We start from the raw sequence: 72,089 nt of genomic DNA, 5'->3' as shown, positions 1-72,089 counted from the left end.
CAAGATTTACAACATCTGTTCTTATGTACTTTTGTGTATGGGCTGCATTCAATCCATGATAGGAGACCTTTGTGGCTTGGTTTGCAGTCTCTTGGGACTTCCCATATCCCTTGGATTTGTATGGGGGACTTTAATTCTGTTCTCTGTTCTGAAGATAGATACAATGACAATCCTGTTACCGATGCTGAAGTAAAAAACTTTAAGGATTGTATGGAATTAATAGATTTTTTTAATTTTGTCTAATAAGGGTGAAGGTGTTAGTAGAACTTCTACTAGAACTGATAGGGGAATTGTTAATGAAGCTTGGATCAATGAATATGGTCAAACTGAAATAATTTATCTCCCTCCTTCCCTCTCTGATCATAGTCCTCTCTTGTTTGATATTATTAATTTTGGTCTAGGAAAGGGCATGCCCTTCAGATTTCTTAATTGCCTTGCTGAGCATAAAGATTTTCAGCAGACTGTCAGGGATTCCTAGAAGTCTTGTGGCCAGCAGGATCCCCCAATGATGTTTGTTTCGAATAAGCGAAAGGCGGTTAAATTAGGTTTAAAGCTTTGAATGTCAGACATTTTGCTAATGTCACTGAAAATTTGGAGCAAGCTCATACAGATCTTAGTGATATTCAAAGGAAATTTGCTGATGATTGGACTAATATTCAGTTTCAGACTCTTAAAAATATTGCTATTGACAAAGTGAAGCACTAGATGCATATTCAGAGCAGTATCTACATGAAAAAATCTAGAATTGACTTGATTAAACTTGGAGATGCTAACTTTAATTTCTTCTTCTCTATGCTGAAGCAGAGGCAAAACAAGAATAGAATTGATTCTATCTATAATAGTTATGGGGTTTTGCTTAGGGATCCTGATCTTATAATTGATGAAATCTTTGACATTACAAGAATATTTTGGGTTCTATTACCTCTTCTATCCCTGGGTTTGACTTAGCTGTTATGAGAAATGGCCCACAACTTGATCTGGATGCTAAGGATCTTCTCCTGGCTGATATTACTCTCAGTGAGGTTGATCTTGCTCCCAAGGATATTTATAATGATAAAGCTCCTGGAATTGATGGCTTCAATGTTGTCTTCTTCCAGCAGTCTTGGGATATTGTTAAATCTGATGTTTATGCTGCTGTTTTGGATTTCTTTTCTCATGGTTAGATGGCTAGACAGTGGAATTGCACTACCATTACTCTTGTTCCTAAAGTTTCCAATCCCTCTTATGCAAAGGAGTATAGGCCTATTGCTTGTTGTACCTTGGTCTATAAGCTTATCTCTAAAAACATTACAGTATGGATTTCAAAGGTTATTGGTGGTGTTATTAATGATGCTCAGGCTGGTTTCATTCCTGGCAAACATATTGGTGGTCATATTCTTCTTGCTACTGAGCTTATCAAAGGTTATTCTCATAAGTCCATCACTCCTAGATGTTTACTTAAGATTGATCTTAGGAAAGCTTATGATTCTGTTGAATGGAGTTTTTTGAGAACTATTCTTGCGGAGTTAGGTTTTCTTAATTGGTTTATTTCTTGGGTCATGGGGTGTGTTACAACTGTTTCTTATTCTTCCCTGATCAATGGGTATCCTTCTCTTCCTTTTTCTGCTAAAAAAGGTTTGAGGCAAGGTGACCCTATGTCCCTATTTCTCTTTGCTGTTTGTATGGAATATCTTTCCAGCTGCCTAAAAGTGATGACTTTGAACCCTGACTTCAATTTTCATCCAAGATGTGCAAAGTTAGGGATTACTCACATGATGTTTGCTGATGATCTGCTTCTTTTCTCTAGGGCTGACCTTGTCTCCATTTAGTAGGTTTTCCAAGCTTTTCAGAAGTTTTCTAGTGCTTTTTGTTTGGCTTTCAATCTGGATAAGAGTGATGTTTATTTTGGAGGGATAAGTGAGCAGGATGAAATTAAGCTTCAGCCTGTTTTGGGGGTTGCTAAAGGTTCTTTGGCTTTTAGATACCTGGGTGTGCCTCTTTCCTCTAAAAAGCTTACTATTGCTCAGTGTAAGCCTTTAGTTGAGAGAGTGACTGCTACAATTGATGGGTGGGCAGCTAGGCACCTTTCTTACGCAGGCAGGCTTCAGTTGATAAAGAGTATGCTTATTGGTATTCAAGCTTATTGGTCTCAGATTTTTATTTTACCCAAAAACATTTTGAGAGAAATGGAGTCAAGATTTAGATGTTTTCTTTGGATTGGGAAGTCTAATCCTAGTAAGAAAGCTCTGGTTTCTTGGAAATTTTTATGTCTTCCTAAGACTTATGGGGGTTGGAACCTTACCTCTCTTGAAGATTGGAATAAAGCTACAATCACCAAAGTTCTTTGGGACATTGCTCATAAGTTAGATAATTTATGGGTAAAATGGATTCACACTTATTATTTCAACAATAGAGATTTTTGGTCTTCTCCTATTCCTAAGAAATGTTCTTGGGTTCTGAAGTAGATTATGAGCTGCAGGGATTTAGTTGATAACATTGGGGGATGGTCTAGCATTACAAATAAGGGTAAGATGAACATCAAATTGCTTTATTTTCATATCAGACCCCATGCTGAGAAGGTGATATGGAAGAGAGTAATCTGTAACAACAAAGCTTCTCCTAAAAGTCTCTTTATCACTTAGTTGGCTTTATGGAACAGATTGCTTACTAAAGAAAGGTTGATTACTTGGAACATTCTTTATGATCCTGGGTGTTTCCGTTGTTCTAATTCTGCAGAAAGTGTATCCCATTTGTTCTTTGATTGTGATTATTATGCTAGCATTTGGAACAGGATTTTGCAACTTCTTGGATATTGTAGAGCTGGTCAGACTTTCAGTTCTGAAACTCAGTGGGTGTTACAGCATAGTAAACAAGCTAATGCTATAGGAAGGCTGCTGTTAATGTGCTTTGCTAAGACTATTCATTATATCTGGTGTCAGAGAAATGCCATGATGTTCACAGGTGATTGCAAACCTGCTGATATTGCTTTTAGAGACATTATTTTTGCAGTTACTTGTAGATGCCTTGATGCTGATAGGAATTTTCTCTACTTGTAGGCTTTTCTAGTTTATATTGATGTTGTTTTAACCTTGCTATCTAGTCCTCTGCAGTTTTGCAGTTGAGTCTAGGGGAGCTCTGGTTTTCTTTGCTTCCTGCCCTGTCTACTGGCACCCTTCCAGGAAGGTGGTTAGGTTTTGGGGTAGGTCAGTTCTTGTTTCTCTGGTGAACACTTCCTAGAAGGTGGCATCATTGAACTAAGAAATTTAGTTGTGTTGGGTGCCTGTTTTACAGGCTTTGTGTAGTTTAGGTCGTGCAGCTTAGCTTTTGTAAGTTGTACTTTCTCTCTTTTTTGGTAATATATAATCATTACTTGCAAAAAAAAAAAGTAAAACACATTAAAATGAAGCTTTTAGAATCGAACGATTTTAAAACACATTCAAACAAATCTTTTTGAATCCAATGAAAGTCAAATGCATTCAACGAAGCTAATTGATCGAATAAAAGTTACACACATTCAAACAAAGGTTTTAGAATCAAATGAAAGTAAAACACATTAAAACAAAGCTTTTTGAATCGAATCAAAATCAAATGCATTCAACGAAGCTCATTGAATCAAATGAAAGTAAAACACATTTAAACAAAGTTTTATGAATCGAACTAAAGTCAAACACATTAAAACAAAGTTTTTAAATTGAATGAAAGGCAAACACATTAAAACAAAGAATTTTGAATCAAATGAATGTCAAACACATTCAAACAAAGCTTCTTGAATAAAATGAAAGTAAAACACATTCAAACAAAACTTTTTTAAATCAAATCTAACTCTATCAGATGAAAACAAATATTTTTGTATTGAATGAAATTATAACACATTCAAAAAAACTTGTTTAACCGAATGAAAGTCAAACACATTCAAACAAAGATTTTTGAATCAAATAAAAGTCTTAACATATTCAAATGAAGCTTTTTAATCAAATGAAAGTCAAATACATTTAGACAAAGCTTTTTAAAGTGAATGAAACTCAAACACATTAAAACAAAGGTTTTGGAATCAAATGAAAGTGAAACACATTCAAAAAAAAGCTTTTTGAATCAATGAAAGTCAAACACATTAAAACTAAGCTTTTTGAATCAAATGAAAGTCAAACACATTCATACAAAGCGTTTTGAATCGAATGAAAGTCAAATGCATTCAACAAAGCTAATTGAATAAGATGAAAGTCAAACACATTCAATCAAAGCTTTTTAAATCAAATGAAAGATAAACACATTGTAACAATTCTTTTTGAAACAAATAAAAGTCAAACACATTCAATCAAAGCTTTTTGAATCAAATGAAAGACAAACACATTCTAACAAAGCTTTTTGAATCAAATGAAAGTAATACATATTAAAACAAAGCTTTTTGAATCGAATGAAAGTCAAACATATTCAAACAAAGGTTTTTGAATCAAATGAATGTCAAACACATTAAAATAAAGCTTTTTGAATCGAATAAAAATCAAATGCATTCAACGAAGGTAATAGAATAAGATGAAAGTCAAACACATTCAAAAAAATTTTTTTGAATCAAATCAAAGTCAAGCACATTAAAACAATAGTTTTTAAATTCAATGAAAGTCTAACACTTTAAAACAAAGATCTTTGAATCAAATGGAAGTCAAACACATTCATACAAAGCTATATGTTTCAAATGAAAGTCGAACACATTAAAATAAAGATTTTTTAATCAAATGAATGTCAAACACATTCAAACAAAGCTTTTTGAATAAAATGAAAGTCAAACACATTAATACAAAGGTTTTTTAATTGAATGAAAGTCAAATGCATTCAACGAAGCTAATTGAATCAAATGAAAGTTAGACACATTAAAACAAAGATTTTGGAATCAAATGAATGTTAAACACATTTAAACAAAGATTTTCGAATCAAATGAAAGTCAAATGTATTTAACGAAGCTAATTGAATCAAATAAAAGTCAACACATTTAATTTTTTTTTTTTTTGGTTGAATCAATATAACTCAAATAGTTTAGAATAATTGTTTTTATATTAAATGAAAGAAAAACACGATAAAACAAAGGTTTTGGAATCAAATAAAACTAAAAAACGTTCAGCCAAAGTTTTTTGAATCAAATGAAAGTCAAACACATTTAAACAAAGCTTTTTAAATCAAATGAAAGTCAAACATATTCTATCAAAACTTTTTGAATAAAATGAAAAGTGAAGCACATTAAAATATAGCTTTTGAATGGAATGAAACTCAAATGCATCCAACGAAGCTATTTGAATCAAATGAAATTCAAACAACATCCGTTAAAGCTTTTTAAGTGAAATGAAAGTCAAACACATTATACTGAAGCTTTTTTAATCGAATGAAAGTAAAACAAATTCAAACAATGCTTTTTGAATCAAATGAAAGTCAAATACATTCAAACAAAGCTTTTTGAATCGAATAAAAGACAAATACATTTAACGAAGCTAATTGAATCGAATAAAAGTCAAACACATTCAAACAAAGGTTAAAACAAAGCTTTTGAATGGAATGAAAGTCAAATGTATTCAACGAAGCTAATTGAATCAAATGAAATTCAAACACATTCAAACAAAGCTTTTCAAGTGAAATGAAAGTCAAACACATTAAAATGATGCTTTTTGAATCAAATGAAAGTAAAACAAATTCAAACAATGCTTTTTGAATCAAATGAAGGTCAAATATATTCAAATAAAGCTTTTTGAATCAAATTTAAAGATAAATGCATTCAACGAAGATAATTGAGTCAAATAAAAGTCTAACACATTAAACAAAGGTTTTTAAATCAAATGAAAGTCAAATGCATTCAACGAAGCTCATTCAATTACATGAAAGTCAAACACATATAAACAAAGCTTTTTGAATCGAACCCCAAAGTAAAAAACATTAAAAAAAGATTTTTAAATTGAATGAAGGTCAAACACATTAGAACAATGAATTTTAAATCAAATGAATGTCAAACACATTCAAAGAAATCTTCTTAAATTAAATGAAAGTAAAACACACTCAAACAAAACTTTTTAAATCTAATCTAAGTCAATCACATTAAAACAAATCTTTTTCAATCGAATGAAATAAAAACTATTCAAACAAACTTTTTTAATCGAATGAAAGTCAAACACATTCAAACAAAGCTTTTTGAATCAAATGAAAGTCTAACACATTCAAACGAAGCTTTTTAATCAAATGAAAGTTAAACACATTCAGACAAAGCATTTAAATGCGAATAAAAGTCAAATGCATTCAATTAAGCTAATTAAATCAAATGTATGTTAAACATATTAAACAAAGCACTTTAAATCAAATGATGGTCAAACGCATAAAAACAAAGCCTTTTGAATCGAATGAAATTTAAACACGTTCAAACAAAGCTTTATAATTGAATGAAAGTCAAACACATTCAAACAAAGCTTTTTGAATTGAATGAAAGTCAAATGCATTTAACGTAGCTAATTTAATCGAATGAAAGTCAAACACATTCAAACAAAGCTTTTTATATCAAATGAAAGTCAAATACATTTAAACAAAGCTATTTAACTCAAATATAAATTAATTGCATTCAAACAAAGTTGATTGAATCAAATGAAAGTTAAACACATTTAAACAAACCTTTTTGAATCAAACCATAGTCAAACACATAAAAACAAAGGTTTTTAAATTGAATGAAGGTCAAACACATTAAAATAAAGATATTGGAATTAAAAGAAAGTGAAACACGTTTAAATAAAGCTTTTTGAATCAATGAAAGTCAAACACATTGAAAAATCTTTTTGAATCAAATGAAAGTCAAACACATTGGTACAAAGCGTTTTAAATTGATTAAAAGTCAAATGCATTCAAAAAAGCTAATTGAATCTGATGAAAGTCAAACACATTCAATCAAAGCTTTTTGAATCAAATAAAAGACAAACATATTGTAACAAAGCTTTTTGAATCAAATAAAAGTAAAACACATTCAATCAAAGCTTTTTGAATCAAATGAAAGACAAACACATTCTAACAAAGCTTTTTGAATCAAATAAAAGTCAAACACATTCTCAAACCCTCGTTTTTTTTGGGTTTGTGTTCTTTGGCTGGTGTCGGTTGGTCTAGTTCGCTGGTGTTGATTAAGTTCCGGCGGCTATTTTGGTTGAGGCTACTGGGTGGTGTTTCCTGCCTATTCTTTTTCCTAGCAGCTGGTTTATTCAACGGTTGTTGTGGTTTTGCTTGCTCTAGTTTGCTAGTTTTGCTTGCTCTAGTTTGCTCTAGCAGCGGTTGTTCAGCTGGTTGGTCGGTGTTGCTCTATATTTGGGGGTTGAAAGTGGCAGCTCCCCTGAACTATAGATTTGTAGATGTTAAATATTCCCTGTTCCTCTTCATTTATTAAAGGAAGGTTGAATCTCTTGTTTGCCTCCCTTTTATTATCATGTTAAAATGGGAATTGTTTTCTTTGGTTGTAACTACTGTCTAGATGTATTGTGTTATTTTGTCAGCTTAGGCTTCCTAGTGATTAGTGTTGCTGGATGATGGTTATGGTAGCGATCCTTTTTCCTGGTTTGTATTGTATGCTTGTCGTGTTGTCGTCCTAGCAAGCTGATTTCTGGGTTGTTAGTTAGCTGTGATATTATGATTATGTCTATTGATGGTGGTTTGGAGGTTGGTTGTCATTGTTAAGTCTGGGTTTTGCTAGCTTGCTTGGTGTGTAGTGGGTTGAGGCCCGTTTTTTTTTAGTACTGTCTACTAGCATGAGGTGCTAGTTGATGGCCTGGGTTGTATGGTGGGTGTGTCTCCTATTGCTACCTTGTTTCTTGCTTCTGTCTGGACTTCTTTTTATGCCTCTTCTTTTGTGGTAGTTTTTGACCTATCTTTTCCTCGGCATCTTATGATTTTCTGTTTTGCTTGGGGCCTTGTGCTTGTGATGCTGGCTGATGGATCATGGCTACGATCCTTTGTCCTGGTTTGTTTTGGATGTATGCTTTTGTTCTATCTTGGCATGCTGGTTACAGGGTTATTACCAAGCTAATTTTATGGTGATGCTGGTGGAAGGTGTTCTTGGTTTTATTTGGTTGAGGTTGGCTGTCATGGTTGAGTCTTGGCCTTTTTAGGTTGCCTGGTATGTAGTGGGATGAAGCCCGTTTTTAGTGTTGTCTTCTAAGGTGATAGTTGATGGCTTGTATTGTATGGTGGGTAGTATCCCTCTTTCTACCTTGGTTCTAGCTTTTGTCCAGGCTCCTTCTTTTACCTCTTTTGTTGTAGTGGTTGTCGATCTACCTTTGTCCGGGCATCTTATGCTATTATGTTTTACTTGAGCCTCCTTGTTTTTGTGCCGCTGGTTGATGGTTCATGGCTACGATCCTTTGTTCTTGTTTGTACTGCATGTATGTTATTGTTCTGTCCTGGCAGGCTGACTATGGGGTGTTATCAAGCTATTTTATGGCGATGCTGGTGGTGGTGTTTTCTCTGTCGTTTTGGCGTGGAGGAAGTGGGTTGTTATGGGTGAGTCTTGGTTATTCTAGCTTACTTGGTATGTAGTAGGTTGAGGCCCTATTTTTAGTGTTGTCTCCTAGTATGAGGTGCTAGTTGATGACCTGGATTGTATGGTGGGTGATATTCCTATTGCTTCCTTGTTTGCTGTTTCTTCCAGGACTCCTTCTTTTGCCTCTTCTGTTGTGGTGGTTGGTGATCTGTCTTTACTCAGGCATCTTATGCTATTATATGATCTTAAGCTCCCCTGTGTTTGTGCTGCTGGCTGATGGCTCATGGCTACGATCTTTTGTTCTGGTTTGTACTGCATGCATGCTATTGTTCTGTCCTGGCAGGCTGACTATGGGGTTGTTATCAAGCTGTTTTTTATGGTGATTCAAATGGTGGTGTATTATCTGTTGTTGTCTTGGCATGGTGGAATTTTGTTGTTATGGGTGAGTCTTGGATATTTAGCTTGCTTGGTGGGCAGTAGGTTGATGCCTTATTTTTAGTGCTGACTTCTAGCATGAGGTGCTAGTTGATGGCCCGGATTGTATGGTGGGTGGTATTCCTATTGCTACTTTGTTTGCTGTTTCTCCAAGGCCCCTTTCTCTTCCCTCTTCCATTGTGATAGTTGTTGATCTACCTTTGTCGTGGCATCTTATTCTTTGTCTTGCTTGAGCCTCTTTATATGTTTGTGCTGCTGGATGATGGTTCATGGCTGCGATCTTTTGTCCTGGTTTGTACTGCATGCATGCTGTTGTTCTGTCCTGGCAGGCTGACTGTGGTGTTGTTATCAAGATGTTTTTATGATGATGCTGGCGGATGGTGTATGCTTTCAAGTTAAGCTGATGCTTTATTATACTCACCTTATTTGATATCTTCGGATGTATTGGTTTTTACCCACTTTTGGATGTAGCTATGGTATCCTCTCCCTTTAGGAGTTAGAGATTCCGTAGTACTTTTCTTTGTTTTGCCTTCGGGCTTTGGTTTTGTTGCTTCTTTGGCCCAGAGGGCTTGTACTGCACTTTCATTTCTTGTAGTTGCTACTTTTATGGGTAGTAACTCTTTACTTTTGGTAATAAAATTCTTTACTTACCAAAACAGTCAAACACATTCAAACAAAGCTTCTTAAATCAAATGAAAGTAAAACACATTCAAACAAAACTTTTTTAATCAAATCTAAGTCAATCACACTAAAACAAATCTTTTTTAATCGAATGAAATAAAAACACATTTAAACAACTTTTTTAATCGAATGAAAGTCAAACACATTCAAACAAAGCTTTGTGAATCAAATGAAAGTCTAACACATTCAAACGAAGCTTTTTGAATCGAATGAAAGTCAAACACATTCAAACAAACTTTTTTAGTCGAATGAAAGTCAAACACATTCAAACAAACTTTTTTAATCGAATGAAAGTCAAACACATTCAAACAAAGCTTTTTGAATCAAATGAAAGTCTAACACATTCAAACGTAGCTTTTTAATCAAATGAAAGTTAAACACATTCAGACAAAGCTTTTTAATGTGAATGAAATTCAAATGCATTCAATGAAGCTAATTAAATCAAATGTATGTTAAACATATAAAACAAACCACTTTAAATCAAATGATGGCCAAACGCATAAAAACAAATCTTTTTGAATCAAATGAAAGTCAAACACGTTCAAACAAAGCTTTAGAATTGAATGAAAGTCAAACACATTCAAACAAAGCTTTTTGAATTGAATGAAAGTCAAATGCATTTAACGCAGCTAATTTAATCGAATGAAATTCAAACAAATTCAAACAAAGCTTTCTGTATCAAATGAAAGTCAAATACATTCAAACAAAGCTATTTGAATCAAATATAAATTAATTGCATTCAAACAAAGTTAATTGAATAAAATAAAAGTCAAACACATTTAAACAAAGCTTTTTGAATCAAACCATAGTCAAACACATTAAAACAAAGGTTTTTGAATTGAATTAAAGTCAAACACATTAAAACAAAGGTTTTGGAATCAAATGAAAGTGAAACACGTTCAAACAAAGCTTTTTGAATCAATGAAAGTCAAACACATTAAAACTAAGCTTTTTAAATCAAATGAAAGTCAAACACATTGATACAAAGCGTTTTGAATCGATTGAAAGTCAAATGCATTCAACAAAGCTAATTGAATCAGATGAAAGTCAAACACTTTCAATCAAGGCTTTTTGACTCAAATGAAAGACAAGCACATTGTAACAAAGCATTTTGATTTAAATAAAAGTCAAACACATTCAATCAAAGCTTTTTGAATCAAATGAAAGACAAACACATTCTAACAAATCTTTTTGAATCGAATAAAAGTTAAACACATTCAAACAAAGATTTTGAATCAAATGAAAGTCAAACACATTAAAACAAAGCTTTTTGAATTGAATGAAAATCAAATGCATTCAACGAAGCTAATTAAACCATATGAAAGTCAAACACATTAAAAAAAAAAACTTTTTGAATATAATCAAAGTCAAACACATTAAAATAAAGGTTTTTTAAATTCAATGAAAGTCAAACACTTTTAAACAAAGGTTTTAGAATCAAATGGAATTCTAACAAATTCAAACAACGCTATATGATTCAAATGAAAGTCAAACAAATTCAAACAAAGATTTTTGAATCGAATAAAAGTCAAATGCATTCAATGAAGCTAATTGAATCAAATGAAAGTTAAACACAATTAAACAATGCTTTTTGAATCAAATCAAAGTTAATCACATTAAAACAAAGCTTTTTAAATCAAATAATGAAAGTCAAACACATTTAAACCAAGTATTTTGAATCGAATGAAAATCAAATGCATTCAACAATCTAATTAAATTAAATGAAAGTCAAACACATTTAAACACATTCGTACAAAGCTTTTTGAATCAAATTAAAGTTAAACACATTCAAACTAAGCTTTTAGAATTAAATGAAAGTCAAACACATTCAAACAAATCTCTTTGAATCAAATGAAAGGTTAAACACATTCAAATAAAGCTTTCTTTAATCAAATAAAAGTCAAACACATTCAAACAAAGCTTTTTGAATCATATGAAGTCAAATACATTAAATAAAATTCAAATGCATTTAACGCAGTTAATTGAAGCAAATGAAGTAAACTCATTCAAACAAAGCTTTTTTAAATCGAATGAAAGCCAAACAAGTTAAAACAAAGCCTTTTGAATCGAATTTAAATCAAATACATTAAACGAAGCTTATTGAATTAAATGACAGTCCAACACATACAAACAATGCTTTTTCAATCAAATTAATGTCAAAAAAAAAAACAAAGCTTTTTTAATCAAACAAAAGTCAAACACATATAAACAAAGCTTTATAAATTGAATGAAAGTAAAATTCAATCAACGAAGTTAATTAAATTAAATGAAAGTTAAACACATTAAACAAAGCTTTTCAAATCCAATGAAAAAAAACACCTTCAAACAAGGTTTTTGAATCATCTGAAAGTCTGACACATTCAAACAAAGCTTTTTGAATAAAATAAAATTTTAATGCGTTCAAAGAACTAATTGAATTAAATGACAATTAAACACATATAAATAATGCTTTTAAAATCAAATTCAAGCCATATTCATAAAAACAAAGATTTTTAAATCAAATGAAAGTTAAATACATTAAAATGAAGTTTTTTAATCAAATGAAAGTAAAATAAATTCAAACAAAGCTTTTTAAATCAAATGAAAGTCAAATACATTCAAACAAAGCTTTGGAATCGAATAAAAGACAATTGCATTTAACAAAGATAATTGAATCGAATAAAAGTCAAACACATTCAAACAAAGGTTTTAAAACAAATGAAAGTCAAACACATTAAAACAAAGCTTTTTGAATAGAATGAAAGTCAAATGCATTCAACGAAGCTAATTGAATCAAATGAAATTCAAACACATTCAAACAAAGCTATTTAAGTGAATTGAAAGTCAAACACATTAAAATGATGTTTTTTGAATCAAATGAAAGTAAAACAAATTCAAACAAAGCTTTTTGAATCAAATGAAGGTCAAATACATTCAAACAAAGCTTTTTGAATCGAATAAAAGACAAATGCATTCAACGAAACTAATTAAATCGAATAAAAGTCAAACAAATTCAACAAAGGTTTTTAAATCAAACGAAAGTCAAATGCATTCAACGAAGCTCATTGAATCAAATGAAAGTCAAACACATATAAACAAAGCATTTTCAATCAAACTAAAGTCAAAAACATTAAAAAAAGTTTCTAAACTGAATGAAAGTAAAATACATTAAAACAAAGAATTTTAAATCAAATGAATGTCAAACACATTCAAACGAAGCTTCTTAAATCAAATAAAAGTAAAACACATTCAAACAAAACTTTTTAAATCAAATCTAAGTCAATCAGATTCAGACAAATATTTTTGAATCGAATGAAATAAAAACACATTCAAACAAACTTTTTTAATCGAATGAAAGCCAATCACATTCAAACAAAGCTTTTTTAAACAAATAAAAGTCTAACACATTCAAACGAAGCTTTTTAATCAAATGAAAGTTAAACATATTAAGACAAAGCTTTTTATTGCGAATAAAAGTCAAATGCATTCAATGAAGCTAATTAAATCAAATGTATGTTAAACATATTAAACAAAGCAATTTCAATCAAATGATGGTCAAACACATTAAAACAATTTGAATCGAATAAAGTCAAACACGTTCAAACAAAGCTTTAGAATTGAATGAATGTCAAACACATTCAAACAAAGCTTTTTGAATTGAATGAAGGTCAAATACATTTAACGTAGCTAATTTAATCGAATGAAAGTCAAACACATTCAAACAAAGCTTTTTGTATCAAATGAAAGTCAAATACAATCAAACAAAGCTATTTGAATCTAATATAAATCAATTGCTTTCAAACAAAGTTAATTGAATCAAATGAAAGTCAAACACATTTAAACAAAGCTTTTTGAATCAAACCATAGTCAAACACATTAAAACAAAGGTTTTTAAATTTAATGAAGGTCAAACACAATAAAACAAGGATTTTGGAATTAAATGAAAGTGAAACACGTTCAAACAAAGCTTTTTAAATCAATGAAAGTCAAACACATTAAAATAAAGATTTTTTAATCAAATTAATGTCAAACACATTCAAACAAAGCTTTTTGAATCAAATGAAAGTCAAACACATTATTACAAAGGTTTTTTAATTGAATGAAAGTCAAATGCATTCAACGAAGCTAATTGAATCAAATGAAAGTTAGACACATTTAAACAAAGCTTTTGGAATCAAATGAATGTTAAACACATTTAAACAAAGATTTTCGAATCAAATGAAAGTTAAATGTATTTAACGAAGCTAATTAAATCAAATAAAAGTCAACACATTTAATTTTTTTTTTTTTGTTGAATCAATATAACTCAAATAGTTTAGAATAATTGTTTTTATATTAAATGAAAGAAACACACGATAAAACAAAGGTTTTGGAATCAAATGAACGTAAAAAACGTTCAGCCAAAGTTTTTTGAATCAAATGAAAGTCAAACACATTTAAACAAAGCTTTTTAAATCAAATGAAAGTCAAACATATTCAATCAAAACTTTTTGAATAAACTGAAAAGTGAAGCACATTAAAATATAGCTTTTGAATGGAATGAAACTCAAATGCATCCAACGAAGCTAATTGAATCAAATGAAATTCAAACAACTTCAGTTAAAGCTTTTTAAGTGAAATGAAAGTCAAACACATTATAATGAAGCTTTTTTAATCGAATGAAAGTAAAACAAATTCAAACAATGCTTTTTGAATCAAATGAAAGTCAAATACATTCAAACAAAGCTTTTTGAATCGAATAAAAGACAAATACATTTAACGAAGCTAATTGAATCGAATAAAAGTCAAACACATTCAAACAAAGGTTAAAACAAAGCTTTTGAATGGAATGAAAGTCAAATGTATTCAACGAAGCTAATTGAATCAAATGAAATTCAAACACATTCAAACGAAGCTTTTCAAGTAAAATGAAAGTCAAACACATTAAAATGATGCTTTTTGAATCAAATGAAAGTAAAACAAATTCAAACAATGCTTTTTGAATCAAATGAAGGTCAAATACATTCAAATAAAGCTTTTTGAATCGAATAAAAGATAAATGCATTCAACGAAGATAATTGAATCGAATAAAAGTCTAACACATTAAACAAAGGTTTTTAACTCAAATGAAAGTCAAATGCATTCAACGAAGCTCATTCAATTAAATGAAAGTCAAACACATATAAACAAAGCTTTTTGAATCGAACCCCAAAGTAAAAAACATTAAAAAAAGGTTTTTAAATTGAATGAAGGTTAAACACATTAGAACAAAGAATTTTAAATCAAATGAATGTCAAACACATTCAAAGAAATCTTCTTGAATTAAATGAAAGTAAAACACACTCAAACAAAACTTTTTAAATCTAATCTAAGTCAATCACATTAAAACAAATCTTTTTGAATTGAATGAAATAAAAACTATTCAAACAAATTTTTTTAATCGAATGAAAGTCAAACACATTCAAACAAAGCTTTTTGAATCAAATGAAAGTCTAACACATTCAAACGAAGCTTTTTAATCAAATGAAAGTTAAACATATTCAGACAAAGCTTTTTATTGCGAATAAAAGTCAAATGCATTCAATGAAGCTAATTAAATCAAATGTATGTTAAACATATTAAACAAAGCAATTTCAATCAAATGATGGTCAAACACATTAAAACAAAGCCTTTTGAATCGAATAAAGTCAAACACGTTCAAACAAAGCTTTAGAATTGAATGAATGTCAAACACATTCAAACAAAGCTTTTTGAATTGAATGAAAGTCAAATGCATTTAACGTAGCTAATTTAATCGAATGAAAGTCAAACACATTCAAACAAAGCTTTTTATATCAAATGAAAGTCAAATACATTTAAACAAAGCTATTTTAATCAAATATAAATTAATTGCATTCAAACAAAGTTAATTGAATCAAATGAAAGTTAAACACATTTAAACAAAGCTTTTTGAATCAAACCATAGCCAAACACATAAAAACAAAGGTTTTTAAATTGAATGAAGGTCAAACACATTAAAATAAAGATTTTGGAATTAAAAGAAAGTGAAACACGTTTAAATAAAGCTTTTTGAATCAATGAAAGTCAAACACGTTGAAACAAATCTTTTTGAATCATATGAAAGTCAAACACATTGATACAAAGCGTTTTAAATTGATTAAAAGTCAAATGCATTCAACAAAGCTAATTGAATATGATGAAAGTCAAACACATTCAATCAAAGCTTTTTGAATCAAATAAAAGACAAGCACATTGTAACAAAGATTTTGGAATCAATTAAAAGTAAAACACATTCAATCAAAGCTTTTTGAATCAAATGAAAGACAAACACATTCTAACAAAGCTTTTTGAATCAAATAAAAGTAAAACACATTCTCAAACCCTCGTTTTTCTGGGTTTGTGTTCTTTGGCTGGTGTCGGTTGGTCTAGTTCGCTGGTGTTTATTAAGTTCCGGCGGCTATTTTGGTTGAGGCTACTGGGTGGTGTTTCCTGCCTATTCTTTTTCCTAGCAGCTGGTTTGTTCAACGGTTGTTGTGGTTTTGCTTGCTCTAGTTTGCTGGTTTTGCTTGCTCTAGTTTGCTCTAGCAGCGGTTGTTCAGCTGGTTGGTCGGTGTTGCTCTATATTTGGGGGTTGAAAGTGGCAGCTCCCCTGAACTATAGATTTGTAGATGTTAAATATTCCCTGTTGCTCTTCATTTATTAAAGGAAGGTTGAATCTCTTGTTTGCCTCCCTTTTATTATCATGTTAAAATGGGAATTGTTTTCTTTGGTTGTAACTACTGTCTAGATGTATTGTGTTATTTTGTCAGCTTAGGCTTCCTAGTGATTAGTGTTGCTGGATGATGGTTATGGTAGCGATCCTTTTTCCTGGTTTGTATTGTATGCTTGCCGTGTTGTCGTCCTAGCAAGCTGATTTCTGGGTTGTTAGTTAGCTGTGATATTATGATTATGTCTATTGATGGTGGTTTGGAGGTTGGTTGTCATTGTTAAGTCTGGGTTTTGTTAGCTTGCTTGGTGTGTAGTGGGTTGAGGCCCGTTTTTTTTAGTACTGTCTACTAGCATGAGGTGCTAGTTGATGGCCTGGGTTGTATGGTGGGTGTGTCTCCTATTGCTACCTTGTTTCTTGCTTCTGTCTGGACTTCTTTTTATGCCTCTTCTTTTGTGGTAGTTTTTGACCTATCTTTTCCTCGGCATCTTATGATTTTCTGTTTTGCTTGGGGCCCAGTGCTTGTGATGCTGGCTGATGGATCATGGCTACGATCCTTTGTCCTGGTTTGTTTTGCATGTATGCTTTTGTTCTATCTTGGCATGCTGGTTACAGGGTTATTACCAAGCTAATTTTATGGTGATGCTGGTGGAAGGTGTTCTTGGTTTTATTTGGTTGAGGTTGGCTGTCATGGTTGAGTCTTGGCCTTTTTAGGTTGCCTGGTATGTAGTGGGATGAAGCCCGTTTTTAGTGTTGTCTTCTAAGGTGATAGTTGATGGCTTGTATTGTATGGTGGGTAGTATCCCTCTTTCTACCTTGGTTCTAGCTTTTGTCCAGGCTCCTTCTTTTACCTCTTTTGTTGTAGTGGTTTTCGATCTACCTTTGTCCGGGCATCTTATGCTATTATGTTTTACTTGAGCCTCCTTGTGTTTGTGCTGCTGGTTGATGGTTCATGGCTACGATCCTTTGTTCTGGTTTGTACTGCATGTATGCTATTGTTCTGTCCTGGCAGGCTGACTATGGGGTGTTATCAAGCTATTTTATGGCGATGCTGGTGGTGGTGTTTTCTCTGTCGTTTTGGCGTGGAGGAAGTGGGTTGTTATGGGTGAGTCTTGGTTATTCTAGCTTACTTGGTATGTAGTAGGTTGAGGCCCTATTTTTAGTGTTGTCTCCTAGTATGAGGTGCTAGTTGATGACCTGGATTGTATGGTGGGTGATATTCCTATTGCTTCCTTGTTTACTGTTTCTTCCAGGACTCCTTCTTTTGCCTCTTCTGTTGTGGTGGTTGGTGATCTGTCTTTACTCAGGCATCTTACGCTATTATATGATCTTGAGCTCCCCTGTGTTTGTGCTGCTGGTTGATGGCTCATGGCTACGATCTTTTGTTCTGGTTTGTACTGCATGTATGCTATTGTTCTGTCCTGGCAGGCTGACTATGGGGTTGTTATCGAGCTGTTTTTTATAGTGATTCTAGTGGTGGTGTATTATCTGTTGTTGTCTTGGCATGGTGGAAGTTTGTTGTTTTGGGTGAGTCTTGGATATTTAGCTTGCTTGGTGGGCAGTAGGTTGATGCCTTATTTTTAGTGCTGACTTCTAGCATGAGGTGCTAGTTGATGGCCCGGATTGTATGGTGGGTGGTATTCCTATTGCTACTTTGTTTGCTGTTTCTCCCAGGCCCCTTTCTCTTCCCTCTTCCATTGTGATAGTTGTTGATCTACCATTGTCGTGGCATCTTATTCTTTGTCTTGCTTGAGCCTCCTTATATGTTTGTGCTGCTGGATGATGGTTCATGGCTGCGATCTTTTGTCCTGGTTTGTACTGCATGCATGCTGTTGTTCTGTCCTGGCAGGCTGACTGTGGTGTTGTTATCAAGCTGTTTTTATGATGATGCTGGCGGATGGTGTATGCTTTCAAGTTAAGCTGATGCTTTATTATACTCACCTTATTTGATATCTTCGGATGTATTGGTTTTTACCCACTTTTGGATGTAGCTATGGTATCCTTTCCCTTTAGGAGTTAGAGATTCTGTAGTACTTTTCTTTGTTTTGCCTTCGGGCTTTGGTTTTGTTGCTTCTTTGACCCAGAGGGCTTGTACTGCACTTTCATTTGTTGTAGTTGCTACTTTTATGGGTAGTAACTCTTTACTTTTGGTAATAAAATTCTTTACTTACCAAAACAGTCAAACACATTCAAACAAAGCTTCTTAAATCAAATGAAAGTAAAACACATTCAAACAAAACTTTTTTAATCAAATCTAAGTCAATCACACTAAAACAAATCTTTTTTAATCAAATGAAATAAAAACACATTTAAACAACTTTTTTAATCGAATGAAAGTCAAACACATTCAAACAAAGCTTTGTGAATCAAATGAAAGTCTAACACATTCAAACGAAGCTTTTTGAATCGAATGAAAGTCAAACACATTCAAACAAACTTTTTTAATCGAATGAAAGTCAAACACATTCAAATAAACTTTTTTAATCGAATGAAAGTCAAACACATTCAAACAAAGCTTTTTGAATCAAATGAAAGTCTAACACATTCAAACGAAGCTTTTTAATCAAATGAAAGTTAAACACATTCAGACAAAGCTTTTTAATGCGAATGAAATTCAAATGCATTCAATGAAGCTAATTAAATCAAATGTATGTTAAACATATAAAACAAACCACTTTAAATCAAATGATGGCCAAACGCATAAAAACAAAGCTTTTTAAATCAAATGAAAGTCCAACACGTTCAAACAAAGCTTTAGAATTGAACGAAAGTCAAACACATTCAAACAAAGCTTTTTGAATTGAATGAAAGTCAAATGCATTTAACACAGCTAATTTAATCGAATGAAACTCAAACACATTCAAACAAAGCTTTTTGTATCAAATGAAAGTCAAATACAATCAAACAAAGCTATTTGAATCAAATATAAATCAATTGCATTTAAACAAAGTTAATTGAATAAAATAAAAGTCAAACACATTTAAACAAAGCTTTTTGAATCAAACCATAGTCAAACACATTAAAACAAAGGTTTTTGAATTGAATTAAAGTCAAACACATTAAAACAAAGGTTTTGGAATCAAATGAAAGTGAAACACGTTCAAACAAAGCTTTTTGAATCAATGAAAGTCAAACACATTAAAACTAAGCTTTTTGAATCAAATGAAAGTCAAACACATTGATACAAAGCGTTTTGAATCGATCGAAAGTCAAATACATTCAACAAAGCTAATTGAATCAGATGAAAGTCAAACACATTCAATCAAGGCTTTTTGACTCAAATGAAAGACAAGCACATTGTAACAAAGCATTTTGATTTAAATAAAAGTCAAACACATTCAATCAATGCTTTTTGAATCAAATGAAAGACAAACACATTCTAACATAGCTTTTTGAATCGAATGAAAGTTAAACATATTCAAACAAAGATTTTGAATCAAATGAAAGCCAAACACATTAAAACAAAGCTTTTTGAATTGAATGAAAATCAAATGCATTCAACGAAGCTAATTAAACCATATGAAAGTCAAACACATTAAAAAAAAACTTTTTGAATATAATCAAAGTCAAACACATTAAAATAAAGGTTTTTAAATTCAATGAAAGTTAAACACTTTTAAACAAAGGTTTTAGAATCAAATGGAATTCTAACAAATTCAAACAACGGTATATGATTCAAATGAAAGTCAAACAAATTCAAACAAAGATTTTTGAATCGAATAAAAGTCAAATGCATTCAATGAAGCTAATTGAATCAAATGAAAGTTAAACACAATTAAACAATGCTTTTTGAATCAAATCAAAGTTAATCACATTAAAACAAAGCTTTTTAAATCAAATAATGAAAGTCAAACACATTTAAACCAAGTATTTTGAATTTAATGATAATCAAATGCATTCAACGAATCTAATTAAATTAAATGAAAGTCAAACACATTTAAACACATTCGTACAAAGCTTTTTGAATCAAATTAAAGTTAAACACATTCAAACTAAGCTTTTAGAATCAAATGAAAGTCAAACACATTCAAACAAATCTCTTTGAATCAAATGATAGGTTAAACACATTCAAACAAAGCTTTCTTTAATCAAATAAAAGTCAAACACATTCAAACAAAGCTTTTTGAATCATATGAAGTCAAATACATAAAATAAAATTCAAATGCATTTTAACGCAGTTAATTGAAACAAATGAAGTAAACTCATTCAAACAAAGCTTTTTTAAATCGAATGAAAGCCAAACAAGTTAAAACAAAGCCTTTTGAATCGAATTTAAATCAAATACATTAAACGAAGCTTATTGAATTAAATGACAGTCCAACACATACAAACAAAGTTTTTTCAATCAAATTAAAGTAAAAAAAAACAAAGCTTTTTTAATCAAACAAAAGTCAAACACATATAAACAAAGCTTTATAAATTGAATGAAAGTAAAATTCAATCAACGAAGTTAATTAAATCAAATGAAAGTTAAACACATTCAAAAAAAGCTTTTCAAATCCAATGAAAAAAAACACCTTCAAACAAGGTTTTTGAATCATCTGAAAGTCTGACACATTCAAACAAAGCTTTTTGAATAAAATAAAATTCAAATGCATTCAACGAAGCTCATTCAATTAAATGAAAGTCAAACACATATAAACAAAGCTTTTTGAATCGAACCCCAAAGTAAAAAACATTAAAAAAAGGTTTTTAAATTGAATGAAGGTCAAACACATTAGAACAATGAATTTTAAATCAAATGAATGTCAAACACATTCAAAGAAATCTTCTTGAATTAAACGATAGTAAAACACACTCAAACAAAACTTTTTAAATCTAATCTAAGTCAATCACATTAAAACAAATCTTTTTGAATCGAATGAAATAAAAACTATTCAAACAAACCTTTTTAATCGAATGAAAGTCAAACACCTTCAAACAAAGCTTTTTGAATCAAATGAAAGTCTAACACATTCAAACGAAGCTTTTTAATCAAATAAAAGTTAAACACATTCAAACAAAGCATTTAAATGCGAATAAAAGTCAAATGCATTCAATGAAGCTAATTAAATCAAATGTATGTTAAACATATTAAACAAAGCAATTTAAATCAAATGATGGTCAAACACATTAAAACAAAGCCTTTTGAATCGAATAAAAGTCAAACACGTTCAAACAAAGCTTTAGAATTGAATGAATGTCAAACACATTCAAACAAAGCTTTTTGAATTGAATGAAGGTCAAATACATTTAACGTAGCTAATTTAATCGAATGAAAGTCAAACACATTCAAACAAAGCTTTTTGTATCAAATGAAAGTCAAATACAATCAAACAAAGCTATTTGACTCAAATATAAATCAATTGCTTTCAAACAAAGTTAATTGAATCAAATGAAAGTCAAACACATTTAAACAAAGCTTTTTGAATCAAACCATAGTCAAACACATTAAAACAAAGGTTTTTAAATTGAATGAAGGTATAACACATCAAAACAAGGATTTTGGAATTAAATGAAAGTGAAACACGTTCAAACACAGCTTTTTAAATCAATGAAAGTCAAACACATTAAAAAAAAGATTTTTTAATCAAATGAATGTCAAACACATTCAAACAAAGCTTTTTGAATCAAATGAAAGTCAAACACATTAATACAAAGGTTTTTTAATTGAATGAAAGTCAAGTGCATTCAACGAAGCTAATTGAATCAAATGAAAGTTAGATACATTTAAACAAAGCTTTTGGAATAAAATGAATGTTAAACACATTTAAACAAAGATTTTCGAATCAAATGAAAGTCAAATGTATTTAACGAAGCTAATTGAATCAAATAAAAGTCAACACATTTAATTTTTTTTTTTTTGTTGAATCAATATAACTCAAATAGTTTAGAATAATTGTTTTTATATTAAATGAAAGAAACACACGATAAAACAAAGGTTTTGGAATCAAATAAAACTAAAAAACGTTCAGCCAAAGTTTTTTGAATCAAATGAAAGTCAAACACATTTAAACAAAGCTTTTTAAATCAAATGAAAGTCAAACATATTCAATCAAAACTTTTTGAATAAAATGAAAAGTGAAGCACATTAAAATATAGCTTTTGAATGGAATGAAACTAAAATGCATCCAACGAAGCTATTTGAATCAAATGAGATTCAAACAACTTCCGTTAAAGCTTTTTAAGTGAAATGAAAGTCAAACACATTATAATGAAGCTTTTTAATCGAATGAAAGTAAAACAAATTCAAACAATGCTTTTTGAATCAAATGAAAGTAAAATACATTCAAACAAAGCTTTTTGAATCGAATAAAAGACAAATACATTTAACGAAGCTAATTGAATCGAATAAAAGTCAAACACATTCAAACAAAGGTTAAAACAAAGCTTTTGAATGGAATGAAAGTCAAATGTATTCAACGAAGCCAATTGAATCAAATGAAATTCAAACACATTCAAACAAAGCTATTCAAGTGAAATGAAAGTCAAACACATTAAAATGATGCTTTTTGAATCAAATGAAAGTAAAACAAATTCAAACAATGCTTTTTGAATCAAATGAAGGTCAAATACATTCAAATAAAGCTTTTTGAATCGAATAAAAGATAAATGCATTCAACGAAGATAATTGAATCGAATAAAAGTCTAACACATTAAACAAAGTTTTTTAAATCAAATGAAAGTCAAATGCATTCAACGAAGCTCATTCAATTAAATGAAAGTCAAACACATATAAACAAAGCTTTTTGAATCGAACCCCAAAGTAAAAAACATTAAAAAAAAGGTTTTTAAATTGAATGAAGGTCAAACACATTAGAACAAAGAATTTTAAATCAAATGAATGTCAAACACATTCAAAGAAATCTTCTTGAATTAAACGAAAGTAAAACACACTCAAACAAGACTTTTTAAATCTAATCTAAGTCAATCACATTAAAACAAATCTTTTTGAATCGAATGAAATAAAAACTATTCAAACAAACTTTTTTAATCGAATGAAAGTCAAACACATTCAAACAAAGCTTTTTGAATCAAATGAAAGTCTAACACATTCAAACGAAGCTTTTTAATCAAATGAAAGTTAAACACATTCAGACAAAGCATTTAAATGCGAATAAAAGTCAAATGCATTCAATTAAGCTAATTAAATCAAATGTATGTTAAACATATTAAACAAAGCACTTTAAATCAAATGATGGTCAAACGCATAAAAACAAAGCCTTTTGAATCGAATGAAAGTTAAACACGTTCAAACAAAGCTTTATAATTGAATGAAAGTCAAACACATTCAAACAAAGCTTTTTGAATTGAATGAAAGTCAAATGCATTTAACGTAGCTAATTTAATCGAATGAAAGTCAAACACATTCAAACAAAGCTTTTTATATCAAATGAAAGTCAAATACATTTAAACAAAGCTATTTTAATCAAATATAAATTAATTGCATTCAAACAAAGTTAATTGAATCAAATGAAAGTTAAACACATTTAAACAAAGCTTTTTGAATCAAACCATAGTCAAACACATAAAAACAAACGTTTTTAAATTGAATGAAGGTCAAACACATTAAAATAAAGATTTTGGAATTAAAAGAAAGTGAAACATGTTTAAATAAAGCTTTTTGAATCAATGAAAGTCAAACACGTTGAAACAAATCTTTTTGAATCAAATGAAAGTCAAACACATTGATACAAAGCGTTTTAAATTGATTAAAAGTCAAATGCATTCAACAAAGCTAATTGAATCTGATGAAAGTCAAACACATTCAATCAAAGCTTTTTGAATCAAATAAAAGACAAGCACATTGTAACAAAGCTTTTTGAATTAAATAAAAGTAAAACACATTCAATCAAAGCTTTTTGAATCAAATGAAAGACAAACACATTCTAACAAAGCTTTTTGAATCAAATAAAAGTCAAACACATTCTCAAACCCTCGTTTTTCTGGGTTTGTGTTCTTTGGCTGGTGTCGGTTGGTCTAGTTCGCTGGTGTTGATTAAGTTCCGGCGGCTATTTTGGTTGAGGCTACTGGGTGGTGTTTCCTGCCTATTCTTTTTCCTAGCAGCTGGTTTGTTCAACGGTTGTTGTGGTTTTGCTTGCTCTAGTTTGCTGGTTTTGCTTGCTCTAGTTTGCTCTAGCAGCGGTTGTTCAGCTGGTTGGTCGGTGTTGCTCTATATTTGGGGGTTGAAAGTGGCAGCTCCCCTGAACTATAGATTTGTAGATGTTAAATATTCCTTGTTTCTCTTCATTTATTAAAGGAAGGTTGAATCTCTTGTTTGCCTCCCTTTTATTATCATGTTAAAATGGGAATTGTTTTCTTTGGTTGTAACTACTGTCTAGATGTATTGTGTTATTTTGTCAGCTTAGGCTTCCTAGTGATTAGTGTTGCTGGATGATGGTTATGGTAGCGATCCTTTTTCCTGGTTTGTATTGTATGCTTGCCGTGTTGTCGTCCTAGCAAGCTGATTTCTGGGTTGTTAGTTAGCTGTGATATTATGATTATGTCTATTGATGGTGGTTTGGAGGTTGGTTGTCATTGTTAAGTCTGGGTTTTGTTAGCTTGCTTGGTGTGTAGTGGGTTGAGGCCCGTTTTTTTTAGTACTGTCTACTAGCATGAGGTGCTAGTTGATGGCCTGGGTTGTATGGTGGGTGTGTCTCCTATTGCTACCTTGTTTCTTGCTTCTGTCTGGACCTCTTTTTATGCCTCTTCTTTTGTGGTAGTTTTTGACCTATCTTTTCCTCGGCATCTTATGATTTTCTGTTTTGCTTGGGGCCCTGTGCTTGTGATGCTAGCTGATGGATCATGGCTACGATCCTTTGTCCTGGTTTGTTTTGCATGTATGCTTTTGTTCTATCTTGGCATGCTGGTTACAGGGTTATTACCAAGCTAATTTTATGGTGATGCTGGTGGAAGGTGTTCTTGGTTTTATTTGGTTGAGGTTGGCTGTCATGGTTGAGTCTTGGCCTTTTTAGGTTGCCTGGTATGTAGTGGGATGAAGCCCGTTTTTAGTGTTGTCTTCTAAGGTGATAGTTGATGGCTTGTATTGTATGGTGGGTAGTATCCCTCTTTCTACCTTGGTTCTAGCTTTTGTCCAGGCTCCTTCTTTTACCTCTTTTGTTGTAGTGGTTTTCGATCTACCTTTGTCCGGGCATCTTATGCTATTATGTTTTACTTGAGCCTCCTTGTGTTTGTGCTGCTGGTTGATGGTTCATGGCTACGATCCTTTGTTCTGGTTTGTACTGCATGTATGCTATTGTTCTGTCCTGGCAGGCTGACTATGGGGTGTTATCAAGCTATTTTATGGCGATGCTGGTGGTGGTGTTTTCTCTGTCGTTTTGGCGTGGAGGAAGTGGGTTGTTATGGGTGAGTCTTGGTTATTCTAGCTTACTTGGTATGTGATAAGTCCTATTTTGCACATGTTTTAGGTGGGTATCTAAGCTCATTTTATTACAAAATTAGAGATCTTTGGTGCATATTTGCATTATTTGCTTAAGTTGTGCTCTACTACTCTTCGTTTGTGTGTTTTGATGAATTTCAGGTGATTTATATGCAAATGGAGTATGGTTGGCTAATATTGAGTATAATAATCATGGAGTATGAAAACATATTGCTTAAGAATATCAAATCATGTGTTCGAGACGAACTTGAGTGAAAATGAAGCAAAACGTTGATGAAATACTTGACAAATATGACACCTGTTCACTATTATGCTCATAACTTTTGATATACAAATGATAATGGAGTGATTCAAATTGCATTGGAAAGTAGACTTGAAGACCTTTCCAACGATATATTACACGCCTCAAACAGAGCTCCGGATATGAAGTTATGACTGATTTAAGATGAGTTAAATACAAACTATTTGCTGCAGCCTCTACGTGCCCGATCGGGCATGGTCCGCCCGGTTGGACCGGGCACATAGGAGTTAGATGATTTTTGGTATTTTCGAAGGTAGAAAGCAATTTATGAAGACCGCCCCACGCGCCCGATCGGGCAAGGTCCGCCCGGTTGGACCGGGCACGTGGTGGAAGAAGTGCTACGAAGGAAAGCAACTCCGTACTCTCACCGCCCGATCGGGAGGTGCTTGCCCGGTTGGACCGGGCACAGTTATGCGACACTCCGTATTATTATTTTCTTATTTTTAGGTCATTAAGGGTATAAATACCCCTTGTAATCTTCATTAGAAAGAAGTTTTAAGTTTTCCATTATTCCTCTTTCTCTCTCTAGAGTTCTAGTTTATTACTTTGAAGCAATTTTAATTCTTTCCATTAGATTTGAGCATTGTTTTTCAACAATTTAATTCCTTTCAATTGAAGAATCCTTGGTATTCACTTCTACTTCATTCTCTTTCAATTATAATTGCTTTTCAATTATGTTTTCCATATTCATGATTGTTATTGTTTCTTTCAATATGTGTGAGTAGATTTTCTATTCCAAGATCTAGGGTAGCCCAATTATGATTGATGCATGAATTAAAACTTTAAATTCCCCAATAATAATCCCAATTGACATGCTTAATTGATTGTGTTTATGCCAATACTAGATTAGGAATAATTAGTATTGTTATCATCCCTTTGTTCTTATTGCAACGGAAGTTGGGTATTAACGGGATTAGGTTATTCCAATTAAGGGTTTGAAGATCATCACGGAAGTAGATGATTGAATAATTAGGAATCTAGGCATGGTGTTTAATGTCCCTTATTCGCTTGATTCCACGGAAGTAGGCTTGATAGTTAATTTGGGAAGCCATTGATAACTTGGAAGAGACCTTTGGTATTATTATTAGGGATTGCTTTTCTTCTTGTCAATTGATTTATATATTGGGGGTAGATTTATTAGTTTATCAATCATAATCGTGGTAATGCTTGATCTTGGATGCTTTAGTTTATTGATTAATATTTCCTCTAGTTAATTGTGTTATTTAATATATTAGTTGATTATTATCATCCATTATTGATTGGTGACGTGCTTAGTGATTAATTGAGTCTGATTAATTGAATGAACCATAGTCTCTTGGGATTCGATCCTTACTTGCCCTACTACATAGTTAGAAGGAATAGTTAGGTTATTTTTGTTAGGTACGCGATAAGCCTATCAAATTTTGGCGCCGTTGCCGGGGACTAACGGTTTTCATCTAATTATTTGTGATTCGTTTTTGCTAAGATTTTGGTTTGTTGCTTTGGCTATTATTAACTTCTTTTTCTCTTATGAGTTGATGATATACATGCCTTGGAGATGGATGATTTATTGTCACGTCTTGCATCTGGCCATTGTTCTTGTTATTATCTTTATCATGAAAACCCTGATTGCCCTTATAGTGAGTATTTTGTTCGAGCTCCGGATGATTTTAGAATCTTTCCATTCATATATGATTATTCTAAAAAACGGTTTGTTCTAAATGAAATTTATTGGAGGATTCATGATGAATATTATCATAATTTGTATAATACGTCGGAGGAAGAATCATTTGTTGAAAAACCGATGGTTAAAGAGTCATTGGTTATAGAATCAGTGGTTGAGGTATCATTGGTTCCAATAGAAGAAGAATCATTAGTTGTAGAACCATTGGTTGAAAAGTCATTGGTTGTAGAACCAATGGTTGAAAATTTTTTTTCTTTTGCTAATGAACTTATTCGTGAGCGTAAAATAATAGAGACGTTATTGGGTGATGATAAAGAACAAGACTACCTCCATGTTCGTTCTATTAATTCTAAATTTTTAGCGGAGGAAGCAGAAGGTTGTGGTGTATCTTCATCTTTTTCTTTTGATTTTTCTTTTTACCTTGAGTTATCTTTGTGTGCTCCTAATCTTTTCTATGTAAGGATTACTGTGCTTGCAATTGAGCCCTATATAGTGCTTAATGAAATGTTTGCAGGAGCGTATGATAAGTTACTCAAGGCGTTAAATTCTTCTGATGGAAGGAGAATGGTCAAGCTTAAGACCTTGATAAACTAGCGCTTTGCGGGAGGCAACCCGTATTTCATTATTTTTATTTTAGTCTTTTCTAATTTTTGTGTGTTTTCATTTTTCTTTGATTCTTAGAGAGGTAAGGAGAGTACATCTTATGCTTGTGGGAGTTCTCTTGGTGCAGATTTTGATCTAAAAGGCTGATTTAAAAGGAGAAGAATTCGCTGGACTGCGTTCGAGTTCAATCAGGAAGAGCTCGCCCGATCGGGCGCGCGTATGGATCAGCAAAACTGCTCAATTTCGACAGGCCATAACTTTCTGGTTAATTATCGGATTTTTTTTTATGTGACCTATCGTTGGAAAGATCTTTAAGTATACTTTCCAATGCAATTAGAATCACTGCATTATATTTTATACATCAAAAGTTATGATCAAAACAGTGTACATGACTCAATTTTATTCTTTTTCCCACTAACACTTTGTTTCGTTTTTGCTCAATTTTGTTCCAAAGAGATGCATTGCAATCCTCGAGGCTTTGGTGACATTATTTTGGGTGATGATGAAGATGAGGTTTGACTACAAGTTTCCCTTTAAGACAATGAGGACATTGTCTGATTTAGCTTGGGGGGAAGTTCTTGTGTACACAAGGTACATCTTTCACTCTCTCTTTCTACTTTAGTGTGTTTTCACTAGCAGTAAGGTTTAATGCTTTCTTCTGGAAAAAGAAATGAAAAATAAAAGAATCATGATAATGAACGGCCAACGGCCATTGAACTACCTCCCTGTGCCCCTATCCTTTATGCCAAAAGGTTTTGATTTATTTTCGATTGAAAGACTTGCATAGTGGACTAAAAGATCATGATTTGACCTTGAATTTGTTGATCCCTAGTAGGAGTCAAGGTTATTTAACTATGTATGATTCAGGAGCTTGACTGTGTTAACCGTGAGGCTTGAGCCTTATATATTCATTCTTGTGTGTGTTTAGTTCCTGGTGTAGCATTGATCTTAGTTTTGACTTTAGACTCTTAGTAGTGTGTCGTAATGCATTGCACGTGCACATTGAAATGACGAAGGCCATGTTCATTAGGTAGCCTCCAGACAAAATTAGAACATCAGTTCCCTTCTTGCTTACCCATGTTGTAGCTTGACTATATTTTTCATTAACTCCACAAAAATTACCCCTTGGCCCCAATTTGATTACTTTTCCCAAGTCTAGCTTGGGGGAGCTATTTTATGCGGTATTTTTGCGTGATTCTGTTTCAAGTTGCAATTGATGCGAAAATATTGAAAAGAAAAGGAAGAAGAAGAGAAAAAGTGAGAAAAGGAGGTTTGATTGAATTACTTGAAAAAAAAAAAGTAACATTTCTTGAAAAAGAAAGAGAGAAATAAAGAAAAGAAAGAAAAATATTTGGAAAAAGTTTCAAATGAAAAATTGTTGGATTGAAATAAAAAAAAATAAAAAGATAAAAAAAAAATAAAGAAATGAAGCAAACAAGTAAAAGAAGGTTGAAGAGTTGAGAATGTAGGTGGATGAGATGATGGTTGTGTTTTCATTGTAATTGGGTTTGTGTTTCATTGATCGAAGTTGATGAATCGAGGTGTGACTCATCGCATTTGATAGTTCCCCCCGGTTAGACTATTATAGCTCTCATTCCCCAAATTATTGTCCTACCCATTCTTATTCCCGACCTACGTTACAAGCTTCACAAAGTCCTTCCGATCTTCGTGCATAGCATTGCGTTCATGTGAATTGAGTCTTTTGTCAAAATGCTGGAGTATATGTTGCATTTCAAGTCGACATTGACTAGGTTGAGCGTTATTATAACCCTCTAAACACGCGAGTGTTGTGAGATGGGGGGATTGCATTGTTGGTGGGGATGGTGAGAGATCGAGCTCATTTTTAGCTCGCCACATAAAAAGTGTGTTGAGTGACCACCGATGTGAGATACTCTAGTCTTCGATTCTTGAATTATAAATGGTTGGTCTCATTTGACGATTAATTAGGTGGATCGACGGTTTGAGTAATTTGATTGGTTGATTAGGATGCATGCTCGTTTGATTTCGATTTTGAATCCTTGTTTGATTTTGCATTATGGGGTGAAGCATGTTGTTTGGTTGTTGATTGTTGTTGATTATTGTTAATTGTCTTGCTTGAGGACAAGCAAGAGTTTAGCTTGGGGGAATTTGATAAGTCCTATTTTGCACATGTTTTAGGTGGGTATCTAAGCTCATTTTATTACAAAATTAGAGATCTTTGGTGCATATTTGCATTATTTGCTTAAGTTGTGCTCTACTACTCTTCGTTTGTGTGTTTTGATGAATTTCAGGTGATTTATATGCAAATGGAGTATGGTTGGCTAATATTGAGTATAATAATCATGGAGTATGAAAACATATTGCTTAAGAATATCAAATCATGTGTTCGAGACGAACTTGAGTGAAAATGAAGCAAAACGTTGATGAAATACTTGACAAATATGACACCTGTTCACTATTATGCTCATAACTTTTGATATACAAATGATAATGGAGTGATTCAAATTGCATTGGAAAGTAGACTTGAAGACCTTTCCAACGATATATTACACGCCTCAAACAGAGCTCCGGATATGAAGTTATGACTGATTTAAGATGAGTTAAATACAAACTATTTGCTGCAGCCTCTACGTGCCCGATCGGGCATGGTCCGCCCGGTTGGACCGGGCACATAGGAGTTAGATGATTTTTGGTATTTTCGAAGGTAGAAAGCAATTTATGAAGACCGCCCCACGCGCCCGATCGGGCAAGGTCCGCCCGGTTGGACCGGGCACGTGGTGGAAGAAGTGCTACGAAGGAAAGCAACTCCGTACTCTCACCGCCCGATCGGGAGGTGCTTGCCCGGTTGGACCGGGCACAGTTATGCGACACTCCGTATTATTATTTTCTTATTTTTAGGTCATTAAGGGTATAAATACCCCTTGTAATCTTCATTAGAAAGAAGTTTTAAGTTTTCCATTATTCCTCTTTCTCTCTCTAGAGTTCTAGTTTATTACTTTGAAGCAATTTTAATTCTTTCCATTAGATTTGAGCATTGTTTTTCAACAATTTAATTCCTTTCAATTGAAGAATCCTTGGTATTCACTTCTACTTCATTCTCTTTCAATTATAATTGCTTTTCAATTATGTTTTCCATATTCATGATTGTTATTGTTTCTTTCAATATGTGTGAGTAGATTTTCTATTCCAAGATCTAGGGTAGCCCAATTATGATTGATGCATGAATTAAAACTTTAAATTCCCCAATAATAATCCCAATTGACATGCTTAATTGATTGTGTTTATGCCAATACTAGATTAGGAATAATTAGTATTGTTATCATCCCTTTGTTCTTATTGCAACGGAAGTTGGGTATTAACGGGATTAGGTTATTCCAATTAAGGGTTTGAAGATCATCACGGAAGTAGATGATTGAATAATTAGGAATCTAGGCATGGTGTTTAATGTCCCTTATTCGCTTGATTCCACGGAAGTAGGCTTGATAGTTAATTTGGGAAGCCATTGATAACTTGGAAGAGACCTTTGGTATTATTATTAGGGATTGCTTTTCTTCTTGTCAATTGATTTATATATTGGGGGTAGATTTATTAGTTTATCAATCATAATCGTGGTAATGCTTGATCTTGGATGCTTTAGTTTATTGATTAATATTTCCTCTAGTTAATTGTGTTATTTAATATATTAGTTGATTATTATCATCCATTATTGATTGGTGACGTGCTTAGTGATTAATTGAGTCTGATTAATTGAATGAACCATAGTCTCTTGGGATTCGATCCTTACTTGCCCTACTACATAGTTAGAAGGAATAGTTAGGTTATTTTTGTTAGGTACGCGATAAGCCTATCAGTATGTAGTAGGTTGAGGCCCTATTTTTAGTGTTGTCTCCTAGTATGAGGTGCTAGTTGATGACCTGGATTGTATGGTGGGTGATATTCCTATTGCTTCCTTGTTTGCTGTTTCTTCCAGGACTCCTTCTTTTGCCTCTTCTGTTGTGGTGGTTGGTGATCTGTCTTTACTCAGGCATCTTATGCTATTATATGATCTTAAGCTCCCCTGTGTTTGTGCTGCTGGCTGATGGCTCATGGCTACGATCTTTTGTTCTGGTTTGTACTGCATGTATGCTATTGTTCTGTCCTGGCAGGCTGACTATGGGGTTGTTATCCAGCTGTTTTTTATGGTGATTCAAATGGTGGTGTATTATCTGTTGTTGTCTTGGCATGGTGGAATTTTGTTGTTATGGGTGAGTCTTGGATATTTAGCTTGCTTGGTGGGCAGTAGGTTGATGCCTTATTTTTAGTGCTGACTTCTAGCATGAGGTGCTAGTTGATGGCCCGGATTGTATGGTGGGTGGTATTCCTATTGCTACTTTGTTTGTTGTTTCTCCAAGGCCCCTTTCTCTTCCCTCTTCCATTGTGATAGTTGTTGATCTACCTTTGTCGTGGCATCTTATTCTTTGTCTTGCTTGAGCCTCTTTATATGTTTGTGCTGCTGGATGATGGTTCATGGCTGCGATCTTTTGTCCTGGTTTGTACTGCATGCATGCTGTTGTTCTGTCCTGGCAGGCTGACTGTGGTGTTGTTATCAAGATGTTTTTATGATGATGCTGGCGGATGGTGTATGCTTTCAAGTTAAGCTGATGCTTTATTATACTCACCTTATTTGATATCTTCGGATGTATTGGTTTTTACCCACTTTTGGATGTAGCTATGGTATCCTCTCCCTTTAGGAGTTAGAGATTCCGTAGTACTTTTCTTTGTTTTGCCTTCGGGCTTTGGTTTTGTTGCTTCTTTGGCCCAGAGGGCTTGTACTGCACTTTCATTTGTTGTAGTTGCTACTTTTATGGGTAGTAACTCTGTACTTTTGGTAATAAAATTCTTTACTTACCAAAACAGTCAAACACATTCAAACAAAGCTTCTTAAATCAAATGAAAGTAAAACACATTCAAACAAAACTTTTTTAATCAAATCTAAGTCAATCACACTAAAACAAATCTTTTTTAATCGAATGAAATAAAAACACATTTAAACAACTTTTTTAATCGAATGAAAGTCAAACACATTCAAACAAAGCTTTGTGAATCAAATGAAAGTCTAACACATTCAAACGAAGCTTTTTGAATCGAATGAAAGTCAAACACATTCAAACAAACTTTTTTAATCGAATGAAAGTCAAACACATTAAAACAAACTTTTTTAATCGAATGAAAGTCAAACACATTCAAACAAAGCTTTTTGAATCAAATGAAAGTCGAACACATTCAAACGAAGCTTTTTAATCAAATGAAAGTTAAACACATTCAGACAAAGCTTTTTAATGCGAATGAAATTCAAATGCATTCAATGAAGCTAATTAATGTTAAACATATAAAACAAACCAGTTTAAATCAAATGATGGTCAAACGCATAAAAACAAAGCTTTTTGAATCAAGTGAAAGTCAAACACGTTCAAACAAAGCTTTAGAATTGAATGAAAGTCAAACACATTCAAACAAAGCTTTTTGAATTGAATGAAAGTCAAATGCATTTAACGCAGCTAATTTAATCGAATGAAAGTCAAACACATTCAAACAAAGCTTTTTGTATCAAATGAAAGTCAAATACATTCAAACAAAGCTATTTGAATCAAATATAAATCAATTGCATTCAAACAATGTTAATTGAATAAAATAAAAGGCAAACACATTTAAACAAAGCTTTTTGAATCAAACCATAGTCAAACACATTAAAACAAAGGTTTTTGAATTGAATTAAAGTCAAACACATTAAAACAAAGGTTTTGGAATCAAATGAAAGTGAAACACGTTCAAACAAAGCTTTTTGAATCAATGAAAGTCAAACACATTAAAACTAAGCTTTTTGAATCAAATGAAAGTCAAACACATTGATACAAAGTGTTTTGAATCGATCGAAAATCAAATGCATTCAACAAAGCTAATTGAATCAGATGAAAGTCAAACACATTCAATCAAGGCTTTTTGACTCAAATGAAAGACAAGCACATTGTAACAAAGCATTTTGATTTAAATAAAAGTCAAACACATTCAATCAAAGCTTTTTGAATCAAATGAAAGACAAACACATTCTAGCAAAGCTTTTTGAATCGAATGAAAGTTAAACACATTCAAACAAAGATTTTGAATCAAATGAAAGTCAAACACATTAAAACAAAGCTTTTTGAATTGAATGAAAATCAAATGCATTCAACGAAGCTAATTAAATCATATGAAAGTCAAACACATTAAAAAAAAAAACTTTTTGAATATAATCAAAGTCAAACACATTAAAATAAAGGTTTTTAAATTCAATGAAAGTCAAACACTTTTAAACAAAGGTTTTAGAATCAAATGGAATTCTAACAAATTCAAACAACGGTATATGATTCAAATGAAAGTCAAACAAATTCAAACAAAGATTTTTGAATCGAATAAAAGTCAAATGCATTCAATGAAGCTAATTGAATCAAATGAAAGTTAAACACAATTAAACAATGCTTTTTGAATCAAATCAAAGTTAATCACATTAAAACAAAGCTTTTTAAATCAAATAATGAAAGTCAAACACATTTAAACCAAGTATTTTGAATCGAATGAAAATCTAATGCATTCAACGAATCTAATTAAACTAAATGAAAGTCAAACACATTTAAACACATTCGTACAAAGCTTTTTGAATCAAATTAAAGTTAAACACATTCAAACTAAGCTTTTAGAATCAAATGAAAGTCAAACACATTCAAACAAATCTCTTTGAATCAAATGAAAGGTTAAACACATTCAAACAAAGCTTTCTTTAATCAAATAAAAGTCAAACACATTCAAACAAATCTTTTTGAATCATATGAAGTCAAATACATTAAATAAAATTCAAATGCATTTAACGCAGTTAATTGAAGCAAATGAAGTAAACTCATTCAAACAAAGCTTTTTTAAATCGAATGAAAGCCAAACAAGTTAAAACAAAGCCTTTTGAATCGAATTTAAATCAAATACATTAAACGAAGCTTATTGAATTAAATGACAGTCCAACACATACAAACAAAGCTTTTTCAATCAAATTAAAGTCAAAAAAACAAAAAAAACAAAGCTTTTTTAATCAAACAAAAGTCAAACACATATAAACAAAGCTTTATAAATTGAATGAAAGTAAAATTCAATGAACGAAGTTAGATAAATCAAATGAAAGTTAAACACATTCAAACAAAGCTTTTCAAATCCAATGAAAAAAAACACCTTCAAACAAGGTTTTTGAATCATCTGAAAGTCTGACACATTCAAACAAAGCTTTTTGAATAAAATAAAATTCAAATGCATTCAACGAACTAATTGAATTAAATGACAATTAAACACATATAAACAATGCTTTTAAAATCAAATTCAAGCCATATTCATAAAAACAAAGATTTTTAAATCAAATGAAAGTCAAATACATTAAAATGAAGTTTTTTAATCAAATGAAAGTAAAATAACGTCAAACAAAGCTTTTTGAATCAAATGAAAGTCAAATACATTCAAACAAAGCTTTGGAATCGAATAAAAGACAATGGCATTTAATAAAGATAATTGAATCGAATAAAAGTCAAACACATTCAAACAAAGGTTTTAAAACAAATGAAAGTCAAACACATTAAAACAAAGCTTTTTGAATAGAATGAAAGTCAAATGCATTCAACAAAGCTAATTGAATCAAATGAAATTCAAACACATTCAAACAAAGCTATTTAAGTGAAATGAAAGGCAAACACATGAAAATGAAGTTTTTTGAATCAAATGAAAGTAAAACAAATTCAAAAAAAGCTTTTTGAATCAAATGAAGGTCAAATACATTCAAACAAAGCTTTTTGAATCGAATAAAAGACAAATGCATTCAACGAAACTAATTAAATCGAATAAAAGTCAAACAAATTCAACAAAGGTTTTTAAATCAAACGAAAGTCAATTGCATTCAATGAAGCTCATTGAATCAAATGAAAGTCAAACACATATAAACAAAGCATTTTCAATCAAACTAAAGTCAAAAACATTAAAAAAGGTTTCTAAACTGAATGAAAGTGAAATACATTAGAACAAAGAATTTTAAATCAAATGAATGTCAAACACATTAAAACAAAGCTTCTTAAATCAAATGAAAGTAAAACACATTCAAACAAAACTTTTTAAATCAAATCTAAGTCAATCAGATTCAGACAAATATTTTTGAATCGAATGAAATAAAAACACATTCAAACAAACTTTTTTAATCGAATGAAAGCCAATCACATTCAAACAAAGCTTTTTGAAAAAAGTCTAACACATTCAAACGAAGATTTTTTATCAAATAAAAGTTAAACATATTGAGACAAAGCTTTTTATTGCAAATAAAAGTCAAATGCATTCAATGAAGCTAATTAAATCAAATGTATGTTAAACATATTAAACAAAGCAATTTAAATCAAATGATGGTCAAACACATTAAAACAAAGCCTTTTGAATCGAATAAAAGTCAAACACGTTCAAACAAAGCTTTAGAATTGAATGAATGTCAAACACATTCAAACAAAGCTTTTTGACTTAAATGAAGGTCAAATACATTTAACGTAGCTAATTTAATCGAATGAAAGTCAAACACATTCAAACAAAGCTTTTTGTATCAAATGAAAGTCAAATACAATCAACCAAAGCTATTTGAATCAAATATAAATCAATTGCTTTCAAACAAAGTTAATTGAATCAAATGAAAGTCAAACACATTTAAACAAAGCTTTTTGAATCAAACCATAGTCAAACACATTTAAACAAAGGTTTTTAAATTGAATGAAGGTCAAACACAATAAAACAAGGATTTTGGAATTAAATGAAAGTGAAACGCGTTCAAACAAAGCTTTTTAAATCATTGAAAGTCAAACACATTAAAACTAAGATTTTTGAATCAAATGAAGGTCAAACACATTGATACAAAGCGTTTTTAATCGATTAAAAGTCAAATGCATTCAACAAAGCTAATTGAATCAGATGAAAGTGAAACCCATTCAATCAAAGATTTTTGAATCAAATGAAAGACAAGCACATTGTAACAAAGCTTTTTGAATCAAACAAAAGTCAAACACATTCAATAAAAGCTTTTTGAATCAAATGAAACACAAACACATTCTAACAAAGGTTTTTGAATCAAATGAAAGTCAAACACATTAAAACAAAGCTTTTTAATCGAATGGAAGTTAAACACATTCAAACAAAGGTTTTGAATCAAATGAAAGTCAAACACATTAAAACAAAGCTTTTTGAATCGAATGAAAATCAAATGCATTCAACGAAGCTAATTGAATCAGATGAAAGTCAAACACATTCAAAAAAAAACTTTTTGGATAGAATCAAAGTTAAACACATTAAAATAAAGGTTTTTAAATTCAATTAAAGTCAAACACTTTAAAACAAAGGTATTAGAATCAAATGGAAGTCAAACAAATTCAAACAAAGATTTTTAAATCGAATAAAAGTCAAATGCATTTAACGAAACTAATTGAATCAAATGAAAGTTAAAGACATTTAAACAATGCTTTTTGAATCAAATCAAAGTTAACCACATTTAAACAAAGCTTTTTAAATCAAATGAATGTCAAACACATTTAAACAAAGTTTTTTTAATCGAATGAAAATCAAATGCATTCAAAGAATCTAATTAAATTAAATGAAAGTCAAACACATTTAAACAAAGCTTTTTTAATCAAATAAAAGTGAAACACATTAAAACAAATATTTTTGAAACAAATGAAAGTCAAACACACTCAAACGTAACTTTTTGAATCAAAGGAAAGTCTAACATATACTAACAACGCTTTTTGAATCGAATAAAAATCAATCACATTAAAACAAAGCTTTTTGAATCGAATAAAAATCAAATGCATTCAACAAAACTAATTGAATAAAGTGATTGTCCAACACATTCAAACAAAGCTCTATGATTCAAATGGAAATCAAACAAAGATTTTCGCCTCGAATGAAATTCGAATGCATTCAACGAAGATAATTAAATCAAATGAGAGACAAACACAATTAAACAATGCTTTTTGAATCATATGAAACGCAAAAACACATTCAAACAAAGCTTTTTAAATCAACGGAAAGTCAAATACATACAAACATTGCTTTTTGAATCGAATGAAAGTAAAACACATTCAAACAAAATTTTTGAATCAAATGAAACTCGACTACATTAAAACAAAGCTTTTTTATTCAAATGAAAGTCAAAAACTTTTAAACAAAGCTTTTTGAATCAAAGGAAAGTCAAACACATACTAACATTGCTTCATGAAATAAACGTGAGTCAAACACAGTCATACAAAGCTTTTTGAATCAAAGAAAAGTTTAACACATTAAAACACAACTTTTTGCATCAAATGAAAGAAAACTCATTCAAACAAAGCTTTTTAAATCAATTAAAAGTCAAACACATTCATACAAAGCTTTTTGAATCAAATTAAAGATAAACACATTCAAACAAAGCTTTTTGAATCAAATAAAAGTTAAACACATTCAAACAAAGCTTTTAAAATCAAATGAAAGTCAAACACGATGTAGGGAATATTTCAAGCGTTAATCCCTAGTTTGAACCCCAGTGTGATCATACACTAAAGTATGGTGGTGTCTAAAGGAAAAGAAGATAGAGCAAAACAGTCGCCAAAAAGTTTTGTTAGGAACTTGTAAACCGTTCACGAGGTGAAGGTTAAACCCTTTAACGATCCAAGAGATCGTCAACTCCATAAGGTCTTGAACCAAATAGGGTTCGGGGATGAAGGTACAAATCCAACCTAAAAGAGATTGAACCTGCCTTAATAATAGGCCTTTACTTTATTCAGATCGTGTGCGCTTTCTGACTAACATGCAATCAATAGGTTTAACCCTAAACCTGTTTACCTATGTTGGTTGAATATTAATGCACAAATAAAACTATTATTGGCGATCACTTGAATTATAATCAAATTAACCCTAAAAAGATTATTAATTATCTTATTAACCATGATTACAAGTACCAATTCCCTTTAAACATGCATAAAAGGTGTGATCAAGCAATAGCAATAAATATCATCAAGCAACATAATAAATAATCATCATAATAATAATTATAAACATGTTAAAGCATAATAATAATAATAGCAAGATCCTAGGCATGATACTAACATGATTAATAAGAAACCCTAGCATGTCACTTAGCAATAAAAATCATATTTTTAATCCTAACATGATACTAACATAAATATTAGGAAGAGAATAAAAAGCATCGCAGGAATCATGATTGATATAAGCAAATCACCCTAAATATCATACTAAAGAAAGCATCCTAACATGATACTAGGAACATCCTAAACACGACACTAGGAATAAATTAAGCATCCTAAGCATGATAATATCAATTAAACAATTAAAGCACTTACTTGGATGCCTTGTACCTCTTTCTAATAACAAAATAAACACGTTAGTAACTTCAAGGAAAATAATAATCAAAACAATTAAATCAAATAATTAAAAGAGAGATTTGGGACCAAACCCTCAGAAATTAAACCTTTCACGTCTAGGGCGAAGGCAACTTCGAATATGGCTAGGTGTTTCTAAATCTAATGAATGCGGAATTTTGTATTTGAGAGAAGGCTAGTTTAGAAAAGAGAGAGAGAGAATAATCAAGAATTTCTTGATGAGAGTTGGTGAGTCAAAACAGAGTTTTTAGCACGCTATTTATAAAGAAAATCAGCCAAAAAGATACCACATCAAAAAGCCAAGTTAGCGCCAAACGCTGAATTTAGCGTTAGACGCTAAGGCTAGCGCCAGCCGCCAAGCGTAGAGTCAGACGTTACTCCTGGCGTTTTGCGCTGACTTAGAAATTCACGCGTTTTTCTTAAAATCAGATAAAAATTGTCGTACAGGAGGATAAAATCGTATTTTCCTCAAAAACGTTCTTTGATTCCGATTAAAACTCTAAAAAGTCAACAAAAGTCAATTTATCAATGCTAATTGAATTAAGAATGAAAAGAACCTTCTACAAGAATCTAGAAGACTAAAACCATTCCTAATTGCGTTAGGAATGATAAATCCATATTATGCCCTCCTCTAGATCATTGGGCCACATATAAGGTTCAAACCAGGCCCAGTTCAGTAATTTAGCCATAACTTCCTCAATATTCATCGGAATTGGGCATATAATATATCGTTGGAAAGCTCTTTTCAAGCCCCATCCAACTACACTATTATTGGACTCATATCATGGTGATCGCGGGTAAATAGTAGGTCGTTGGGACTACTAACCCTAACAAAATTAACAATTTATAAAGCCTAAACCTACAATAAACTAGTTAGTGGCAAGTAAAGGGTCGAACCCAAAAGGACTAAGTGTACTAATTTGTGCAAATTAGACTAGTAGGAAAGGTTGTGGGATAGAGAGAGATTAAACCAAATACTATTAAGAGCAAATAACTAAAACTAGGGAAAGTGGAATCCAATTACATCAATGCATTCAACAACATCATACAATTAGATGAAAATGCCCTCAATTAGGAACATCAACACATTTAACTCACTCTCGCACAATTAAGCAATGTTAATTATCCTACTAAACTAATTCACTCTCGTGCAACTAGCCTAGCAAAGGTATGGAAGAATTTAGGGCTCTCAACCAACTCACTCTCGCACAATTGATTGAAAGCACAATTAAGAGCATAGAATCGATTAGCTAGAAAGATTCTAATCCATAAAAGCATCACCCATACACAATAACCAAGAAAAAATTTCATACTAATCACAATCAATCATTCAATTCATGAATATAACCATCATACAATTCCCTAGAACAAGACCTAAGCTAACATAATGAAGAAAGACATGGAAAACAAGGTAAAATAAGAATAAAAACAAGATTAAACAAACAAACTAATTAATCTACTCAAATCAACAAACAAAAAGCATAACACTAAGAATTGAGCAAAGAAATAAAGATGACAGAAAGTTAGAAAGTGCTCATTGAATAGATGAGAAGAAGTTCCACAAAGTTGCTTCTTTAACCTCTCAAAAACTCCATGGAAATCCAAGCTTTCTCTCTCTACACTACTCCTAAACTAACCCTAAGAGAGAGAAAATAAAATTAGTCTAAACTAATCTAATCTATCTAAAATAAAATGTTGATTGAAAGTCTTGAGAAAATAACCCCAAAGGGGTATTTATAATACAAGTTAAATAAAAAATAAAATAAAACAAAGAATCTAAAAAGAAATAAAGCTAAATAAAACAATTAAAAAAAACTAAACTAAAGAAACCAAAAAAAAACAAAGCTACCATAAAATAAAATAAAAGAAAATGAAAAGAAAAAAGAAAACCCCAAAACCCCAAAAAATCCCCCCCAAAACCCACGAAAACCCACGAAAACAATCAGGCTACCCTATTTCTTCTTCCCTTTCGATCTTGGCTGCTTTCAATTCAAACACCATTCACGCATCATTATCACTGTTCATACTCCATCATCATCAAGCATCATCACATTGCAGCCGTCCAATTTTCATTAAAAATCATGTGAAAAGCTCGTGATTAACCCACAATCGCGCGCCCGCACAGAAGTCGCACAGCAAGTCGCGCAAAGCTACTGCCTCAACTCGATTTTGGACTCCATTTTGTGCGCTTTCTGACAGGGTTGCGCGGCCGCGAGAAGCTTCTCTGTGAGTTTGGTATTGGGCAAATCTAACGGCTGTAATTGGTAAGTAATTGGGTTGGAGATTGGTGGTTGATTGTGGGTAAAGGGCTGGTGGTTGTTACGGGGGGTGATTGGTGGCTCGGGTGGTTTGGGTGTGCTAAGTTGAGGTGGTGTGAGTAGGGTGAGGTGGCTGAGATTGGTGTTTGATTGGAATTGCGGGGTGTTGGTGGTGATTTTGGTGGCTGGTGGAATCGAATTGATGGTGGTAATTGCTGGCGAAATGGGAGGTGTAGCTGGGTTGACTTGCGGCTGGCAGAAGGGGAGTGTTGGTGAGGTGGTGAATTGGTTGCGGCGGTTTGCGCGTGAGTGGTGTGACGGTGGAACAGAGGGTATGAAATGGTGGTTGATTGGTTGTTGTGGGAGCGGGTTGCGTTTGATGGTGATTTTGGTGGCTGGTGGAAGGTGCGGTTATTGCTGTTGGTGCTGGTGAATTGGGGGAAAGTAGTGGTGGAGCTGGTGGTTTGGGTGGCTGAAGGTGGTGGTGTGCGGCTGTTGCTTGAGGGAGCAGGGGTTGCTGGGTGTTGGTGTATTGGAGGTGAGGTGCTGGTGGTTGTAGTTGTGGTGGTTGTTCGCAGTTGGGGTTGCGTGGCAGCAGCCATGAGCCCATGACTTGGCTTGGACACATTTTCAAACTTGATTTGAACAAGGAAATCGACCGTCAACCCGAACACACATACAACAAAAAATCAAACACAAGGGGATTATCAAAAGATAAAATAAAAGAAAATAAAATAAAATAAATAAAGTAAAATAAAATAAGATAAATAAAGTAAAATAAAATGCTAAAAATAAATAAATAATAAAATTAAATGAAATAACATAAAATAAAGAAAACAAACTAGAAAATAAAAGAAAAATAAATAAAAAGAGAGAAACTAGGAATTAATAAAACTAAGTTAATCTAAATTAAACTAAAAACTACAAAATACTCAAATAAAAATATAAAAGACGAGAATAAGCAAAATAATAAAAATAAAGGATAAAATGAGCTTAATTATTGAAATAAGCCGGAAAATCGACTCAATAAACACCCTAAAAGTGACATAAAAATCACTTATCACATGGACCAACCAAACTTGATTGACTGTTTTCTTAAAATAGGTTTTCAAAAACAGAGAGAAGAGAAAAGAAATTAAAACTTTCCGCAACACTTAACTTTCCACACTTTCACTTCATTCGATTATGATTCGACGTGAAAGGTACTCATCACTGGGTTTGATTTTGGGGAGACACAAATGAGTATCTACACACGGTCAAATAAAACCTTTATGAATCAAATGAAAGTCAAACACATTTAAACAAACCTTTTCGAATCAAATGAAAGTAAAACATATTCAAACAAAGCCTTTTGAATCTAATGAAATTCAAATGCATTCAACAAAACTAATTGTATCAAATGAAAGTCTAACACATTCAAACAAAGTTTTTTGAATAAAATGAAATTCAAACACATTCAAACAAAGCTTTTTGAATAGAATGAAAGTAAAATGCATTCAATGAAGTTAATTGAACAAAATGAAAGTCAAACACATTGAAACAAACCTTTTGGAATCGAACTAAAGTCAAACACATTCAAACAAAGCTTCTAGAATCAAATGAAAGTCAAACACATTCAAACAAATATTTTTGAATCAAATGAAAGGATAAATACATTCAAACAAAGCTTTCTTGAATCAAATAAAAGTAAAACACATTCAAACAAAGCTTTTTTAATAAAATGAAGTCAAATACATTAAATAAAATTCAATTGCATTAAATGCAGTTAATTGAAGCAAATGAAGTAAACTCATTCAAACAAAGCTTTTTTAAATCGAATGAAAATCAAACAATTCAAAATAAAGCCTTTTCAATCGAATTTAAATCAAATACATTAAACGAAGCTTATTAAATTAAATGACAGTCAAACGCATACAAACAAAGCTTTTTCAATCAAATTAAAGTCAAAACAGAAAAAAAAAACAAAGCTTTCTTAATCAAATGAAAGTCAAACACAAATAAACAAAGCTTTATAAATCGAATGAAAGTAAAATTCAATCAACAAAGTTAATTAAATCAAATGAAAGTTAAACACAATTAAACAAAGCTTTTCATATCGAATGAAAGAAAAACAACTTCAAACAAAGGTTTTTGAATCATCTGAAAGTCTGACACATTCAAACAAAGCTTTTTGAATAAAATGAAAGCCAAATGCATTCAACGAACTAATTGAATTAAATGACAATTAAACACATATAAAAAATGCTTTTAAAATCAAATTCAAGCCATATTCATAAAAACAAAGATTTTTAAATCAAATGAAAGTCAAATACATTAGAATGAAGCTTTTTTAATCGAATGAAAGTAAAACAAATTCAAACAAAGCTTTTTGAATCAAATGAAAGTCAAATACATTCAAACAAAGCTTTTGAAATGAATAAAAGACAAATGCATTTAACGAAGCTAATTGAATCGAATAAAAGTCGAACACATTCAAACAAAGGTTTTTAAAACAAATGAAAATCAAACACAATGAAACAAATCTTTTTGAATGGAATGAAAGTCAAATCCATTCAACGAAGCTAATTGAATCAAATAAAATTCAAACACATTCAAACAAAGCTTTTTAAATCAACTGAAAGTAAAACAAATTTAAACAAAGCTTTTTGAATCAAATGAAGGTCAAATACATTCAAACAAAGCTTTTTTGAATCGAATAAAAGACAAATGCTTTCAACGAAGCTAATTGAATTGAATAAAAGTGAAACATATTCAGCAAAGGTTTTTAAATTAAATGAAAGTCAAATGCATTCAATGAATCTCATTAAATCAAATGAAAGACAAACACATATAAACAAAGCATTTTGAATCGAACCAAAGTCAAAAACATTAAAAATGGTTTTTATATTGAATCAAAGTCAAACACATTAGAACAAAGAATTTTAAATCAAATGAATGTCAAACACATTCAAACAAAACTTCTTGAATCAAATGAAAGTAAAACACATTCAAACAAAACTTTTTAAATCAAATCTAAGTCAATCACATTAAAACAAATCTTTTTTAATCGAATAAAATAAAAACACAGTCAAACAAACTTTTTTAATCGAATGAAAGTCAAACAAATTCAAACAAAGATTTTTTAATCAAATGAAAGTCTAACACATTCAAATGAAACTTTTTAATCAAATGAAAGTTAAACACATTCAGACAAAGCTTTTTAATGCGAATAAAAGTCAAATGCATTCAATGAAGCTAATTAAACAAAGCAATATCAATCAAATGATGGCCAAACACATTAAAATAAAGCCTTTTGAATCTAATAAAAGTCAAACACGTTTAAACAAAGCTTTAGAATTTAATGAAAGTCAACATATTCAAACAAAGCTTTTTGAATTGAATGAAAGTTAAATGCATTTAACGTAGCTAATTTAATCGAATGAAAGTCAAACACATTCAAACAAAACTTTTTGTATCAAATGAAAGCCAAATACATTCAAACAAAGCTATTTGAATCAAATATAAATCAATTTTATTCAAACAAAGTTAATTGAATCAAATGAAAACCAAACACATTTAAACAAAGCTTTTTGAATCTAATGAAATTCAAATGCATTCAATAAAGCTAATTTTATCAAATGAAAGTCTTACACATTCAAACAAAGCTTTTGAATCAAATGAAATTCAAATATATTCAAACAAAGATTTTTGAATCGAATGAAAGTAAAATGCATTCAATGAAGTTAAATGAACAAAATGAAAGTAAAACACATTGAAACAAACCTTTTGGAATTGAACTAAAATCAAACACATTCAAACAAAGCTATTAGAATCAAATGAAAGTCAAACACATTCAAACAAATCTTTTCGAATCAAATGAAAGGTTAAATACATTCAAACAAAGCTTTCTTGAATCAAATAAAAGTCAAACACATTCAAACAAAGCTTTTTGAATCAAATGAAGTCAAATACATTAAATAAAATTCAAATGCATTTAACGCAATTAATTGAAGCAAATGAAGTAAACTCAATCAAACAAAGCTTTTTTTAAATCGAATAAAAGTCAAACAAATTAAAACAAAGCCTTTTGAATTGAATTTTAATCAAATACATTAAATGAAGCTTATTAAATTAAATGACAGTCAAACACATACAAACAAAGCTTTTTCAATCAAATTAAAGTCAAAACAGAAAAAAAAAAAAACAAAGCTTTTTTAATCAAATGAATGTCAAACACATATAAATAAAGCTTTATAAATCGAATGAAAGTAAAATTCAATCAACGAAGTTAATTAAATCAAATGAAAGTTAAACACATTCAAACAAAGCTTTTCAAATCCAATGAAAGAAAAACACCTTCAAACAAAGGTTTTTGAATCATCTGAAAGTCTGACACATTCAAAAAAATCTTTTTGATTAAAATGAAAGTCAAATGCATTCAATGAACTAATTGAATTAAATGACAATTAAACACGTATAAACAATGCTTTTAAAATTAAATTCAAGCCATATTCATAAAAACAAAGATTTTAAAATCAAATGAAAGTCAAATACATTAGAATGAAGCTTTTTTAATCAAATGAAAGTAAAACAAATTCAAACAAAGCTTTTTGAATCAAATGAAAGTCAAATACATTCAAACAAAGCTTTTGAATCGAATAAAAGACAAATGCATTTAACGAAGCTAATTGAATCGAATAAAAGTCAAACACATTCAAACAAAGGTTTTTAAAACAAATGAAAGTCAAACACATTAAAACAAAGCTTTTTGAATGGAATGAAAGTCAAATGCATTCAACGAAGCTAATTGAATCTAATGAAATTACCTTTTCACAACTCTAGAGAGAGAAAGTAGGAGAGAGAAAAATACCCGCCATTTTCAACTTGTGTTTTGAGCTTTTTGGAAGCTGATTTCCATGGCAAAAAGGAGGAAAGGAAAGGGGAAGAAATATTTGGGCTCAAAATCAAAAGGGAAGAAGAAAACAAAGCCAAGAACGAGGAACCTCGACTAGCAAAAACAGAGTATGGCTATGGATGATGTCTTGGTTGAAAGCTGGCTTGATGGGGAGGCGATTGAGGAGATCCCGGTGAGAATGGTGATGGAGGAAGATAAGGCTCTGCATAGTGAAGAGTTTAATCTATGGCTACAGGTAATTTGAACCCCTAGTCCTGTGCTTTTCAATGGAACAGTAGATTTTGATGTTTGTACTGGGTCTATTAATCCGACTCCATTGTTGATGATTAATGAACTTAATGGGTTAGGAAATGATTTTCATGTGAATCTGGAGAAAAACTTTTTGAACCCCCAATTTCGGAACCCAGTTTTTGAAACCCCTGTTTCTGCAATTCCTAATGAATCGGGTGGTATTAGCTGGAGTAGCATGTTTAAGAATACGATTGATGAGGGTTTAAATCTTGCTTGTAGTATTGGAGTTGATTGTAATTCATGTTGCAATATGGATAATAGGAAAGAGGTGAAAATGAAGTTAACTGAGGAAGATGTACTACCTGAAATTAAATTTTGGAAGTCAACAATTGTATGTTATGTTCTTTGTGGAAAACCTTCATTGTCTGTAATGAGTGGGTTTGTGCGAAGGATTTGGGGAAAATATGGAATAGATAGAAACTCTGCTATGAATAATGGGGTTTTTCTGGTTCGATTTAAGACAGTGGTAGGAAGGGAAAAGGTGATGAACTCTGCACCTATCTTGTTTGATGGTAGACCTGTAATGATGAAGAGGTGGGAGCCAGGTTTGGATTTGGGAAATGAGAAGGTGTTTGAAGTTCCCACTTGGGTCAGATTTCCAGGTTTAAACTTAAAATTCTGGGGTCAATCTTCCTTAATGAAATTAGCTGGGCTAATAAGGGAACCAGTTAAGACTGATAGAGGCACATCTACCAAGGAAATGCTTGAGTATGCTAGGATAATGGTCAAGGTGAAAATAAATGGTGAATTACCAGATGAGATTGAGTTTCAAGATGAATGTGGTGTTGATGTTAAGCAGAAAGTGATATATGAAAAGAAGCCTATTATTTGTGGTGTCTGTAGAGGTAGGGACATGGAGATAGGGATTGTCCTAATCACAGAGTTAAGTCTCAGAAGCCACTTGCTATGAATCAACAACAAAGGAAGCAGAAGAAACCTGTGGTAAGGAAGGTTTGGATGCCTAAGGCTCAGCAAAATCAGCAGGTAGAACAACCTCAAGGCATCAGAGTGGATAAGAACAAGTTAGATGTTGATGTTGATCCAAATATTGTTTCTGGAATAGCTGATGGTGATAAATGTGCTATGGGATCAGTTTGCATAACAACAAATGGGAGGGTGCTATTTGGTGACTGGGAGATAGGGGAGTGCTCATACACTCTCCATGGATAATTAGGGTTTTTGGAATGTCAGGGGCCTAAACAAACTAAATAAAGTTTGTGATGTTCTTTGGTTTTTGAAAAACCAAGGAATTGGTTTGTTTGGGCTCCTGGAGACTAAAGTGAAGGCTGGTAATTTTGGTAAGGTCTTCACTGGTTTTGGTGGCAAGTGGTCTGTGACTGCAAACTATTGTAAGCATCTTGGAGGGAGAATTTTGATTGTTTGGTTACCTGATATCTTTCAAGTAGAGATTGATAGAGTTGAAACTCAGTTAATCCATGTGAAAGTTGTTCACAAGGCTTCTAAGTTTGTATTCTGGTATACAGTTGTTTATGGGCTGAATACTGCAGATCAAAGAGAGGTGTTGTGGCATCAGATTGGGGAGATAAAAAAGGACATTCTGGGTCCAAGGATCTTGGGGGGTGACTTCAATAATGTTCTGAATACAGAGGACAGAATTGGTTCCCCAGTTACATTTGCTGAGATTGAAAAGTTTAGACAATGTGTTAGGCAAAATGCTCTAATTGATTTTAAAGTTAGGGGTTTGTTCTTTACTTGGAATAACAAGCAGCAAGGGAGTGATAGAGTGTGCACAACGATTGATAGGATCTTGGTTAATGATATGTGGACTGAAAACTGCAGGGAGTTTAGAGCTGATTTCTTGCCTTAGAGATTAATGGACCAATGCCCTTGCATTATGAGACTGTTTGGGTGTAATGGGAATGTTAAGAAACCTTTTAGGTTTTTTAATATGTGGATTGATGCTCCAGGATACCAGGAAGTTGTTCAGCAGGCTTAGAATAGTGATGTGAGAGGAACTGATATGTTTATTGTGGTAAGAAAGCTGCAAAAGGTGAAAGAAGCTCTCAAGGTGTTAAATCTGACCAATTTCTCCTTAGTGGAGAGTGCAGATGCCAAGGCTGATGCTGAGTTAGCAAAGGTGTAGTGTCAATTGAACAAGGACCCTCAGAATTTGGAGTTGATTTAAATGGAAAGTGATGCCAGGGAAAGATTCTTAGCTGCTCATACTGCAAAACTGAACTTCTTGAAGCAGAAAGCCAAGTTACATTGGATGAAAGAAGGTGATGTTAACTCCTCTTACTTTCATGATTGTATTAGGAAAAGAAGAATGCATAATAATGTGTATAGCATTCAGCTTGAGAATGGTGATATTATTCAAGACCTTGATAAAATTGCAGAAGCTTTTATTAGTTTCTATAAAGAGTTATTAGGCACTGGTGGGACCCCTTCTAGACAAGTCCATCAAGCTATTATAGATGCTGGTCCTATTGTGAATGATGAGCAACACCTGAGTAACTGTAGAGTGTTTACTGAGGATGATGTGAGAAATGCTGTTTGGAGTATTGAGGATGACAAAGCACCTGGCCCAGATGGTTTCTCCAGCAAATTCTTCAAGAATGCTTGGGGAGTGGTGAAGAATGAAGTGTGTAAGGCAGTTTTTGGGGTTTTTTGAGCATGGTCAGCTGCTGAAACATGTGAATGCAACTACTTTAACTCTGGTACCTAAAGTAGACAATGCTACTAAAGTCACTCAGTTTAGACCAATTGCATGCTGTAATGTGCTGTACAAAATCATTTCTAAGATGCTATGTGAAAGACTCAAAGAGGTGTTGCCTGGCTTAATTAGTGAGAATCAAAGTTCTTTTATTGCTGGGAGATCTATTCTGGATAACATTTTAGTGTGCCAGGATATGTTAAAAGAGTACAATAACAATAGAAAGTCTCCTAGATGTACTATTAAGGTGGATTTGAGGAAAGCATATGATTCTGTGCACTGGTCCTTTATCCATGATATGTTGCAGGCTTTGAACTTCCCAAGTAAGTTCATATCTTGGGTTATGGAGTGTGTTACTTCCCCTTCTTTCTCTATTATGATTAATGGTGGTCTGAATGGTTTCTTTAAGGGCAAGAAAGGAATCAGGAAAGGTGATCCTATGTCACCATTGGTGTTTGTCATTGTGATAGAATACCTTTCAAGACTGCTTAAAAAAGTGGGTTCAAGGAGAGGCTTTAGATTTCACCAAAGATGCAAATCATTAAGATTAAATCACCTAATTTTTGCTAATGATTTGATGTTATTCTCCTATGCTGATAAGAATTTTGTCTCCCTTCTTGTAAGGGCTTTGAAAGCTTTTGAGGGTTGTTCTTGTTTACAGGCTAATGTTGATAAATCTGCTATCTACTTTGGGAGTGTGCAGTCTGAAATGCAGCAGGAAATTGTGTCTGAGTCTGGTTTTGTTATAGGAGAAACTCCTTTCAGATATCTTGGCATTCCTCTGAATGCTAAATACTTGAGAGTCTCTGACTTTGATGCTATAGTTGATAAGATGCTGACTAGAATAACTTGCTGGTCTAGCAGAAATCTGTCTTATATTGCAAGAGTTGTGCTGGTGAACTCTGTACTGATTATTTTGCATACCTATTGGGCTTAGTGTGTGCTGTTACCAAAGTTAGTTATCTTGAGGATTACTTAGTTGTGCAGAGCTTTTCTTTGGTGTGGAGATGTTGTTTTGTCTAAGGCTCCCCCAATTGCTTGGGATTGGGGTCTGAAAAGCAAAGCTGAAGGGGGCCTAGGTATTAGAGATTATGGGATGTGGAATAGGGCAGCTTTGGGGAAGTATGTGTGGAAAATAGCTAAAAAAGAGGATTCTCTTTGGGTGAAATGGGTTCATGCTGTGTACATTAAAGACCAAGACAGGTGGAATTATAGTCCTAAAAGATCTGCAAGATGGGCTTGGAGGAGATTATGTGCAGTTAAGGACCAGCTAAAAGAAGGGTTTGAGCAAAATAGCTGGATGAATGGCACTTATAGAATTTCTGAGTGCTACAAATGGCTGCAGGGAGCTGGAACAAAGGTGGATTGGTGTAAATGGGTTTGGAATAAGTTCACTATCCCCAAGCATTCTTTCATATTATGGCTTGCTATGCATGATAGACTCAGAACAAGAGAGAAACTCTTGAAATATGATGCATGTGATGAGGATAGTTGTCTGTTGTGTGGTGCTAATATTGAGGACAGACAACATCTGTTCTTTAATTGTAGATACAGTCAAAAGTGCTTGATGAGAATTGCCCATTGGCTCCATATTCCAAATCAAAATTTCTGCATTGATGAGGTTTGGAAGAATTGGCTCAGTGCAGTGAAAGATAAGGTGTAGAAGAAGGTGGTTCTAGCAGTTCTGGCTTGTGTTATTTATCACATCTGGTTTGCCAGGAACACTGCTTTCTCGCAGAAAGCTATTATCCACCCTTCAAACCTGTGTAAGAGTATTGGTAGGGTGAGCATGGATAGAGTCAAACAGCTCATAAACAAGAAATGGAACAGATTGCAGTGCAAGTGGATTCATGAGCTATGTAGCAGCATCCCAAACTAGTGTTGCTGTATTTATTTTAGTTGGTTTTCTTTTGTATGCTCTAGTCCTTTTTCAGTTGTTTTCAGGTTTTGCTTTACTCTCTCTTAGTTTAACCCTTCCTAGAAGGTGGCAACTAAGGAGTTTAAAGCTTAGGGGGGTAGCCTTTGTGTTAGGCCTTGTATTGTTTTGGTGGTACCTTATTTAGGCTTGTAACTGTTGAACATTTGTACAGTTTTTGTTACAAATATAATTGCTTATTTACCAAAAAAAAAAAAAAAAAACATCAAATGAAATTCAAACACATTCAAACAAAGCTTTTTAAGTGAAATGAAAGTCAAACACATAAAAATGAAGCTTTTTTAATCAAATGAAAGTAAAAAAAAATTAAACAAAGCTTTTTGAATCAAATGAAGGACAAATACATTCAAACAAAGCTTTTTGAATCGAATAAAAGACAAATGCATTCAACGAAGCTAATTGAATTGAATAAAAGTCAAACATATTCAGCAAAGGTTTTTAAATCAAATGAAGGTCAAATGCATTCAACGAAGCTCATTGAATCAAATGAAAGTCAAACACATATAAACAAAGCATTTTGAATCGAACCAAAGTCAAAAACATTAAAAAAAAAGGCTTTTAAATTGAATGAAAGTCAAACACATTCAAACAAAGCTTATTGAATCAAATGAAAGTAAAATACATTCGAACAAAACTTTTTAAATCAAATCTAAGTCAATCACATTAAAACAAATCTTTTTGAATCGAATGAAATAAGAACACATTCAAACAAACAATTTTAATCGAATGAAAGTCAAACACATTCAAACAAAGCTTTTTGAATCAAATCAAAGTCTAATACATTCAAACGAAGCTTTTTAATCAAATGAAAGTTAAACACATTCAGACAAAGCTTTTTAATGCGAATAAAAGTCAAATGCATTCAATGAAGCTAATTAAATTAAATGTATGTTAAACATATTAAACGAAGCAATTTAAATCAAACGATGGTCAAACACATTAAAACAAATCCTTTTGAATCGAATGAAAGTCAAACACGTTCAAACAAAGCTTTAGAACTGAATGAAAGTCAAACACATTCAAACAAAGATTTTTGAATTGAATGAAACTCAAATGTATTTAACGTAGCTAATTTAATCGAAGGAAAGTCAAACTCATTCAAACACAACTTTTTGTATCAAATTAAAGTCAATACATTAAAACAAAGCTATTTGAATCAAATATAAATCAATTGCATTAAAACAAAGTTAATTGAAACAAATGAAAGTCAAACACATTTAAACAAAGCTTTTTGAATCAAACCATAGTCAAACACATTAAAACAAAGGTTTTCAAATTGAATAAAGGTCAAACACATTAAAACAAAGATTTTGGAATTAAATGAAAGTGAAACATGTTCAAACAAAGCTTTTTAAATCAATGAAAGACAAACACATTAAAACTAAGCTTTTTGAACCAAATGAAAGTCAAACACATTGATACAAAGCGTTTTGAATCGATTAAAAGTCAAATCCATTCAACAAAGCTAATTGAATCAGATGAAAATCAAACACATTCAATCAAAGATTTTTGAATCAAATGAAAGAAAAGCACATTGTAACAATGCTTTTTGAATAAACAAAAGTCAAACAAATTAAATTAAAGCTTTTTTAATCAAATGCAACACAAACACATTCTAACAAAGCTTTTTGAATCAAATGAAAATCAAACACATTAAAACAAAGCTTTTTAATCGAATGAAAATCAAATGCATTAAACGAAGCTAATTAACTCAGATGAAAGTCAAACACATTAAAACAAAGCTTTTTAATCGAATGAAAGTTAAACACATTCAAACAAAGGTTTTGAATCGAATGAAAGTCAAACACATTAAAACAAAGCTTTTTGAATCGAATTAAAATAAAATGCATTCAACGAAGCTAATTGAAAAAGATGAAAGTCGAACACATTAAAAAAAAACTTTTTGAATAGAATCAAAGTCAAACACATTAAAATAAAGGTTTTTAAATTCAATGAAAGTCAAACACTTTAAAACAAAGGTTTTAGAAATGGAAGTCAAACAAATTCAAACAAAGCTATATGATTTAAATGAAAGTCAAACAAATTCAAACAAAGATTTTTAAATCAAATAAAAGTCAAATGCATTCAACGAAGCTAATTGAATCAAATGAAAGTTAAACACATTTAAACAATGCTTTTTGAATCAAATCAAAGTTAACCACATTTTTAACAAAGATTGTTAAATCAAATGAAAGTCAAACACATTTAAACCAAGTTTTTTTGAATCGAATGAAAATCAAATGTATTCAAAGAATATAATTAAATTAAATGAAAGTCAAAACATTTAAACAAAGCATTTTTAATCAAATAAAAGTGAAACACATTAAAACAAAGATTTTTGAACCAAATGAAAGTTAAACACACTCAAACATAGCTTTTTGAATCAAAGGAAAGTCAAACATATACTGACACCGCTTTTTGAATCGAATGAAAATCAATCACATTAAAACAAAGCATTTTGAATCGAATGAAAACCAAACATATACTAAACAATGCTATGTGAATCAAATCAAAGTTAACCACATTAAAACAAAGCTTTTTAAATCAAATGAAAGTCAAACACATTTAAACCAAGTTTTTTGAATCGAATGAAAATCAAATGCATTCAAAGAATCTAATTAAATTCAATGAAAGTCAAAACATTTAAACAAAGCTTTTTTAATCAAATGAAAGTGAAACACATCAAAACAAATATTTTTGAACCAAATGATAGTCAAACACACTCAAACATAGATTTTCTAATCAAAGAAAAGTCAAACATATACTGACAACGCTTTTTTAATCGAATGAAAACCAATCACATTAAAACAAAGCTTTTTGAATCGAATGAAAATCAAATGCATTCAACGAAACTAATTGAATAAAGTGAAAGTCCAACACATTCAAACAAAGCTCTATGATTCAAATGGAAATCAAACAAATTCAAACAAAGATTTTTGCCTCGAATGAAATTCAAATGCATTTAACGAAGCTAATTAAATAAAATGAGAGACAAACACAATTAAACAATGCTTTATGAATCAAATGAAAAGCAAAAACACATTCAAACAAAGCTTTTTTAATCAACGCAAAGTCAAATACATACAAACATTGCTTTTTGAATCGAATGAAAGTAAAACACATTCAAACAAAGCTTATGGATCAAATGAAACTCGAACACATTAAAACAAAGCTTTTTGAATCAAATGAAAGTCAAACAATTTTAAACAAAGCTTTTTGAATAAAAGGAAAGTCAAACACATACTAACATTGCTTTATGAATTAAATGAGAGTCAAAAACATTCATACAAAGCTTTTTGAATTAAAGAAAAGTCTAACACACTAAAACAAAGCTTTTTGAATCAAATGAAAGAAACCTCATTCAAACAAAGCTTTTTGAATTAATTAAAAGTCAAACACATTCATACAAAAGCTTTTTGAATAAAATTAAAATTAAACACATTCAAACAAAGCTTTTTGAATCAAATGAAAGTCAAACACATTCAAACAAATCTTTTTCAATCAAATGAAAGGTTAAACACATTCAAACAAAGCTTTCTTGAATCAAATAAAAGTCAAACACATTCAAACAAAACTTTTTAAATCAAATGAAGTCAAATACATTAAATAAAATTCAAATGCATTTAATACGGTTAATTGAAACAAATGAAGTAAAATAGTTCAAACAAAGCTTTTTTAAATTGAATGAAAGTCAAACAAATTAAACCAAAGCCTTTTGAAAGTCTAACACATTAAAACAAAGGTTATACAATATAATGAAAGTTTAACACGATCAAACAAAGTTTTTTTAATCAATGAAAGTCAAACACATTAAAACAAAGCTTTTTTAATCAAATGAAAGTCAAACACATATAAACAAAGCTTTATAAATCGATTGAAAGTAAAATTTAATCAACGAAGTTAATTAAATCAAATGAAAGTTAAAACACATTCAAACAAAGCTTTTCAAATACAATGAAATAAAAACACCTTCAAACGAAGGTTTTTAAATCATTTGAAAGTCTGACACATTCAAACAAAGCTTTTTGAATAAAATGAAAGTCAAATGCATTCAACGAACTAATTGAATTAAATGACAATTAAACACATATAAAAAATTCTTTTAAAATCAAATTCAAGCCATATTCATAAAAACAAAGATTTTTAAATCAAATGAAAGTCAAATACATTAGAATGAAGCTTTTTTACTCGAATGAAAGTAAAACAAATTCAATAGGCCTAATGAGGTAGCTCTGAGTAGCAAAGCTAAGCTGCTTACCCCTCCGCATAGTGAGAAGGTCAACAGCAGGGAGCCAAGGGGCTTGAGTCCCTAAAAGAGACTTATAGAAAGAGATAATTTCATGAGAAATAACATCTGGATCCTTGAGAAACACCTGATTAGAATCAAAGATGGAGTCAATCCTATTCCTTGCCTGTCTAGTCTTCATCACAGAGAAGAAATAGTGAGAATTGCCATCTCCAAGCTTAACCCAATTGATTCTAGATTTTTGCTTGAAGATGCTTTCCTGAAAATCATTCCAGTGTTTGACAACCTTAATAGCATCAGATTCTTTAGTATATAAATCCAAATCATCAGGATTCTGGGCCATTAAGTTTTGAATTCTAGAAAGCTCAACATTAGCCTGATCAATCTTTCCCTCAATGTTACCAAACTGCTTGCTATTAAGAGACTTAAAACTAGACTTCACAAAATTAAGCTTCTTCCAAACAGAATTACCAGAACCCCAAGCCTGCAAAACAGTATCAAGGAAATCCAGATGATCAACAATACAGTTTAGAAATCTGAAAGGTCTACCTTTCCCAGCAGGGGCAGAACAAATATCCAAAAGAACAAGACTATGATCAAATATAGAAGGAGGGAGATGGATAGTCTCCACATGCCCATGAGAGGCTAACCAAGCTTGGTTACCAAAAACTCTGTCAATTCTAGAGAGAGTTCTAGGGCCAGTATGAGCCTTATTAGACCAAGAGTAGAAGGCCCCTTTGCTTTTGATCTCAGTGAGGTCCAAATCATCAACAGACTTTGAAAGTCTCTAGTCTCATAATCAATAACATCAGTACCATGAAGCCTATCTGAAGTATGAAGGACAGAGTTATAGTCACCAACACAAAGCCAAGGGGAATGCTGAATAGAGATGCTTCTAAGACCCTCCCACAAAGGAAGCCTATCATGAATGGAGTGAAGCCCATAAACAACAGTGAGATGAATTTGAGTAGAGAGGTCCTTAGAAGAAACACTACAATGAATGAACTGTTCATGAACCTTCAAGACATTAACAGTTACTCTATCCGCATTCCAACCAAGCCAAATCCTCTCTTTGAGAGAATGGTCATAATTACACAACCACAGCCAAGAAGAGTCAAACTTCCTCAAGTGAAATTCAAACACATTCAAACAAAGCTTTTTAAGTGATATGAAAGTCAAACACATTAAAATGAAGCTTTTTGAATCAAATGAAAGTAAAACAAATTTAAACAAAGCTTTTTTAATCAAATGAAGGTCAAATACATTCAAACAAAGCTTTTTGAATTGAATAAAAGACAAATGCATTCAACGAAGCTAATTGAATCAAATCAAAGTCAAACACATTCAACAAAGGTTTTAAAATCAAATGAAAGTCAAATGCATTCAACGAAGCTCATTGAATCAAATGAAAGTCAAACACATAGAATTAAAGCATTTTGAATCGAACCAAAGTCAAAAACATTAAAAAAAAGGTTTTTTAATTGAATGAAAGTCAAACACATTAGAACAAAGAATTTTAAAACAAATGAATGTCAAACATATTCAAACAAAGCTTCTAGAATCAAATGAAAGTAAAACACATTCAAACAAAACTTTTTAAATCAAATCTAAGTCAATCACATTAAAACAAATCTTGAATCAAATGAAATAAAAACACATTCAAACAAACTTTTTTAAACGAATGAAAGTCAAACACATTCAAACAAAGCTTTGTGAATCAAATGAAAGTCTAACACATTCAAACGAAGCTTTTTAATCAAATGAAAGTTAAACACATTCAGACAAAGCTTTTTAATGCGAATAAAAGTCAAATGCATTCAATGAAGCTAATTAAATCAAATGTATGTTAAACATATTAAACAAAGCACTTTAAATCAAATGATGATCAAACACATTAAAACAAAGCCTTTTGAATCTAATGAAAGTCAAACACGTTCAAACAAAGCTTTAGAATTGAATGAAAGTCTAACACATTCAAACAAAGCTTTTTGAATTGAATGAAAGTCGAATGCATTTAACGTAGCTAATTTAATCGAATGAAAGTCAAACACATTCAAACAAAGCTTTTTGTATCAAATGAAAGTCAAATACATTCAAACAAAGCTATTAGAATCAAATATAAATCAATTGCATTCAAACAAAGTTAATTGAATCAAATGAAAGACAAACACATTTAAACAAAGCTTTTTGAATCAAACCATAGTCAAACACATTAAAACGAAGGTTTTTAAATTAAATGAAGGTCAAACACAATAAAACAAAGATTTTGGATTTAAATGAAAGTGAAACACGTTCAAACAAAGCTTTTTGAATCAATGAAAGTCAAACATATTCAAACTAAGCCTTTTGAATCAAATGAAAGTCAAACACATTGATACAAAGCGTTTTGAATCGATTAAAAGTCAAATGCATTTAACAAAGCTAATTGAATAAGATGAAAGTCAAACACATTCAATCAAAGCTTTTTGAATCAAATGAAAGACAAGCACATTGTAACAAAGATTTTTGAATAAAATAAAAGTCAAACACATTCAATCAAAGCTTTTTGAATCAAATGAAAGACAAACACATTCTAACAAAGCTTTTTGAATCAAATGAAAGTCAAACACATTAAAAAAAAGCTTTTTAATCGAATGAAAGTTAAACACATTCAAACAAAGATTTTGAAACAAATGAAAGTCAAGCACATTAAAACAAAGCTTTTTGAATCGAATGAAAATCAAATGCATTCAAAGAAGCTAATTGAATCAGATGAAATTCAAACACATTCAAAAAAAAACTTTTTGAATAGAATCAAAGTCAAAAACATTAAAATAAAGGTTTTTAAATTCAATGAAAGTCAAGCACTTTAAAACAAAGGTTTTAGAATCAAATGGAAGTCAAACAAATTCAATCAAAGCTATATGATTCAAATGAAAGTCAAACAAATTCAAACAAATATTTTTAAATCAAATAAAAGTCAAATGCATTCAACGAAGCTAATTGAATCAAATGAAAGTTAAACACATTTAAACAATGCTTTTTGAATCAAATCAAAGTTAACCACATTAAAACAAAGCTTTTTCAATCAAATGAAAGTCAAACACATTTAAACCAAGTTTTTTGAATCGAATGAATATCAAATGCATTCAAAGAATCTAATTAAATTAAATGAATGTCAAACACATTAAAACAAAGCTTTTTTAATTAAATGAAAGTAAAACACATTAAAACAAAGATTTTTGAACCAAATGAAAGTCAAACACACTCAAACATAGATTTTTGAATCAAAGGAAAGTTAAACATATACTAACAACGCTTTTTGAATCGAATGAAAATCAATCAAATTAAAACAAAGCTTTTTGAATCGAATGAAAATCAAATGCATTCAACGAAACTAATTGAATAAAGTGAAAGTCCAACACATTCAAACAAAGCTCTATGATTCAAATGGAAATAAAACAAATTCAAACAAAGATTTTTGCCTCGAATGAAATTCAAATGCATTCAACGGAGCTAATTAAATCAAATAAGTGACAAAAACAATTAAACAATGTTTTTTGAATAAAATTAAAAGCAAAAACACATTCAAACAAAGCTTTTTAAATCAACGGAAAGTCAAACACATACAAACATTTCTTTTTGAATCGAATGAAAGTAAAACACATTCAAACAAAGCTTTTGAATCAAATGAAACTTTAACACATGAAAATAAAGCTTTTTCATAAAATGAAAGTCAAACACTTTTAAACAAAGCTTTTTGAATGAAAGGAAAGTCAAATACATACTAACATTGCTTTATGTTTTAAATGAGAGTCAAACACATTCATACAAAGCTATTTGAATCAAAGAAAAGTCTAACACATTAAAACAAAGCTTTTTGAATCAAATGAAAGAAAACTAATTCAAACAAAGCTTTTTGAATCAATTAAAAGTCAAACACATTCAAACAAATCTTTTTGAATCAAATGAAAGGATAAACACATTCAAACAAAGCTTTCTTGTATCAAATAAAAGTCAAACACATTCAAACAAAGCTTTTTGAGTCAAATGAAGTCAAATACATTAAATAAAATTCAAATGCATTTAACGCACTTAATTAAAGCAAATGAAGTAAACTCATTCAAACAAACCTCTTTTAAATCGAATGAAAGTCAAACAAATTAAAACAAAGCCTTTTGAATCGAATTTAAATCAAATACATTAAACTAAGCTTATTGAATTAAATGACAGTCAAACACATACAAATAAATCTTTTTCAATTAAACTAAAGTCAAAACAGAAAAAAAAAAAAAAAAAGCTTTTTTAATCAAATGAAAGTCAAACACATATAAACAAAGCTTTATAAATCGAATGAAAGTAAAATTCAATCAACGAAGTTAATTAAATCAAATGAAAGTTAAACACATTTAATCAAAGCTTTTCATATCCAATGAAAGAAAAGCACCTTCAAACAAAGGTTTTTGAATCATCTGAAAGTCTGACACATTCAAATAAAGCTTTTTGAATTAATTAAAAGTCAAATGTATTCCACGAACTAATTGAATTAAATGACAATTAGACACATATAAACAATGCTTTTAAAATCAAATTCAAGCCATATTCATAAAAATAAAGATTTTTAAATCAAATAAAAGTAAAATACATTAGAATGAAGCTTTTTTAATCGAATGAAAGTAAAACGAATTCAAACAAAGCTTTTTGAATCAAATGAAAGTCAAATACATTCAAACAAAGCTTTTGAATCGAATAAAAGACAAATGCATTTAACGAAGCTAATTGAATCGAATAAAAGTCAAACACATTCAAACAAAGATTTTTAAAACAAATGAAAGTCAAACACATTAAAACAAAGCTTTTTGAATGCAATGAAAGTCAAATGCATTCAACGAAGCTAATTGAATCAAATGAAATTCAAACACATTCAAACAAAGCTTTTTAAGTGATATGAAAGTCAAACACATTAAAATGAAGCTTTTTGAATCAAATGAAAGTAAAACAAATTTAAACAAAGCTTTTTTAATCAAATGAAGGTCAAATACATTCAAACAAAGCTTTTTGAATTGAATAAAAGACAAATGCATTCAACGAAGCTAATTGAATCAAATAAAAGTCAAACACATTCAACAAAGGTTTTAAAATCAAATGAAAGTCAAATGCATTCAACGAAGCTCATTGAATCAAATGAAAGTCAAACACATAGAATTAAAGCATTTTGAATCGAACCAAAGTCAAAAACATTAAAAAAAAAGGTTTTTCAATTGAATGAAAGTCAAACACATTAGAACAAAGAATTTTAAAACAAATGAATGTCAAACATATTCAAACAAAGCTTCTAGAATCAAATGAAAGTAAAACACATTCAAACAAAACTTTTTAAATCAAATCTAAGTCAATCACATTAAAACAAATCTTTTTGAATCAAATGAAATAAAAACACATTCAAACAAACTTTTTTAAACGAATGAAAGTCAAACACATTCAAACAAAGCTTTTTGAATCAAATGAAAGTCTAACACATTCAAACGAAGCTTTTTAATCAAATGAAAGTTAAACACATTCAGACAAAGCTTTTTAATGCGAATAAAAATCAAATGCATTCAATGAAGCTAATTAAATCAAATGTATGTTAAACATATTAAACAAAGCACTTTAAATCAAATGATGATCAAACACATTAAAACAAAGCCTTTTGAATCTAATGAAAGTCAAACACGTTCAAACAAAGCTTTAGAATTGAATGAAAGTCTAACACATTCAAACAAAGCTTTTTGAATTGAATGAAAGTCGAATGCATTTAACGTAGCTAATTTAATCGAATGAAAGTCAAACACATTCAAACAAAGCTTTTTGTATCAAATGAAAGTCAAATACATTCAAACAAAGCTATTTGAATCAAATATAAATCAATTGCATTCAAACAAAGTTAATTGAATCAAATGAAAGACAAACACATTTAAACAAAGCTTTTTGAATCAAACCATAGTCAAACACATTAAAACGAAGGTTTTTAAATTGAATGAAGGTCAAACACAATAAAACAAAGATTTTGGAATTAAATGAAAGTGAAACACGTTCAAACAACGCTTTTTGAATCAATGAAAGTGAAACACATTAAAACTAAGCTTTTCAAATCGAATTAAAGTAAAACGCATTCAATGAAGTTAATTGAACAAAATGAAAGTCAAACACATTGAAACAAACCTTTTGGAATCGAACTAAAGTCAAACACATTCAAACAATGCTTTCAGAATCAAATGAAAGTCAAACACATTCAAACAAATCTTTTTGAATCAAATGAAAGGTTAAACACATTCAAACAAAGCTTTCTTGAATCAAATAAAAGTCAAACACATTCAAACAAATCTTTTTGAATCAAATGAAGTCAAATACATTAAATAAAATTCAAATGCATTTAACGCAGTTAATTTAAGCAAATGAAGTAAAATCATTCAAACAAAGCTTTTTTAAATCGAATGAAAGTCAAACAAATTAAAACAAAGCCTTTTGAATCGAATTTAAATCAAATACATTAAAAGAAGCCTATTGAATTAAATGACAGTCAAACACATACAAACAAAACTTTTTCAATCAAATTAAAGTCAAAACAGAAAAAAAAAAAAAAAAACAAAGCATTTTTAATTAAATGAAAGTCAAACACATATAAACAAAGCTTTATGAATCGAATGAAAGTAAAATGCAATCAACAAAGCTAATTAAATCAAATGAAAGTTAAACACATTCAAACATAGCTTTTCAAATCAAATGAAAGTTAAACACCTTCAAACAAAGGTTTTTGAATCATCTGAAAGTCTGACACATTCAAACAAAGCTTTTTGAATCAAATGAAAGTCAAATGCATTCAACGAACTAATTGAATTAAATGACAATTAAACACATATAAACAATTCTTTTGAAATCAAATTCAAGACATATTCATTAAAACAAAGATTTTTAAATCAAATGAAAGTTGAACACATTTAAACAATGATTTTTGAATCAAATGAAAGTCAACCACATTGAAACAAAGCTTTATGAATCATATGAAAGTTATAAACATTTGAACAAAGGTTTTTTAATCGAATGAAAGTCAAATGCATTCAACAAATCAAATTGAATCAAATGAAATTCAAACACACTCAAATATAGCTTTTGAATGGAATGAAAGTCAAATGCATTCAAAGAAGCTAATTAAATCAAATGAATTCAAACACATTCAAACAAAGCTTTTTACGTGAAATGAAACTCAAACACATTAAAATGAAGCTTTTTGAATTTAATGAAAGTAAAACAAATTCAAACAAAGCTTTTTGAATAAAATGAAAGTCAAATACATTCAAACAAAGCTTTTTGAATCGAAAAAATGACAAATGCATTCAACGAAACTAATTGAATCGAATAAAAGTCAAACACATTCAACATAGGTATTTAAATCAAATGAAAGTCAAACACATTAAAACAAATCTTTTTGAATCGAATGAAAGTCAAATGCATTCAACGAAGCTCATTGAATCAAATGAAATTTAAACACATATAAACAAAGGTTTTTAAATCGAAACAAAGTCAAACACATTAAAAGAAAAGGTTTTTAAATTGAATGAAAGTCAAACACATTAAAACAAAGAATTTTAAATTAAATGAGTGTCAAACACATTCAAACAAAGCTTCTTGAATCAAATGAAAGTAAAACACATTCTAACAAAATTTTTTAAATCAAATCTAAGTCAATCACATTAAAACGAATCTTTTTGAATCGAATGAAATATAAACACATTCAAATAAACTTTTTAATCGAATAAAAGTCAAACACATTCAAACAAAGCATTTTGAATCAAATGAAAGTCTAACACATTCAAAGGAAGCTTTTTAATCAAATGAAAGTCAAACACATTCAGACAAAGCTTTTTAATGCGAATGAAAGTCAAATGCATTCATTAAAGCTAATTAAATGAAATGTAAGTTAAACACATTAAACAAAGCACTTTAAATCAAATGATGTTCAAACACATTATAACAAAGCCTTTTAAATGGATTAAAAGTCAAACACTTTCAAACAAAGCTTTAGAATTGAATGAAAATTAAATACATTCGAACAAAGCTTTTTGAATTGAATCAAAGTCAAATGCATTAAACGTAGCTAATTTAATCAAATGAAAGTCAAACACATTCAAACAAAGCTTTTTGTATCAAATGAAAGTTAAATACATTCAAACAAAGCCATTTGAATCAAATAAAAATCAATTGCATTCAAACAAAGTTGATTGAATCAAATGAAAGTCAAACACATTTAAACAAAGCTATTTGAATCAAACCATAGTCAAACACATTAAAACAAAGGTTTTTTAATTGATTGAAAGTCAAACACATTAAAACAAAGGTTTTGGTATCAAATGAAAGTGAAACACGTTCAAACAAAGCTTTTTGAATCAATGAAAGTCACACATTAAAACTAAGATTTTTGAATCAAATAAAAGTCAAACACATTGATTCAAAGCATTTTGAATCGATTGGAAGTCAAATGCATTCAACAAAGCTAATTGAATCAGATGAAAGTTAAACACATTCAATCAAAGCTTTTTGAATCAAATGAAAGACAAGCACATTGTAACAAAGCTTTTTTGAATCAAATAAAAGTCAAACACATTCAATAAAAGCTTTTTGAATCAAATGAATGACAAACACATTCTAACAAATCTTTTTGAATCAAATGAAAGTCACACACATTAAAACAAAGCTTTTTGAATCGAATGAAATTCAAACACATTCAAACAAAGGTTTTGAATCAAATGAAAGTCAAACACATTAAAACAAAGCTTTTAGAATCGAATGAAAATCAAATGCATTCAACGAAGCTAATTGAATAAGATGAAAGTAAAATGAAAGTGTGTAGAGTGAGAAAGTCCCAAGAACTAGACAAAGAAAGTTGAAAATCCGATTGAAACCCACAATTTTGAACTTCGATTTTCAGCCTGATTTCAATGGAAAAGAGGAAGAAGGGTATGGGAAGCAAGAGTTCAGGATCCAAATCGAAGAAAAAGCAGAAAGCAAGGCAGAATTCTAGACCCAAAACAAGGAATTATACGAAGAGGAAAGAACAGAGCATTGCTTTTGAGGACGTTTCATTTGAGAGCTGGCTTGATGAAGTAATGGAGAATACTAGCCCTATGAGGGAGGTAATTGTAGAGGATTATCGTGAGCATAAGCAGGAGTTTAACAATTGGCTTCAGGTAATTCGTTCTTCTTCATCCGCTATTGATGATGAACTTCGTACTGCTGCTTGTTGTGATAGTGTATTAAATTTTGATAATCCAACTCCTATTTTGATGCTTGAGAACTCTAAGTGTAATATGAATGCTTTTTCCCCAATTTCTGAGAACCCCGATTTGCAATCCTCGGTTTTTCAATCCCCATTCTCTAATTCAGTTGCTCGATTGAATTGGAGGGAAAGCTTGTTTCAGGGGACTAGGGATGAGGGTGTAGACCTTTTTGAGGGGAGGAATGATTCTGTAAGGGATAGTTGTGATAAGGTTCAAATCAATTTTGAGGATGTGCAGACAGAGATTGATTTCTGGAATTATGCAATCGTATGCCATGTGATTGGAATCAAGCCACCTTTGTCTATTGTTAATGGGTTTCTTAGAAGAATATGGGGTAAATTTGGTGCAGACAAGGTTTCTTTAATGGCAAATGGGATTTTCCTTGTTCGGTTCAGGACTGTTGATGCAAGGGATAGAGTGTTGGGTTCAGGACCTGTTTGGTTTGATAATAAACCTGTAATAATGAAAAAATGGTTGGCGAGAATGGACCTTGCTGATGAACCAGTGGATTTAGTCCCTATTTGGATAAGGATGCCCGGTTTGAACCTGAAGTACTGGGGACAAAAGGCTCTAATGAAGCTGGCTTCACTGGTTGGAAAGCCTATTATGACTTATAAGGCAACTGCTACTAAGGAAAGACTAGAGTATGATCAGATTATGGTGGAGGTTAAGTTCAATGCTGAGTTACCAGAACTCATTGAGTTCCTAGATGAGCTTGGTAACACAGTCAAGCAGGAGGTGAAATATGAATGGAAACCTAGGGTGTGTAGGGTGTGTGGTGGGATTGGACATGATGATGCTCAGTGTCCTAATCATAAAGTTCAGCTAGGAAATTGGAGGGGCTGCAAGATGAGAAAAATAAAAAGCTGAATAAACAAAAGAAAAAGCCATAAAGAGTCTAGAAGCCAATTCAAAAATCTGATTCTCAGAATCAGAATTCTGGGAGCAGGACAAATACCTTGAATGATGACTTGCAGGCTGATGATGCTTGTAAAAAACCCCAGCTAATGCAGCCAGGGGTGATTTTAATCAGTAGCAGTGGTAACAAATTCAGTGTTTTGGAAAAGGGAGAATGTTCTCACTCTTTCCATGGATAAGATTGGATTTTGGAATATAAGAGGTCTAAATAAAGCTAGCAAGCTCTGTGATGTCCTTTGGTTTATTAGACACCATGGAGTGGGTTTATTTGGCTTCTTGAAACAAAGGTGAAGGTTGGGAAGTTTGGTGATGTTTTTAGTAGGCTTGGTAGTGACTGGTCTATATGTGCTAACTACCCTTACCATAAAGGGGGTATTTGGGTGGTTTGGTTATCTTAGTTCTTTGATGTGACTGTGGTGAGATGTGAAGTTTAGTTGATTCATGTTTATATAACTCACAAAGCTACTGGATTGAGCTTTGATTGTACTATGGTTTATGGTCTGAATACTGCTGGAGCTAGAGTTCAGCTTTGGGAACAGATTGTTGAGCTCAGTAATAAGATTACAGGCCCTTGGATTTTGCAAGGTGACTTTAACAATGTGCTGAATCAGAATGACAGAATAGGGAGCACTGTGTCCTTAGCTGAGGTTGAGCCTTTTAGATCTTGTCTAAGGCATGCTAGTCTCACTGATTGGGCTACAGGAGGAATGTTTTATACTTGGAATAATAAACAGGAAGGCAAGGATAGAGTTTGCTCAAATATTGACAGAGTTGATGCTGAAATTTGCTGATATGCAAGCTACATTTTTCCCTGAGGGGTTAATGGATCATAGTCCTTGTGTGATCAATCTGTTTGATTCTGGTAATCTTACTAAAAAACCTTTTAGGTTTGTGAACATCTGGGTGGACTCCCCTGACTTTTTACCTGGGGTAAAGGATGCTTGGAGTAAAATGGTCTCTGGTACTCCTATGTTCCAATGTGTATGTGAGGAAACTGAAAGAGGTGAAGCAGTTTTTGAAAGAATCCAACAACTACCACAAAATAGGGAATAAGTAACATATAATACACAACGGTCAAGTTGCATAGTTGATTTCTAGAATTACATAGATCGCCTATTTAAGATAGGCGCTTTGTATGTTAAAAACTATAGAGCGCCTATCTAAGTTAATCGTTCTTTATGATAAAGTCAAATTTACACCAAACAATATAGAGCGCCTATTTTAGTTAACCGTTCTATAAGTATAATAATTATATAAAAAAAAAAAAAAAATTGAAAGGATCATGTGCGAGTGTACGACACCCACGACCCACCTAACCCTAAAATACTTCGTATCAAAGCCGCCCCCTTAATATCTCCCCCTCTTTCTCACTCCTTATTTCTAGATCAAAAATCATCAGCCCCTTTCTCTCTCCTCTTACCCCCCCCCCTCTTCCTCTCTTTCTCTCTCCTCAAATCCCCAACCCCAACAAATAGATCTGTAAGCTCTGTAATTGTTTAGGTCCAATTTAGTCCAATTGGGCCAAGCCATCAAATGATCCAATTAAAAGCCCAAGGTCAAGGTTCAACTCTCCAATTATGCTAAAGTCAAGGTCAGTCCACAGAGCAAGTCAATTGGGCCAATGCCCACTTCTCCCATATGTGCAAAGGTATAAAAGCCATCAATATCACATTTGTAAGACACACAAAGCCTCAAGCAATTAATTCTCTTGCATAGATTTCTCTCTCTACACATTGTACTGACTTTAGCATCGGAGGGGCCTTCCTCGGCAACACCCCCGAGGCTAGTTTACGTGTGTTTGCTGTGCAGGAAACCCTCGGCCCAACATCACTTGGACTGAGCCTAGTCTTCATCCACTACATTGGACCTTCGGCAAGGTCCCATTGTTTTCATCCGAAACAATTTGGCGCCATCTGTAGGGAAGACTTTCAAAAATCTTTAAGCCAATCAAAATCATCTTGCAATCATCTTTGTAGAAATGGCTAAGAACCACAAGAGCAAAAATCTACGTCAAGGAGTGGGCGAAAGGCCTAAGACTCCTACACCATCACCTTCGCCAAACAAGAACTCTTCGAGGGGTGCCAGTTCGGAAGGAGGATCATACCGGGAGGATTCCATTCCTCCTGTAATTCACAATTCTCACCATAGATCGAGTCCCCCCCGGTCTAACAAAAGTCAGTCCGATCATAGGACTCAACCAATGCCCCAAAGCCAACATTTGACCATTCACTCTCACACCCAGCCGAGAACCCCTTTGACGGGGCCCAACTCGGAGGAAGTGGCGAGAGTGCTGGCGGTGCTCATGGAGGCAATGAGGGCAAAAAATATGCCTCCACCTCGTGATTGAACTCCTCCGCATACCAGGCATCAGCGGAGGAAGCAAAACCAGGATGGGGGGAAGCCTCCCTCCTTCCGGGAGCTGGAAGAGTGGGAAGAGGATACTTGGAGAACTGAAAGAGAGACCCTCAATTTTTCAAAGGATCCTCAACCTCTCGGCCAGAAACGCGTAAGAGCAGCAGCTCAGCCTCTCGGCCGGAATCTTCCCACCGAGAGCGACCTGAGACTGTCCGCCGAAGCGTACTCGACCGACTTGGCGGCAGGGAGCCGAGCGTGCACAGCCGCCTCTCATTCCCTGTAGGTGAGGCCCAAACTTCCCAGCCAGGGACGAAAACCACTCCTACCTCTCTAAGAGGGCGGAGCGCGGTCCCTTCGGCTAGGAACAAAGGCAAGGCCGTTATGCTACCCACCAGTTCCCCATTCGAGCAATGGATTCTGGAAGAGCATGTGCCTACGGTTAAAATACCGTCGCACATTACATACGATGGGAGTTCGGATCCGAAGGACCACATCGCCTCGTACGAGGCTCACATGCATCTTTGCCCGAGGTCCGAAGCGACCTGGTGCAAATATTTTCCCACCACTCTCAAGGGGGTCGCGCAAGCGTGGATCTCCAAGGGAGTAAAGGAAGGCTCTATAGCGGGGTGAGATGATCTGTCCACCAAGTTTAAGAGCAAATTCTCAACGGCAAACCGCTGAGAGAAAACCACTGCAGAACTCATGGGTCTGCAGCAAGGGGAGGTTGAATGCCTTCGGGACTACTTGACCCATTTCAGCAACGAGTCATCCAGCGTTTCTCAGCTGGACCAAGGGCTGGTAGTTTTTGCAATGCAGAACGGCCTTCAGCCCGGGAAGTTCCTAGACTTCATGGTCATGCACACCCCGCAGACCTTGGAGGAAGCTCTGAATGCCTCGGATAAATTCATCCGAGCCGAAGAGTGGAACAAAACAAAGTCCTAACCCTAATCCAGGAGTGGGAAGCAAAAACAACCGTCTGAAGGCCAAGGCCAGAAGACGAAAGAAAAGGCGAAAGCCTCGGAGCAATCTTCGGCCAACGAGCCGAAGAAGGAAAAATATGCCCCGTACACAGGCAGATACGAGTCTTATACTCCGCTGGTCCTTCCACGCGCCAAGATCTACAGCGTGACGAAGGAAGAGCAGAGTTATAGGAAGCCGAGACCGCTCCCCGAGTGGTATCAACGCAAGAATAAAAATCAGTGGTGTGAGTTCCACGAATCATCGGGACACAACACTGAAGCGTAGATCCAGCTGAAGGACCAGATCGAAGACATGGTCCGGAAGGGATACTTGAAAAAATATATCACGGATCACCGCGAGAAAAAAGAGGCCGAGAAGTCTGAAAAGGACTCTCGGCAGGACCTTGAATTCCCCCGGAAGAACAGTAAAAATGCGGAGGGAAAATTCTCTGTAATCAATGTTATCTCGGGAGGAATTTGTTCTCGGAGGGAACACAATCGACACCTTAGGGCTTTGACCCATCAGGTGAACAACGCTAGAATGCAGCCTCCTCAGTCGCCGGTGCCGAACATGACGTTCACAGCAGTCGACTGCCGGGGTGTAACGTTCCCTCATGAGGACCCGTTGGTTATCATCGCCCTGGTGGCCAACCACGACGTCAGCAAAGTTCTAATTGACGGTGGTAGCGGAGCAAATATTTTGTTCCGAAAGGCCTATAATCAAATCAAGCTGAAGCCTAAGCACCTCACGCCGGTATCCTACCCAGTATCCGGATTCAATGGGGCTTCAACTTATCTAGATGGGAAGGTTCTGCTTCCTGTCACCATCGGCTGCGATGAGGCAGCCAGGAATGTCATGACTGAATTTTTGGTCATCGACGCTCCTTCAGTGTACAACGTGATCTGGGGAGACCCATAATTCACGAAATCCAAGGGGTCGTCTCAACAACTCATCAGCTAATGATCTACGTTTCAGACGCCGGCTTCCCCAAAAGGATCCAGGGCAGCCAAAAGGAGTCCCGAAGGTGCAACTACCTCAAGCCATCCACTAGTCGCCCAGATGACGACGATGAGGATGAGGAGGAGAAAGAAAAAGAAAGAGATCCGAGTATAAAAAAGTCGAAAGGTTTAAGTGCTTCGGCCCAAGGTTCTGTGCCCAAAGAAAAAGGGTCAGAAAAAGAAAGGGCTAGCTCTTCATCTGAGCCGAAAGACTCAGGGAGCCAGCCGGAGAAGAAAAAGTCTAGGATGCCTGCTGACATAGACAGCAGGCCAGATTGTGAAGAGTCCAGGCCATCAACAATGGACCTGGACCAGCAGACTGAAACGGTTGAGTTGACCGAAGGAGACGCTGAGAAATGTGTAACAATCGGGATGGACCTTGATCTGAGCGCCCGTTGTGAACTGATTCAACTCCTTCGGGACAACAGAGATGTGTTTGCTTTCTCGGCAGCTGACATGCTTGGGATAAGTCCAGACCTCATCTCCCATAAGCTTAACGTCTTCCCAACGTGTCGGCCAGTTAAGTAAAAGAAGCGGAATTATTCCGCAAATAAGAACCGAGACATCGTAGCCGAGGTCAAAAAGCTGCTGGATGCAGGCTTCATTGATCCTTGTCAATATCCAGAATGGCTGGCAAATGTGGTGATGGTTCAGAAGGCCAATGGTACCTGGAGAATGTGTGTTGACTTCACGGACCTAAATAAGGCTTGTCCGAAGGATTTCTATCCCTTGCCGAGGATCGATCAGCTAGTCGACTCCACAAGTGGCCATGCCTTGCTTAGTTTCATGGACGCGTTCTCGGGGTATCATCAGATCTTCATGCACCCCGACGACCGAGCAAAGACGACATTCGTCACGAACGCCGGGGTGTATAATTATAAAATGATGCCCTTCGGATTGAAAAATGCAGGGGAAACTTATCAAAGGTTGGTGGATCATGTTTTTGCCGATCAAAAAGGCCGAAACATGGAAGTTTATGTTGATGATTCAATTCGTCAAAAGCAAAAAATCTGAAGACCATGTTAAGGACCTGGCCGAAACCTTCGCCACCTTAAGAAAACACCAGATGAAGCTGAATCCGAAGAAGTGTGTCTTCGGCGTGAAGTCAGGGAAATTCCTTGGGTTCATGGTCAGCAAGAAGGGGATTGATGCCAATCCCTCCAAAGTCAAAGCAGCGCTCGATCTTCCTGAGCCGAAAACAAAGAGGGATGTTCTGCGGCTCACCGGAAGAGTGGCAGCCCTTTTGAGGTTCATTTCCAGAGCTTCGGACAAGGGGTTACCTTTCTTCAAAGCCCTGAAACTCCCTAAAACAAAAGAGCTCGTTTGGGAAGAAGAGCAAAAAGAGGCCTTCAAGCAGCTTCGGGAGCATCTAGCTCAACTCCCAACACTGGCTAGCCCAGCAGAGGGAGAATCTTTGTATCTATACGTGGCTGTCAGCCCAGCTACCATCAGTGCAGTGCTGCTGAGGAAAGAAAATAAAATTCAGCAACCGATCTACTTCGTCAGTCACACTCTGACGGATGCCGAGACTCGTTACCCTCTACTCGAGAAAGTCGCCTTTGCAGTAGTGGTAGCTGCTCGGAAGCTGAGGCCCTATTTTGATTGCCATCAGATAGTGATCTTAACTGATCAGCCGCTGGA

At 32.5% G+C, this 72,089-nt stretch overlaps 2 protein-coding genes across 2 annotated transcripts; one reads left to right on the top strand and one right to left on the bottom strand.

Moving 5' to 3' along the window:
- The first annotated feature begins 27,316 nt into the window (after positions 1-27,316).
- Positions 27,317-28,687, top strand: LOC110732149. Its single transcript, XM_021912065.1, has 2 exons — positions 27,317-28,457; positions 28,648-28,687. Exon 1 carries the CDS (start codon positions 27,465-27,467, stop codon positions 28,182-28,184), a length of 720 nt encoding a protein of 239 aa, XP_021767757.1. The 5' UTR covers positions 27,317-27,464; the 3' UTR covers positions 28,185-28,457; positions 28,648-28,687.
- Positions 28,688-55,859: 27,172 nt separating this feature from the next.
- Positions 55,860-57,009, bottom strand: LOC110732115. The gene is made up of 3 exons (XM_021912033.1): positions 56,960-57,009; positions 56,585-56,912; positions 55,860-56,405 (listed from the first exon to the last, which is right to left on the bottom strand). The coding sequence occupies exons 1-3, from the start codon at positions 57,007-57,009 to the stop codon at positions 55,860-55,862; spliced, it is 924 nt and encodes a 307-aa protein (XP_021767725.1).
- Between the last annotated feature and the right edge of the window lie 15,080 nt (positions 57,010-72,089).

This window comes from Chenopodium quinoa, unplaced genomic scaffold (genome assembly GCF_001683475.1).
Source record: "Chenopodium quinoa cultivar QQ74 unplaced genomic scaffold, ASM168347v1, whole genome shotgun sequence".
Classification (NCBI taxonomy): Eukaryota; Viridiplantae; Streptophyta; class Magnoliopsida; order Caryophyllales; family Amaranthaceae; genus Chenopodium; species Chenopodium quinoa.
This window is presented reverse-complemented; position numbering and strand designations above follow the sequence as displayed.

What these genes read in the sequence shown, in the direction of transcription:
- LOC110732115 (XM_021912033.1), bottom strand. Translation starts at nt 57,009, where the DNA reads ATGACCATTCTCTCAAAGAGAGGATTTGGCTTGGTTGGAATGCGGATA. An exon ending in TTGGTTGGAATGCGGATAGA is followed by an intron (nt 56,913 to 56,959) that starts GTAACTGTTAAT and finishes CATTCATTGTAG; the next exon opens with TGTTTCTTCTAAGGACCTCT. An exon ending in TAGAATTGACAGAGTTTTTG is followed by an intron (nt 56,406 to 56,584) that starts GTAACCAAGCTT and finishes ACTGTTTTGCAG; the next exon opens with GCTTGGGGTTCTGGTAATTC.
- LOC110732149 (XM_021912065.1), top strand. Translation starts at nt 27,465, where the DNA reads ATGGATGATTTATTGTCACGTCTTGCATCTGGCCATTGTTCTTGTTAT.